The sequence below is a fragment of the Prionailurus bengalensis genome, chromosome A1 (genome assembly GCF_016509475.1).
Source record: "Prionailurus bengalensis isolate Pbe53 chromosome A1, Fcat_Pben_1.1_paternal_pri, whole genome shotgun sequence".
NCBI classification, from domain to species: domain Eukaryota; kingdom Metazoa; phylum Chordata; class Mammalia; order Carnivora; family Felidae; genus Prionailurus; species Prionailurus bengalensis.
In genome coordinates, this window is record NC_057343.1 from 90,261,436 (window position 1) to 90,331,529 (window position 70,094).

The window sequence follows — 70,094 nt, forward strand, 5'->3', positions numbered from 1 at the left end:
TCTTTCTTAAATTCCACATATGAGTGAAATCATACGGTATTTGTCTTTCTCTGCCTGGCATATTTCACTTAGCATTTTGCCCTCTGGCTCTATCCATGTTGTTTCAAAAGGCAAGATTTCATTCTTTTTTTATTCTTTTTTGTGGTTGAATATATTCCATTGTGTATATATGCCACATCTTCTTGTTAATTTTATCTTTTAAAGAAGCTGAGAGGCACCTGGGTGGCTTAGTCAGTTAACCATCCAACTCTTGATTTCTGCTTAGGTTGTGATTTCATAGTTCATGGGATCAAGCCCACATCAGGTTCTTCACTGACAGCATAGAGTCTGCTTGGGATTCTCTCTTCCCCTCTCTCTATGCCCCTTCCCCACCACTGCTTGCTCACATGTGCTCGCTCCCTCTCTCTCTCAAAATAAACTTTAAAAAAAAAAGAAGCTGAGATAAAAAAGGGGGTCAAGTATACAGTTATAGCTTCTGTCACTTTAGCCTTTTTGTTTACCATTTCTGGATTTCTTTATATGTTACTGTGGCTTCTACTTACTACCCAGAGTTATGTCTTCAACTCAGTACAGCTTTGCTCACACTCTCCTCCCTTATGTTATTATTGCAAATATGTTACATTTCTATATTTTAAAGGATCAACAAGTAATTACATACATATTATTTTATATAATTGTTTTTAAATCTGTTAGGAGTAGAAAGGAAAGGAAATATTCATTTGAACTGTCTTTTATAATTACTGTTATTGGTGTTCTTTGTTTTTTCACATGAAATTGAATTATTATCTGTGATCACTTACTTCCAGCCTGGAGAAATTCTGCAGTATTTTTTGTAAGGTGAATTTTCTGGCAGCAAATTCTCTCAGATTTTATTTATCAGGAATGTCTTTATTATGTCTTCATTTTTGAAAGAGAGTTATATTACCTATGGGATTCTTGGTTGACAGGGTTTTTTTCTTTGAACACTTTGAATATGTCATCTGAGTGTCCTCTGGCATCCATTGTTTCTGCTGAGAAGTCAACTGTTAATCTTACAGGGAATTCCTGTAGGTGATGATTCATTTTTCTCTGGCTGCTTTAAAGATTTTTCTCTTTGGGGTGCCTGGGTGGCTCAGTTGGTTGAGTGTCTGACTTTGCCTCAGGTCATGATCTCACGGTTCATGGGTTCAAACCCTGCATCAAGCTCTGTGCTGACAGCTCAGAACCTGAAGCCTGTTTCATATTCTGTGTCTCCCTCTCTCTCTGCCCCTCCCCAACTCACACTCTGTCTCTCTCTGTCTCAAAAAATAAATAAACATTAAAAAAAATTTTTTTCAAGATTGCTTTGGCTATTCAGGAGGCATCACAACCCCAGACTTCAAGCTATACTACAAAGCTGTAATCATCAAGACAGTATGGTACTGGCACAAGAACAGACACTCAGATCAACGGAACAGAATAGAGAACCCAGAAATGGACCCACAAACGTATGGCCAACTAATCTTCGACAAAGCAGGAAAGAATATCCAATGGAATAAAGACAGTCTCTCCAGCAAGTGGTGCTGGGAAAACTGGACAGCAACCTGCAGAAAAATGAACCTGGACCACTTTGTTACACCATACACAAAAATAAACTCAAAATGGATGAAAGACCTCAATGTAAGACAGAAAGCCATCAAATCCTCAAGGAGAAAGCAGGCAAAAGCCTCTTTGACCTTGGCCACAGCAACTTCTTAGTCAACACGTCTCTGGAAGCAAGGGAAACAAAAGCAAAAATGAACTACTGGGACCTCATAAAAATAAAGTTTTCTGCACAGCGAAAGAAACAGTCAGCAAAACTAAAAGGCAACCAACAGAATGGGAGAAGATATTTGCAAACGACATATCAGATAAAGGGTTAGTATCCAAAATCTATAAAGAACTTATCAAACTCAACACCCAAAAAACAAATAATCCAGTGAAGAAATGGGCAAAAGACATGAATAGACACTTCTCCAAGGAAGACATCCAGATGGCCAACCAACACATGAAAAAATGTTCAACATCACTCATCAGGGAAATACATCATCAGGGAAATACAAATCAAAACCACAATGAGATACCACCTTACACCTGTCAGAATGGCTAACATTAACAACTCAGCCAACAACAGATGTTGGTGAGGATGAGGAAAAAGAGGATCTCTTTTACATTTTTGGTGGGAATGCAAGCTGGTGCAGCCACTCTGGAAAACAGTATGGAGGTTCCTCAAAAAACTAAAAATAGAACTACCCTACGACCCAGCAATTGCACTACTAGGCATTTGTCTATGGGATACAGGTGTGCTGTTTCGAAGGGACACATGCATCCCCATGTTTATAGCAACACTATCAACAATAGCCAAAGTATGGAAAGAGCCCAAATGTCCACTGATGGATGAATGGATAAAGAAGGTTGGTATATATATATATATATATATATATATATATATATATATATAATGGAGCATTTCTCAGCAATCAAAAAGAATGAAATCTTGCCATTTGCAACTACGTGGATGGAACTGGAGGGTATTACGCTAAGTGAAATTAGTCAGAGAAAGACAAAATCATATGGCTTCACTCATGAGGACTTTAAGAGACAAAACAGATGAACATAAGGGAAGGGAAGCAAAAATAATATAAAAACAGGGAGGGGGACAAAACAGAAGAGAATCATAAATATGGAGAACAAACTGAGGGTTACTGGGGGGGGGGGTGTTGTGGGAGGGGGGTGGGCTAAATGGGTAAGGGGCAGTAAGGAATCTACTCCTGAAATCATTGTTGCACTATATGCTAACTAATTTGGATGTAAATTTAAAAAAATAAAAAATAAAACAAGTTAATATATATATAAAAAAAAAAAGAAATGAAAATACCTAATAGAAGATTAGCAGAAAAAAGAAACCAGGGAACTTGAAAAATCAGTAAAAACCATCAAACTGAAATACACTAGAAAAATAGGCTAAAAGAAAAAAATTTTTAATGGCAAAGGACTTAAATAGACATTCCTCCAAAAAAGATGTACAAATGGCCAATAAAGACATGAAAAGATGCTCAACACCATTAACTAATAGGAAAATACAAATTAAAATCATAATAAGATACCGCCTCACAACCATTAGATGGCTACTACCGAAGGAAAAACACAGAAAATCACAAGTGTTGGTGAGAATGTGGAGAAATTGGAATCTGTGTGTACTGTTGATAGGAGACTAAAATGATGTAGCTGCTGTAAAACAGTATGGAAGTTCCTTAAAAAATTAAAAATAAAGTTATCATATGAGCCGGTAATTCCCTTAGGTGTATACCCAAAGCAATGTACATAAATCAGGGACTCAAAAAGGTATTTTCACACTCATTCATAACAGCATTATTCACAATAGCCAAAAGGTAGAAGCAACCCATGTGTACATCAACAGATGAATGGATAAGCAAAATGTTGTATACACACAATAGAATGATATTCAGCCTTAGGAAGGAATGAAATTCTGACACATGCTACAAACAACATAGATGAACATTGAGAAAATTATGCTGAGTGAAAAAAGGACAAATAAGTTACAAAAGGACAAATACTGTATGATTCCAATTATAAGAAGTACCTAGAGTCATCAAATTTATACAGATGGAAAATACATCTGTGATGGTTTCCAGAGGTTGAGGGGAAGATGAGAGGGGAGTTATTGTTTATGGACAATGGGGATGATGGCACAACAATGTGAGTGTTAATGCTGCTGGACTTAAAAAGAGTTAAGATAGTAAAGTTTCTGTTATGTGCATTTTACCCCAATTTTTTAAAAATAAAAAGGCTAGGGTCGCCTGGGTGGCTCAGTCGGTTGAGCGTCCGACTTCAGCTCAGGTCATGATCTCGCGGTCCGTGAGTCTGAGCCCCGCGTCGGGCTCCGGGCTGATGGCTCAGAGCCTGGAGGCTGCTTCCGATTCTGTGTCTCCCTCTCTCTCTGCCCCTCCTCCGTTCATGCTCTGTCTCTCTCTGTTTCAAAAATAAATAAACGTTAAAAAAATTTTTTTAAGTAAAAAGGCTAAAAAATAAGTCTTGGAAAACTATGGGACAATATCAAATGATCTGGTATTCTTGTAATTAGAGTCCCAGAAGAAGATAGAAGTAATAAAGACTTTTCAGACCTACAAAACCTGAGAGAATTCATCACTAGCAGACTCACACTGAAAGAAATGTTAAAAAAAAGAGGTCCTATGGGTAGAAATAAAATGATACCTAATGTTGACAGATCAGAAATGATAAATATACAACATTTTTTCTTATTATTTAAATGTCTTTGAAAGATAAGTGACTAGACAAAAGGAATGATCAGGTGTTGTGGGGCTTATGATAGGAGCAAGTAAAATGAATGACAACAATTGCATCAAAGCTGAGAGAGGAGAATGGAGGTAAACTATTGCAAAAAAATAGGTGTTACTGTCCAGCAAAGTTGAAGAATATACTCTCTGACCTAGCAGTTTCACTCCTAGCCACATGTTTAGAGAACAGGCACATGTACACCAAGAAACATATACAAGCATGTTCCTAGCAGCAAAAAATGGAAACCGGTAACAATTCAAATTTCCATCAACAATGTGAAGCAGTATATTATCACTTGAAGGTAGACTAATATGAGTTAAAGATATATACCATAAACCCTAACGCAACCTCTAAAGTCAGAAAACAAAGAGTTATGGCTAATAAGCCAACAAAAGAGATAAAATGAAACCACAGAAGTACTCAGTCCAAAAAAGAGAAAGACAAAACAAGAAACAAAAGACAGATGCGATGAATAGGAAACCAAAGCATGATATCAAGGTGGCAAATTTAAACCTGGCCACATCAACAATCACTTTGAATGTAAGAGGACTAACCACCCTGGGGGCACCTGGGTGGTTCAGTTAGTTGAGTCTCTGACTCTTGATTTCAGCTTAGGTCATGATCTCACGGGTTCGTGAGATCAAGCCTCTCATTGGGCTCTGTACTGACAATGCGGAGACATTATCTGTCTCAGACAATGAGACAATGTCTCAGACAATGTCTCAGCTCAGAGCCTGGAGCCTGCTTCAGATTCTGTGTCTCCCTCTCTCTCTCTCTCTCTGCCCCTCCCCCGCTGGCATTCTGTCTCTCTCTCTCTCTCTCTGCCTCTCTCTCTCTCTCAAAAATAAACATTAAAATTTTTTTTCAGTTTAAAAAAAAATTGTAAATGATAAAAAAAATAGTAAATATCTTCATGCAAGAAAGAGATTTCTTTAAAAGGATACAAATAGCACAACCATAAGGAAAATAAATCATAAGGGTTCTGCATTAAATTTAAGATCCTTTGTCTCACATCCTTCCCACTCTGCCCCCAAAAAAGACACCATTAAGAGGGTCAAAAGATACTGAATGGGAGAGAGGATTCCAGCAGCACATTGTGGCCAAGTGTATTTTCCAAAGATGGCTCAACAGTATCTCCCTTCCCACATGCTCTTCGTCAGTGTGACCTTGCCTCTCCCTATCTAAAAGCTGGATAGTATGTCTCCCCAGGAGGCTGTAACTACCACTTTGAGACCATGTAGCTTCCAGCTGGTTCTCTTGGGGTACTTATCTGGGGAAGCCAGCTCTACTATTCTGAGGTTGCCATGCTGGAATGGCCGTGGATGCTGGTTGACAGCCCCAGGTGAGTTCCCAGGCAACAACCAGCATCACCTGCCAACTGTCCAACCCAATCAAGCCTTTGGATAGCTGATAGCAACTTCATGAGAGACCCCAGGCAAGAATTACCCAGCCAGGGGTGCCTGGGTGGCGCAGTCGGTTAAGCGTCCGACTTCAGCCAGGTCACGATCTCGCGGTCCGTGAGTTCGAGCCCTGCGTCGGGCTCTGGGCTGATGGCTCAGAGCCTGGAGCCTGTTTCTGATTCTGTGTCTCCCTCTCTCTCTGCCCCTCCCCCGTTCATGCTCTGTCTCTCTCTGTCCCAAAAATAAATAAATGTTGAAAAAAAAAAATTTTAATAAAAAAAAAAAAAAAAAAAAAGAATTACCCAGCCAACTCCTTCTCAAATTTCTGCCTTTCAAAAGCCTAAGCAAAATAAAATGGTTGCTGTTTTATATCACTACACTTTGGAGTAATCTGTTGCACAGCAATAATATCCAAAACTGGCAAAGGGCTCATATCCAGAATATATAAAGAACTTCTACAAATCAGTAAGAAAAAGACAACAGACAGTGGTAAAGAGCAAACAACTGAAAATTTAAATGGTCAATTATAAAAATGTGTTCAGCTTCAACAGTAATAAGGGGAAAGCTAATGAAAACCATAATGAGATTGCCCCTATAAGCCAACCAGAATGGCTAAATTTAAGAAATCAAAACTGACAGTACTGTGCCAGTGAAGATACAGAACTAATTACACTGCTGTGGAGTGCAAAATAGTACAAATAACAACAACAACAACAACAAAAAATAGCTGTTACTGTCCAGCAAAGTTGAAGATACACACTCTCTAACCTAGCAGTTTCACTCCTAGTCACATGTTTAGAGAACAGGCACATGTACAACAAGAAACATACACAAGTATGTTCCTAGCAGCAAAAGTTGGGAACTGGTAACAACTCAAACTCAACTCAACAGTAAAGGGACAGATTAATTGTGGTTATCACCACAGCTATGAAAATGAGTGAAGCCGAGGTCATCATCGTGGTACATGTATCACACAAAAGATGGTGAACAAAAGAATATATGGGATGAATCAATTTAAATAAAGTTTTAAAACAGCCAAAACATGTTTTTGGGTAATAACAAGATAAACAGAAGCAGGGAAATGATAAGGCCAGGACTGGTGGGTCACAGAGGATGGATGAGAGGGGTTTGTGATGGGAAAGGGTGGGGACTTCTGGAATGCTCCTGCCATTCTATATGCTCTGATCCGGGTGGTGTAGGCAGATTTTAAATTAACACTTATAATACACTGATATATACTTTTTATGTGTGCTATATCTTACAACAAGTTTTTATTTTCAAACTAAAAATATTGGAATAAAATCAATATATAGTTGAGAAAAAGTCTAACTTCATCTATTTGGTTGCGGGGTTCCTCCAACATAATTTTTTAAATCATCTGAATTATCACAAATTTCTAACATTTAATTCTTACTCTCAGTTGAGGTTGGTTATGGTTGTTATCAACAATCTGGTCTTGGTTTTTGGCCAGGATGAATGGACTTTTGCGTGGGGGCGGGGGGACTGAAGTGTGAATAAAAGCGGGGGAGGGAAGGCTGCGATAGTCATCATCATGGGATTTATTTTTAAATAGGAAAATTCTAGAGACAGAACTGAAAAGAGAAAGGAAGTCTGTGAGAGGGTTGCCAAGTCAGAGAGTAAAGCGTCACCTGATACAAGGACTTATGAATGAGCTCAGAGTAAAACTATTTGGGGAAGATCTAAAGAGGAGGCGGTGCCTGCAGGGCGGAGGTTTGTTAACACTGGATGTCTCGCCCAAGGGTGCAGCCTCCATCCACACAAAGCTTACCGAATGTTCTCGAAGATTTGACATACTGTATTCATTGCTTTGTATTTTTATTACTTTAAACACTGTATTTACTGATTAAAGGAAATTACAGAAAAATTTTACACCCCGTTACATTTTGTCTAACCTTGACCGCTGCGGGGTTCATTCCCTTTGCAGCGCGCAGTGAAGGACCGGTGCATTACTTGCATTCTCTGTCCTCCCACAGGGGTCCCGGGGGCTGTAGGGCGGCCACGGACTCCGAAGGAGGACACTAACCAGCCTCCAAGCCGCTGAGCCACACGGGTACCTCGGATCTAGGGGGCAAGCTCCACCCGGCCAGGGGGCGGGACTGATAGGTGCGAGGGGCGGTCCGACGGGCCTGGCCCCACCCCCTAGGGGGTCCGCCGGGACCCCGCCCCGCCCGCGGCCTGGCCCCAGCCCCGCCCGCGCCCTGGCCGCGCGCTCACACACCGAGCCCGAAGCGGCGGCGGCGCAGGTCTGACCCGCGCCGCAGCGGCCGGAGATGCAGCGGGAAGCCGCGCTGTGCCTGCGCCTGTGGCTCTGCCTCGGACTGCTCGACGGCGAGCGCGGTGAGCCCGCCGCCCGCCCGAGTGCGCGGCTGGCCGCGAGGGGGGGATACTTCCCCGGGGCGACGAGGGATTGGGTGGGGGGGCACTGGACCCCCGGGAGCCTGGGGCAGCAGGGGAGACGGGGCTGGGAGCCCGGGGATACGGACGCCGATGGAGCACGGCAGTTAGGGCCTGGGCCCTCCGGGATCAGGAAAGGGCGGGCGGAGACTGAAGCCGGGTCAGGGACCGGGCACCGTCTGCACCGCAGCGGAGGGACTGTGCTCGGGGTCCTCGACCACCTTCCACTGTCTGTGGCTCAGCTCCCTTGGAGCCCGGCCCCATCGCACGGCATTCGCAGATAGGATCCTTCGCTTGCTTACTAGCTCCCCGGCGGAGTCCCGGCGCTGCACGGCTCTGCCCTCAGACCCTCGCGCAACGGGGACAGTACCCCGGTGACCGAGGCGGCAATCCCCGCGGGGCCGCAAACCTGGGTGCGCACTTCCCGACTCTTCTTAGCTGCGCTCGAGGTCGGTCCCCCAGAGGGCGCTCCGGGCAGGTGTCCACCTTCCCCAGGCCAGAGATTGCCGGGGCAGCGGTTCGGGGACCGCCAGAGACAGAAGCCGTCAGGCGGATTGGGCGCAGGTGCACGTGGGAACTTGAGGGGAGTCTTGAGTTGGCAATTCAGGAGCGATCAGCGTGGCAAGAAGCAGGATTCCAGCGCTCCCTGTATTTAATGGGTCAGGAGCCTTGAAGGCCAAATTCAAGAGCCTGGACTATATATAAGGCAGCAGCAGCCACGGAAGGATCTTAAGCGCAAGACAGACAGGGTCCGGTCTGTGAAAGGAATATAACCAGAAGTTGCCCCTGTGGGGTTGGAGAAAAGGGAGTGTGGAAGATAAGGGAGGGAACAGAGGAGTATGTTTGGATCGAGATGTCAGGGATAACCCCTCAGGGGTTTGGTGATGATGTGCTAGAAGTCCACGCATGATCTAGTGACCCAGGGAATCAGAGGGTGGAAGGAGGGTCATGGGTCCCCAGTGGTTGGGAGCAAAGTGCTGGAACGGCCGGAGAAGGGGATGGGGGGCTTACTATTTTTGAACTCTGCCCATATTGAGTACTGGCTTTACATGTTTTAACTGTTTTAACTCACAAGGAAGTGTTAGACCCATTTTATAGATGGGGGGCACAGAATAAAGACATATGTAACTTCTTCAAGGTTCCCAGAGGTCAGCAGTAAGGGAAATGGTCAACCCAGATCTATAGGATAACAAAGCCCTCTTCTCTATGCCTTGGCAAGGTGAAGGGCAGAGGACAGGGGAGATGAAGTAGGTGTGGATGAATCTAGAGGCAGGTTGGAGGAGGACATCTGAGTTGGGGCAGGTCAGAGAAGAGGGGCTGCCCTTTAGTCCTTCCTTGCTCTCCTGCATCCAGCTGAGGTCAGGCTCCCACAGATATTTGGTGAGCTTGTTGAGTGACTGAATGAACATGGAGAGAAGTGAAGGTGGTCAGGCTGATAATGGGAGACCCCACCTTGAGGAGATACCCAGCAGGCAGCTGCATGTAGTGTCTGAGGCTCAAGAGAGAGGCTGGGCTGGGGAGGTGGAGTGAGAGCAGAGCAAAGGTTCCAGGATGGGATTCCCCCACCCCAGGGAGGAAGCTAGAACAGGAAGAGGCTTCCCGGGAGACAGGGAACATACCACAAGGTGTAAGAACTGGGAGAGCCTGCTGTAGTGTACCCAGGGGGTGGAAGAGTGAAGACAATGAGACCAGTCCTACAGGGAGTGCGGGTGGCTCTTACCAAAGTCAGGCAGTGAAGAGGAGAGAGGATGTTAGCTGAAGGGGCCCGCGGAGCAAGATAGCCCAGGCTGGATCAGGGCATGGCTGGTAGGAAATGAGCCCTGCATTTGCCCTGAGGAGCTCCCAGCCTGGTAGGTGATGCTGGAGCAGACACATAAACACTTAAATGTAACCAAGTGTCAGGGCACCCAGGGTGGGTGGCCAAATACTGGTAGGTGAGAATCTTGGGAACCCTGAAGCTGACCCCTCAAACGTGTGCAGTTAGTCCTAGAACCAGATTGTTGTCCCAGCTCTGCCCCTAACTGGCTTTGTGGCCTGGGGCTCTATCTTCCTCTCCCTGCACCTCAGTTTCCCCATGCATAGCAGTGCAATGGGCAAGCACTTGAGGGCTGTGCCTGGGCCCGACTTTATGGCTTGGGGTCCCAGTCCAGTTCCAAAAAGTTTTGCCTTGGCAGTGTCCCTGTGGAGAGGGCAAGTGGCAGAAGATGGGCCCAAGAGGGAGGAGAGTCCCTCTAGAGAAAGGCTGTTTGTGCCATTGGACAGTAGGAAATCAGCTCAGGGACAGGTAGGGGAAGCAAGTGACTGCTCAGGACTGCCTTGGCCTAAGGACAGTGGCCCCTGCCAGCCAATCAGCTCTCTGCTGTCCCTGTTACTCAGCCCTGAGCCAGACCCAAGTCTGGACAAAGGTGTGGGGGTGGGATGGGGGATGCAAGTCAGCGCAGGCAGGATGTGGGGGCTGGGCCACCTTACTCAGTCCTGTGGACCACTGGCCCCGGCTCAGTCACTGTGGCTGAAGGGCTCTCTTCCTCCACAGAGCACAGTGCCCACACTACCAGGCACCGCACTGAGAATGAGGCATAACAAGAGGATGATCTGGCCAGCTCCCCACCCTGCCCCAGGCAGTGGGACCCTGATCCAGGGAAGGAGACTGCAGTTCTGTGCACATCGCAAGCTAGGGTGCCTGCTCAGGGTAGCTCAGGGAGGATTCGGACCAGCCCCATCCTGCAGGGGTTTCCTGAGTGCCAGACTGGCAGGGACACAGGCGTGGTATCTGTATCATAGGGATGCAGGTGCTCAGTGACCCCCATGAGGTCCAGCTGGGAGCTGTGGGCTGCTCAGGAAGGTGGCATCATTTCCAGCTCAGGGCTTCTTGAAAGGGTCTGCAGACTCCAGGGAAGGGAATTCCAAGTAGGGCAAAGAACCCCTGAAAGGTTCAGAGGCAGGAAAGTGCAGATGCCGTGTGGGGACTCAGGGTTAGTCAGATGACACTAGTCTTGGGTGAGGTGGGGGAGGTGAGGCTGTTGGAGGTGGCAGGAGCCGGCAGCACACCTGGAAAGGGGACGTTCTGGACAGAGAGCCACCTAGTCAGGTTCCCTGAAAGCATTGCCAGAGGAGCAAAACAAGATGGGAGCCCATGGCAAGGACAATACACCAGAGGAGGAGACAGCAGGAGATGGTGGGGTGAGAGGGATGTATGCTAGTCTTTGGCTTAAGCCACAGAGTGGGTCGTGAAGACTGTTGACCAGATGGGAGGAGGGGCGCATGTAGGGAAAGAGGAAGTGCTGCCCTGGGAGGCAGGTCCTCCAGGTGGAGGTGCCCAGCGGGACTTCCTGGGAGATCCCAGTTGATGCAACCGGGCCAGATAAGAAAGGAGGAAATTTGGGAGCGCTTGAGTGTAAAAGGGCAGAGAGGAGTCAGGGAACCCAGGGAAATTAAGTGGAAAGTTCTTCTCTGCATCTAGCTTATACTCCTACTGCTGTCATTTGGGTGTTTTCCTCCATATGGCAGATTTCAACCCCCCTAGGTCCTGGCCTGGCCCCCATGGCTCTCTGAGATGCCTCTCAGAGAGGGAGGTGGGCAGAGGGAGGGGTCCGGAGAGTCCCTCACACTCCCTGCACTGACTTCAGAGCCAGAGGCAGCCGACGTGTCCAGCTGGAGCCAGGGATTCCTGAGTTTCGATCCTTTTCAGACACTGGCTTCCTCTGGGATCTCAGTTTTCCGGTCACGCCAAAGGGAGAAGTCTGGGAGCAGGAAGGTGCGGGCATTCAGTGCTGGCAGGGGCTGGGCCTGGGTGGGGCAGCAGCAGGCACGCCCCGGCCGGGACCCCGAGCCTCAGGCCACCTCCACCCTCCCACCAGGCCAGGCCAGGGTGGGGGTGGCCCCACGAGCAGGCGCAGGTCTGGGTGGTGAGTGGGGGAGCCCCGCCACGTGTCCAGCGAGGTCAGCAGGGGTTCATGGGAAAGGACTTGTCGGCCACAGGAGAGGACATCCTGCCTGCGTTTCCCTCTTCCTGTGGCAGGAGCCCACGGCCCCGATTTAGAAGTGCTGGGGGGCCACCTCTGAGCCAGCTGGGCTGTCCGATAACACCGCCCGTCCTGCCGCCAGGGAGCAGAGCCCTGACTCCAGGCAGGCCAGGCAACTGCCTGGCACAGCTGCCCTGCACCAGGAGCCCAGCATCTGCCAGCATGCCCCTCCCCCCATATCACCCTCAGCGGGACTCAGGCAGCCCGCCCTCCCTGAAATCACCTCCATGCTGCCCCATGGGACCTCTAGAAAACAGATCTGATCTGACCTTTCAGTGGCACTGCGGATGATAAGCACCAACTTCTTGACCCTTCCCACTGGGGTCCCAAGGGCATCCCTAACCCTATGTCTGCCTAGCCCACACCCACAACACACCCCAGCTCTCAGCGCATGACCTTTCTCCTACTCTAGATACACCTTGTCTTTCACCCAGCCTTTGGGAGGTGGCCAGGAGCTCTAGGCTGGTGGAGGGAGGATGGTGTTGTTCCAAGTGGGTGGGTGGGAGGGGGCTTCATTCCCACTCGCTGTGTGCCTCAGAGGCACGAATGCAGGCTTTCAGGCAGTTCCAGGGGGAGCTCTTATCGTCACCCGACCTAAAGCCCCATTCTCAAAGCCACCCTAAATTCTACCAAATGGAGATTCCTCTGTATTAAGCAGCACACAGGCACGCACACACACACATGCACATTTGGAGTGTCCAGCAGCGGGGCCTCACCTCAGTATAAAATGGTAAATCAAATTGCTTTACCCTAGGGTGTGTGAAAGTTTTAGCTTTGTGTCATAGGCTTATTGTGCCCATTTTGGAGATGAGGAAATTAAGGCCAGAGGGGTGAAATGGCTCACAAGGTGCTAGAGTGTCAAGTGCTAGAGTATCTGGTCTCAGATGGCATAGGGCCAAGGGGTTAGAAGGGGCAGGTGGTTGTCCACGTTCCCCAAGGAAGGATCTAGAGGGGAGACCATGGGGGAAACTAAATTTCTGACCGCCTCTGGACATTTTTACCTTGATTGTCCCAGAGACCTTTCAAAAGCCACATGCCCCACAGACACGTTGCCCTTCCCCCAAGTCTGCCCCTGGCCAACATGCCTACCTCAAGACAGGACATCTCCATGTCCATCCCTCACCTCCACAGCTGCCCACACACTGTGTGCTGCCCCATTGTCCCCTAGATCCTCGGGGGAGTGGGCAGCAATCCCAGGCCAAGTCTCATACTGGGGATGCCACCATTAAAGGCGAGCATTAGCTCCCTCATCCTTGCACAAAGCAACTGTCAAATGTAATGAGCTGACCACTGCATGGAGCCGCAGAAACATGCAATGGGGTCCCCGGTCAGGGGGGGAGGGGCCTCAACATGTACCTCTAGGGAGTGGGCACTAGATAAGGCCATGCAAAGAGCTCAGCTTCTGCCGCCAAGCAGCGGAATGGTTTTAGGCAGGAAAGCAACTTGTGTTCTAGAAAAATAATCTAACCACTGGGTAAGATCTGGACCAGTGGGAAGACACTGGTGTGGTGGGCCACACCAGACAGTAGAGGACTGGAGGGCTAGACAGCAGGGGACTGGAGGAGGGCAGTCCCAAGGTGTGGCTATCCGGGCAGAAGGCAACCTCTGCTAGATGTCTGCGTGCTGGAAGTGCAAAGCCCTCTGCCAGGGGGGCAGGGAGAGAAGAGGGACAGGCCCAGAGCTCCCAGCCACCCTGCCTTTGGTGCTGCCTCTGAGAATGGACTAATGGGCTGTGGGGGGTGGGCAGAGTCAGGAATGCCTGACAGGTGACCGTCCCTAGGATGGCAAACCTAGTGGAAGGGAGAGCAATGCTTCCAGGGCTGAAGGAAGGAAGATGGTCAGATCAGCTGAAGGCCTTTACATTTCATAAACTGCAGAAATGCAAATAATGCGATCCTGTATAGAGTAAGTGGTAACTTCCCATAATCCTGTCCCCCAGAGATCATCTCTGAGCAACAAGTTAACTTCTGTGCTTTAGTTTTCTCACCCGCAAAATGCCAAGAATAGTACCCACCTTAGTGGGGCGTTAGAGGGGTGTGATGTGCACAGGCCTGGGCAGGCACACAGAAAAGTGTTAAATCCATGTTGGCTACTATTATCCTAAATAGTATGTATGGGGTAAGCAGAATTTGGGGGTCAAAGCACATGAATATTCTTTTATTACGATGAGTGCTTGTGTGCCCACATCCTTGCCAACACTGGGAATTCTCTTTTAGACACTTGCTCGTCCACAGCTGTGTGCCCTGTGGCTCCAGCTATCCTGCCCAGTGGTGAGTGTGGTTTGGTAGGAGGGCTGGGGGGTGCCCTGCCAGAGACATCTTGGAAGCAAGCCCCACCCCCAACCAGGGCTGGAGCTCAAGAGAGCTGCCAGGGAGAGTGGGGGAGCTCAAAGGTGGGCTCAGAGCCCTGCCATCACCAGAAGGCAGCACCCCAGGGAGCAAGGCCAAAAGTCTGAGGCTGACCTGGGACCTGGGACCCTTTTCTGTGGCCTCATTGACCCACATCAGTTCTGTCTATGTGACAATCCAAGGTCAGCCATACTCAGGCCTTGCACATTCCCTCTGCCATGTGTGTTCTCCTGGAACAAACTCCTACTCAGTCTACAAAGCCCATTTCAGCTCACCCCCTCCTGCCAGCATGGCTTTCTCTGACACCCCCCACCACCACCACAACTGTGACATACAAAGCACTCAGCAGACAGTGACAGCCAAGGGCTCAGTGTGCATGAGCCAGCAACAGTTTGTTCTTGCTATGGTTCTTATGTGGTATTGTTATTTGTGGTTCCCTGTAATCCTGGGAACAATTCTCATTTCTCAAGTAGGAAAACTGGGGCTTGGAAAGAGCAAGGGACTTACCCAAGGCCATACAGCCAGAGAGTGGCATTGTGGAGCACACAGCCAGGCTCAAGGGGCTCCAAGCACGTTCTGGGAACAGCCCCTCTCATCCCAGCCATCTCAGCCCTGTATGGTCAGGGAACTGTGGCCTCTTGACCCTACCCTTGACCTCTGGAGGCACAGAGGTTACCGGCCAGGTGTGGGGGGACTCTAGGACTGAACACCCCTGTGCCTTCTGGCCAAGAGTGAAAGAGAGAGACCTGGAGCAGGTCTCCCCAGATCTACTCAGCTCTAGGACAGATGCATAGAGACCCCAAACCCAGCCTCAACTGGCCGGCTGTCTCCCATGTTTCTCCCTCAGCTTGCCTCCAGTTTGCAGCCATAGCTGCCTCTGTCCGTCTGGACATAGCTGCTAAGGAGTGTGTGGATCAGACTGGCATTACTGCCATATAGTCTCCATCACCCACAGGGTGACCATGACAGTGTCTGCAGGAAGAAATTATCAAATGCAATAACCACTACCACTATATTCTGGCAGTGTGTGGGGGCACCCCTGAGCTCACAGACAATCCTGACGTCATCCCCAGGTTGGCCATACTGGACTTGAGGACAGAGCCATGACCCCCAGGAGCTGCCTGATGATACAAATCCTCCCCATGTAGAGGATCAGGGCCAGGGTAAGGACAATGTGCTCAGCCTAGTGTCTTGGAGCAGGAGCAGTGATTCTCCAGCCACAGAGAGCAGGGAAGGAGAAAGTGTACAACCTGAGGCAAGCAGGGAGGTGGGCAAGGACCTAGTAGATGCTGGCTGTGGCAGGAGCATTGGGAGGTGAAGCCAGAAAGGAGGGCAGGGCCTGTTAGGATGGGCATCACCCTGGAGGCCAGGCCAAGGGCATGCACAGCTCCAGAGGGCCTTGAGGGTCCAGTGCAGGTTTCCTCAGGTCACGACACCCCTCTGGGCTTAGGGACAGATTGGAGGCCAAAAAGGAGGCTGCTGGGGAGCAGGGAGGAGGAGAGGCCAGCACTCAGGTTAGTGGTGGGAGAGAAGGGGACCGAGAGATGTGAGGGCTAGGACTGGGCAGGGATGGGCCTGGGCTTTTCCAGACCTGGGCTCCTGCACAGCTGTTAGCCTGCTGCTGCTATGGGGCTGGGAGACTCAGTTTCCTCATTGCCAACTAGATTCATGATTCTTCCCTTCCTCCCAGCCTGTGTGAGGATCAAATGAGGCAGTGACTACAAGGTCATGGCCAGTGCCTAATGCACAGGATTTCCCACACCCCCGCCCCCTGTGACTCGTCCCTCACCCAGGATCCCAGTGTGCTGCTCCCACAGCCGGCTGCCTGTGGCTGACTCCAGGATCCCCACTGCCCAAGGCTGCTGACAGCACACAGAAGAGGAGGTGTGCACTCTGGCCTCCCTGACCTCGGCCCAGCGCCTGCCCTGACTGCTCTGTTGCAAGCTGGGGGGCCAGGGACGCCAGCCAGGGGAAGGAAGAAGCCAGTTCCTGGGCCAGGAACAGGAAGGCAGGGGGAGTGCAGCAGAGGCCAGGATGACAGCGCTTCCTGCTGCGGGAAGGGAAGGACAGTGGGGACAGACAACAACCAGGCAGGAAGGATGCATCTTCTTTGGGGTTGCAGGTGGGGGTTGGGCAGCATGGAGCCTCTGGGCAAGGCAGTCATTGGACCAAATCTGCCTTAGCTACTGAGCATTCTGGGGTACACATGGTCACCAGGGAGCTTGGTCTTTAAAATTGGAAACATTTTCCAGAGGAATGACAGGGTCTGACATAGTTTCAACCTAAAGGAAAACCTGAGGTTTGTTTAGCCAGCCAGTAAGCCATCCACCTATCCTTCTATCCACCCATCCATCCATGCAACCACCCATCCTTGCTTCCTTCCGTCCATCCACCCATTCTTTCATCTATCCATCCTTCTATCCATCTGTCCATCTATCCTTCTATTTAGCCATCCCTCCTTCCACCCTTTCATCCATCACCCATCACCCATCCATCCATCCATCCATCCACCCACCCTTCCATCTATCCATCCTTCTATCCACTGTCTGTCCATTTATCTTCCTAACTAGCCATCCTCCCTTCCATCCTTTCATCCATCTTTCCATCCACCCATCCTTCCATTCATCCATCCATCCATCCATCCATCCGTCCGTCCTTCTATCCATTTGTCTGTACATCTGTCCTTCCACATAGCCATACTTCCTTTAATCCATCCATTTACCCATCCTTCTTTCCATCTATTTGTACTTCTATTTATCCATCCATCCTTCTATTCATCTGTCTGTCCATCTGACAGTCCAGCTAGCCATCTTTTCTTTCATTCATCCATCCACCCATATTTCCATCCATTCACTCATTCATCCGTCTATCCGGTCATCCATTTATTCATTCAACAAGTATTTATGGAGTCTTGATTCTGTGCCAAATGCTGTGCTAGACATGGGGTGGGGTAGAAAAGGAAACTGTACTGGTTCTTACCCCACTGAAATTTACTGTCTAGTAGAGGAAATGGAAAAACGTAACTTAAACAAATAAGTAAATAAGATAATTACAAATTGTGACAAGAAGGATTAAGGAAGCAACCAGAAAGTTAAGATGAATATTAAAGGAGGATTTAGGTTTTAGAAGGGGTTAGAAGGTCATGGCTAAGCTAAGGCTTTAAGGTGAGAAGAAGCCAGCCTGTGCAGGGCATGTGAGAGGATGCAAATCAGGAGGAGTGTGTTCAAAGCCCCGGGACAGGAAGGAGCATGCACATTATGGAAGAGCCTGAAGGGCATGATGGCTGGAGAACATGAACACAAGGTGAGGGTGGCCCAAGAGGGAATGGAAAGGGATCAGGGGTCTAGCCATGGAGTTTGGATTTTCCTGAAAATGCAGGGGAAATCACTGAAGGGATTTAACCATGAGCATGATATGGCCCCTTTCTGTTCCCTATGTATCACTTACAACTATGTGGGGGACTGAAGGAGGGCAAGAATAGGCCCAGAAGCCCACTTTGGGGAAAAGTGCAGTTGGGCAGGCCCCAATGAGACAGCAGGGGCTGGCTCTGAGATGCTTTGGTGGTCGGTGATTGGCCAGGGTGAGGAGAAGCGTGTCCACAGCTGCTCCCATATGGAGAGGTGGGAACTATCAAGGAGAAACCTTGGGCAGAGGTGAAGAGGGTGTGAGTCTGGAGTTCAGTATCAGAAATGTCAGACTTGGGTTGTCTGTAAGGTGGCTAAGTGCAGCAGCAGCTGGATACTTCAGGCTGGAGTTGAGAGAAGGACAGGAGGTAGAGACTCTGGAAGTACCCAGACACTTAGGGAAGAGACCTACAGAGAAGAGAGTGAGAGGGAGTACATGTGGTGCTGGGCAGAGGGGAAGGAGGAAGATAAGAGTACAGTGAGCTCACAGCAGGTGGCAGAAGAGGAAGCAGCCCTGCTCTCTGCCTGGAGCACCCACTGGTCCTATAACATGGAGGTCATGGGATGCCTTGACCAATGGCTCCATGAAGCAGGGGGTTGGAGGAGAAGGAGATCTGCACCCCAGAGAAAGGATGGATGAACTTGAGAGGAGAAGGCAGCAAGCAGAGCTTTTGTGGTGAAGGGGAATAGGAAAGGGGAAAGGGGACAGGCACAGGAAGCGAATAGAGGATCAAGGAATGGGTGGTGGCGGGTGGGGCAAGACTTGTTTATAGGATGGCAGATGGAGGTCTTGGCCTTGGGAGTGCAAGTGTCAGGGGGGTTCCAGGGCCCAGGTAGGGGGTGTAGAGTTCGGATGGGGAAAGATGATCTCCATATGATGGTTTTACTTCATTAATGCTGAGAGTGAGGGAGGAAAGAACGCCTTGAACTTCAGTCTGAGGGCTCATTTAGGATCCATCTACAGGAAAAGAAGGGGGTGGGGCAATAGCACAGGGCTCTGGCTTTGCACTGCGTGCTGAGCCACTGAGGGCCATGGTGGTGCTGCAAGGATGGGGTGGAAGGTGAGAGGCAAGGAAAGGATCAGGATGATGGGCTGAAGGCCGCACTATGCCAGTAGACAAGGGCAAGGCCAGGGAGGGGCCTTGGGGGGGCGCCTTGGGGGGCCTTGCCTATGGGAAGAGGTCCCTGGACTGGGAGTTTTCATGAGGCTGAAGGACTTAGCAGAGGTGGCATAAGGGCACCTAGCAAGAGGAGATGGGGAGAGCAGGGCAAGGCAGGCACTTGGTAATGGTGTAGTTCTCATGAGGACCAGATCCAGGGTGTGCCCAGGAAGTGAGTGGCTGAGAGGAGGTGGAAGGACAGTAGGGATGAAGACCACAAAGGCCAGGATGCTGGTGAGTCATCCACGTGGATTCTGAAGTCATGGGGGATGGTGTGAGTTGTGGTTGCAGGAGCTGGAAAGCTAGGAGCAGAGAATGAAGGGAAGTCACCACGACAGCAGCTGATGACAGCTTTAGTGGGGAGTAGGTGGTACCATAAGAGAACAGAGGTGACCACAAGGAGCCCTTCATTGCCAGGTATGTGCAGTGGAGAGCAGTACTGCCCCAATGAGAGGGGTGGCTTCAGAAAGTCAGATTTCAGTTGAGGCTGAGGATGGTGAGGTCTACAGCAAAGTCTGCTGAGCATGCAGAGCCTGGTGGAAGTGAGTGAAGACAGGGGCACTGGAGACAAAGGAGAGGCTTGCACAGATGATAAAAGGGTTGGCAAGGAAAATGGATGGTCTGTCTGTTCAGTACAGTGATATGGATGCTTCCTTTGGTGGTACGGTGCCCTCTATGGAGGAAGATCCTACAGGCCTCATTCCCCATCCATCCATCCACTCCAAAATCCACCTTTCCACCCACAATCTACCCACCCATCGACTCATCTACCCCCCAATCTACTCCCATCTACCTATCCACCCATATCCACCCATCCACCCTCCATTCACCAACCCTCTCATCCATTCATCCTCCCACAGTCCACCCATCCATTCCACATCCACCCATCAACCCCCACCCATTCATCCACCCATCCACTCCTATCCACCCATCCACCCATCCACCCACAATCCACCCACCCATCTACCCATCTACCCCTCAACCATGCCCCATTCACCAATCCACCCTCCATCCATCAATCCACCCACCACTCATTCATCATTCCATCCATCCACTATCCATCTACCCACCATCAATCCATCCAACTATTCAGCCACCCATCCACCCTCCCATCTATCCACCCACACCCATCCATTTATTCACCTGATCGTTCATCATCCATCTTACCATTCTTGAATCAATCCCCTCAATCTTCGGTGTACATCTCCTCTGAACTGAGCTTAGGAAGATCAATAAAATACAGCTTCTCTTCACATGTGACCAGAAAACCACAAATCAGTCTGATAAACGTTCTAACAGCAGGAGCCCAGGAGGCAGAAGCTGCCTGAGTAATGATGATTGCCCCACCATAGGGAAGGGACATGTGAACTAGGCCCTGTAGAGGGGGCTCTGCAGAAGGGAAGGAAGTACAAATGTCCAGGGTGAAAAGACAGGTGAAAGCAAAGACTTCAGGATATGAAAAGCCCGGCCCTTTGCGACAATGGTGAGCACTCTGTGCCTCTCAGAGATGTGTCAGGAGATGAAGCTGGAGAGAAGGGCACTGGGCAGAAAGTTCTGGCATGCCCCTACTTTATCTTAGAGGCAAAAGCTTGCTTCCAAAGAAGCTGGGCTGACATCTGCCACAGCTCCTAGCCAGGGGTGCCAGGGGTGTGCCCTGGATGTGTACCCCAGAAAATGGGACCCTGGGGGTCCCAAGGCAATGCTACAGGCCTCACCACAGGGCATGCGCAAGCCTGGGGCAGGTGAGTGCTGGCTGCCATACTTCTCCTCTGGTGCCCACACACCAGCCTCAGGCCTCACCCCTAACTGATCCACTGGGAAGGCCCATCCTTTCTTCCCTCACAGGTCCAAACCCAAGCCCACTGACCTCCCTCTACTGTAGCTCAGAGGCCAGCCATCTGCTTGGTGTGGCTTTATTCACTTTCCACTACCTGGAAAATCCCATTTCTCCTTCAACACCCACCTCTCCTGGGATTTCTTCCTAGCCCCTAACCACCTGAGGGGAGGCTCCCTTCTGCAGGACACCCTCTTCACACACCAGCCCTGGAGGTGTGCAATGGGGGCTGGTGTGAAGGGAGTGCTAACACTTGCCCTGGGGAGGGTGGAACTGGTGGCAGAGCCCACTGGTCTGAGTGTCAGGAGGGGGTACACCTTCAGGCTAAGGAGGGACTTTGCAGTGGTCACAGTGGCCAGACGGGGAGTTGCTTTCTGAGAGCAATGGTGCAGTCCAACTGGAGGTCCTCAGTTTCCCTGTCAGTACAATGAGACTAGATGCTCAGTAAGGGCCTTCTGCCTCTGCCCCACTGTGGTGTGGTGCCTAGAAGGTTTTGACCAACAGGAGGCACGGAAGGGAAGGGGAGAGCCAGGCTCTGGCTAGTGGCCTTCTTGTCCACATGAGGCTTAAATGAGATCTGAGTGTACAGAGTGTGTTGTCCTACACCCTAGGGTGGGTCAGGGGTCAAGGGTTCAGGGTGGTGTAGAGCCAACTATAGTGGGGGTCCTCTAGGATCCGCATCCCACAATAAGCTGCCAGGGCAGGACACCTGGTATCAGGGAGGTGGGCAGGGAAGGACAGAGGAGCTGGACCTGTGGGTCAGTAGTGAGCTGTGCCCCTCAGAAGGACAGGGACATGGGACACGGTGGGTTGGGGGGGGGGGACAGGACACAGCCCTGGGCCTCCAGCCACGCAGTCCTCTCTTCCTGTTGTCTCACGATGGTCCTGGCAGGATGCATCTGCCAGAGTTCCAGGTCCAGACCTCCCCCAAGGCCTGTTCCCACCCCTACCGGGATCTCACACACACACTCACACACGCCCATGGGCATGCACACATGGACATGTCAGACACACACATACACATCCACACACAAAGCCACACATACCACTTACACACCAGCCTCACAAACACGCAGATCCACGCCCCAGATACACACACACACACACACACACACAGACCCACACCTATGGGCATGTGCACACATAGGCACATGCTGTCCTGCTGAAAGGAGAATGGGGGCAAGAAGCTGCATGAGCAGCAGGGCAGCAGGAGGCTTTTCAAAGCAGAGTTATTTGTGTGTTTGGGGTCAAGCCCTGTGGGAAGGATGGAGGAACGAGGCAAGGGGTGTCGGGAGATACTGGGGCAGCCAGAGGGGGCTGCGAGGGTGGACAGAAGCAGATAGAGCCAAGGACATAGGAGGTGAACTCCATGGGACCTGGGAGAGGGTGAGGTCATGGGCAGAGTTTGCAGCACGGGCAGTGGAGGCCCTTGGTTCTGGGCATTTGGGAAGGGTCTACACTGTGCATGTAAGGACCCCCTTACAAGCAGTGGCTGTGTGTCTGGGGTTTAGGAGGGAAAGCCCTTCATATAGTCATGTGGGGGTCACCATGCCAAGGTGACACACTCCAGGCCTCCCCCAATTTAGAGTAAGGCCTGTGGTCTCTCCCATCAACTTCATGTCGCCAGCCCAGCTTATGTGAGCTTATGGGGCCAGAGACTGGGATTCAGTCAGGTCACAGCTCACTGGGGGCTGGGCCCAGTCTGTTGCCAGGGACAAGGGCAAGGGGCAGCCTGAGGTAGAGATCCCTGGTTGTCTTGGGGCCTGGAAGGTGCTGCCCGGGGCCAAGAGCTGAGGCAGCCCTGCCGTAGAGAGGGGTATGCTCTTGTGGGCAGGGAAGGCCCATCAGTCCCAGACTGACATCACCATGTGAACTCATGATCCAGCGCCATACTAACCCTGTCTCCCACCCCAGGTCTGGCAAGTGGCTACTCCATGACCCCCCCAACCCTAAACATCACGGAGGAGACATACATCATTGACTCCAGTGACAGCCTATCCATCTCCTGCAGGTACTCATACCTCAGCCAAGGGATCAGGGGCCCGGTCCCTCCTACAGAAGGCCAAGGCAGGAGATGGTAGAGGAGAACCTGGAAGGCAGTCCCTCCCAAGGGCAAAGGGACCTCAAGGCTTCGTGGGGCTCCCTGGTTGTCTGGGTGTGGGTTCCTGGAGGCATAGACCATCCCCTGCCCTGCAGACATGCTACACCTGCTCCCACCACAGATCGATTACCCTGCACCCACCCTTGGGTCACTCCTCACTGACCCCAGGCCACTCCATGCCCCAAGTTACCCTGCATGGACCCCAGGTTCCCTACACCCACCCCCAGCCACCCTCCATTGGCTCCAGGCCCACCCACACAGACCTCAGACCTCCTATCCTCCCTGCAGCCCTAGGAATGACTTGCAGGCTTCTTTGCAAGCCAGCCTGCAATATGTAGGCCCAGGAGCCATGCAAAGGCCCCCAAGGGCCTTGAGGAGCACCCTGCCCCGGGCTGGGTCCATGGGCTGTTCCAACATCAGGGTGAGACAAGCTATAGGCAAGGCTTGACTTCTGGGAAGGCTCCGCAGGGATTGTGCCCTAGAGTTGCAGCAGGAACCCCCTTGTCCTTTCGTGTCCTCTGTCAGGGGGCAGCACCCCCTCGAGTGGGCCTGGCCAGGGGCTCACGAGACACCAGCCACGGGGGAGAAGGACGGTGAGGACACAGGGGTTGTTCGAGACTGCGAGGGCACAGACACCAGGCCCTACTGCAAGGTGCTGCTGCTGCCCGAGGCCCACGCCAACAACACGGGCAGCTACCGTTGCTACTACAAGTACATCAAAGCCCGCATAGAGGGTACCACCGCGGCCAGCACCTACGTGTTCGTGAGAGGTGAGGGCACCCAGAGCAGCTGGCCCCGCGGCTGCCCAGGAGGCACGGGCAGGGTGCTGGATCCTGGAGAGGCATCCAGCAGCTGCACCCCAGCCCCAACCTGCGCACCCCTTGGGCGCCACCCAGGGCCTCTTGCCTGGGTAGAAAACCCCTAAGCCCTGCCTCCCCGCCCACAACCTGCCCCCTCTCCTCAGACTTGGAGCAGCCGTTCATCAACAAGCCAGACACGCTTCTAGTCAACAGGAAGGATTCCATGTGGGTGCCCTGCCTGGTGTCCATCCCTGGCCTCAACGTCACGCTGCGATCGGTACAGCCCCCATCCCCAACCCCACCCCAGGATCTGGCCCTCCTGTCTCTGTCACTGGAAAAAGAGTTCCCCGGTCTGGCCAGGAGGAAGTGAGCTGACAGCCACCATGTCTCTGCAGCAAAACTCAGCACTGCGGCCTGATGGGCAGGAGGTGGTGTGGGACGACCGCCGGGGTATGCGGGTGCCCACACCACTGCTGCGCGACGCCCTGTACCTGCAGTGTGAGACCACCTGGGGTGGCCAGGCCTTCCTGTCCAACCCGTTCCTCGTGCACATCACAGGTAGGGGCTGCCCTGCGCTGCAGGCCCTCCTCCTGCCCCACCTGGGAACCCCTGCCCATGTCCTGGGGGGACCGCAGGAAGAGGATGGGGGATCCCCCAATTCCTGCTAATGGGGCTATAGGTGCCACAGCTGGTCTCATCGGGCACCCTGTGCCCCACACCCTGTATGTGCCATCCTGTGAAGGGTGTGGGGGTCACTGTGCATGTCTCCACCAGGCAACGAGCTCTATGACATCCAGCTGTTCCCCAAGAAGTCGCTGGAGCTGCTGGTTGGGGAGAAGCTGGTCCTGAACTGCACTGTGTGGGCCGAGTTCAACTCGGGTGTCACCTTTGACTGGGACTATCCAGGGAAGCAGGTGAAGCCAGCAGCCCGGCCAGGGCCATACTGGAACCATCCCCCGGAGTCCCCATTCACTGCCCACACTGTCCCCAGGAGTGTCCATCACTGCCCACCCCCACCCTGGCCTGGTGCACACTGGCCTCTGAATAGAGGGTCCTGCCCCAAGAGCCCCTGTCTGATAGCAAAGTTTTCCTACCCTGTCTGATAGCAAAGTTTTAAGGAAAACTCTGGGTCTGGGTCCAAGGCTTCCAGAGTCCCTGCTAGGCTGGGGTATGTGCCTTTGGTGCTCAGTTCTGCCAGAACCCACCTGCTCTGACCCTGGGCTTCCCTGGGCGTGGGCAGGCAGAGCGGGGTAAGTGGGTGCCAGAGCGGCGCTCCCAGCAGACTCACACAGAGCTCTCCAGCATCCTGACCATCCACAACGTCAGCCAGCATGACCTGGGCCCGTATGTGTGTGAGGCCAACAACGGCATCCAGCGATTCCGAGAGAGCACTGAGGTCATTGTGCATGGTATGGCGTGGGGCTGAGTTGGGTGTCAGTCATCAAGCCTGAGGAACAAGGGTCCATGTGCAGTGTGGGCGGAGGTCAGAGGTCAGGGTGCACCTGAGCAGTGTAGAGTCCAGCCAGAGGGAAGGGAGGATAATGAGTGGACCCCAGAGGGCCGGGCGAGCCCCAGTCTGCAGGCATCTGTCCTCTGGGGGGTGCCAGACCACGGCTGGGAGTCCCTGGGCAGGGCTGGGTCAGTGACTCCAGGCCCCAGCTTTACACTGATGCCTCCCATCTGGCAGAAAAGCCCTTCATCAGCGTCGAGTGGCTCAAGGGTCCTGTCCTGGAGGCCACCGCAGGAGATGAGTTGGTGAAGCTGCCTGTGAAGCTAGCAGCGTATCCCCCGCCGGAGTTCCAATGGTACCAGCCCTGGCCCCTGCCTCTTGCTACCCACCAGGTCCAACAAGGCGGGAAGGGCAGCATCCTCCCCATCAAGGGTCTGTGCCCTGAGACCCCTATGGGGATTCTCCTCTGAAGACACTCTAAGGAACATGCACCTAAGACAATATTTAAGCCAGAGGGAAAGTTATCTCTGGTTGCTTCTAAGCTACGAAAGCTTGCAAACACCAGCCTCCTGTTATCAGTGGGTGTGGTGGGCACAATGTAGGGCTTTATCCAACTGATTCCTGCAACTGTTCAGTGTCCCTGAGGGCCCTGCCAGCTGAAGGATGTCACAGAGCTTGGGCCTGCCCTACAGCAGTGGCTTTGGGTTTCTTAGGCCTCCCTCTGAACAGGTTACCACCACCAGGACCCTCCTATCCATGAGTTCAGAGATGCCACACAGTTTCCACAGACTGTTGTAGGGCCAGGCTCTGGGCTGGGCCTGAGCTGTGTGGCAGAAAGCAAGAGTTTCCAGGAGGCCCACAGACTCCAGAGCCCCAGCTCTGGTCTGTGACCCGAGAAGGCCTCCCCTTCAGGATGTATTAAGGGTCAGTGAGGGGGAGGGTCCCTCAGTGGTGGCTCCGCCCTTGCTATGTGCTCCCAGAGAGCTCCCTAGGAGCTCAGGTTGTCACAGCTTCCCCCCCACACACACACCCTTGGGTCATCTGAGCAATCAGTGCAGTCCAACCCTGGGATGTCACACTCTAGCCTGACCCCCATTGTACACATGGAAACAGAGGTGGGGGAAGGGGAAGGGCATTCCTACCTGAGCACTAAGCCTCCTGGGAGAACTCTGCTTCATCCTTTCCCAGCTGGCCAGAGAAACCCTGCCCTTCCCAGACCAGGGCACCTCCCTCCAGGCAGGATCACCTTTTCTGAAAGCCTGGAGCTGGGCAAGCAGGGGCCCCAGACATTCTCAGCTGGGATGTCACTGTGCTGGCTGTCCCAGGCTGGAAGCAGGCTTCTCCTGGGAGGGCCTCAGGATGCTGTGGGCCTGGGCCTTATATAACCCTACCTCTAAGGCCATAGGCTTTGTGGTCCATTAGCAGTACCTGGTAGAGGACCAGCATTTTGGGGACAGGGTCTTAAAAGGCACTGATGCAGCCTGGAGCCTCCCTTACATATCAGCCTCCTGGAGATACCTGGGGCTCTGTCCCCTGCTCTCCAAGGCCAGCAAGACTGACCCATCCAGGGTCTGGCCCAGACCTGGGGCTCAGGCAGCTGGCTGCCTCTCATCATTCCCACTACATCTAGTTTTTCTCCTCTCACCTGGCCAACACCTGCCTCTAAGAAGTGCTCAGCTGGGCCCATTGTCCATTGAGGCACCTGCCCCCAGGCACAGTAGCCACCACAGCCCCACAAGGGTCTACTCTTCTAGGCTGTCATGTGATGGCTATGAGTAAGTGAATGGATAGAGATCTAGTGGACAGACAGGCTGGCCCTCAGCTCCTGAAGCACCCTTTGTGTCCAGCACAGTGCTGACAACCACAGGCTGTAACTCAGTTCAACCTCATGACCCCTGCAAAAAAGTGCATTTTGTTTCCCCGGTTTTCAGATGATGACATTGGGGGCTTGGGGCCATGAAGGGGGTTGCTGAAGATCACAGACGCAGCAGGAGGCAGACTCAGAATTTTGCACCAGAGCCTGGCAGGCCACATGGCCTCAGGTCTGCCCTGCCCTGTCCTGCTGTGTGACCCTGGATGACTCATGCTCCTCCCCTACGTCCCCCCTCACTGTTGGTCTCTGACCAAGGGTGTGCCTCTCCCGCACCACTCTGGCTGAATACCAGGGGAAGGCACCTGCGTGAGGGAGGACCATTTCCAGGTAGAGTCTGGGTTGCAGAGGCAGCTGCCAGCAGCACTCCCAGGTCAGGCCTGGGGAGGAACCACATCTATTTGCATATACACTGAACACCGATGTGTATTTCTCTAAGTGTAGGGACATAGCAGTAAAGGGGACAGTGTGAGGAGAAGCAGGCAGGGAGAAGCAGGGCAGAGGGCAGGAGCTGGTTCATAGGACAGTAGGCAAAGTTTTGTCTAATGAGTAAGTATTTGAATGTAGGAGAGAGGGAGCCATACAGGTGTCTAGGGGACCGAGCATCCAAGCAAGGAGAAGGACAGCAAATACAAAGGCCCCAGGTGGGAGTGTGGGGGCAGCAAGAAGACCCAGCATCTGAAAAGCTCCAGGGAGGGCAGAGCTGGGGTCAGAGAGTGAGGTAGAGCCCCCATGCGGTAAGGGTCTGGTCTGTGCTACTGGAGGACTGCACTTCCGGTCCTTCCCAGTACATACCATTGAAGTCTGTGAGAGACAGTGCGGCCTGGAGACCATCCCCATAGCCTCCAGGTCACCTGCTCTCCATGCAGAGTCAGCAGCTGCCCCAGCCTGAAGCCCTGCCGCCCTTCCCAGCAGCCTCCTGGTCTGGTCCAGGAGGGGTCTCTCACTCCAGCCTGGCCCGTCAGGACTCTGGCACCAGCCTCTTCCTGCCTCCCCTGACAGTCTACTGCAGTTATCCTGTAGGGGCCTGGCTGTGGCAGGGAAGGGATGCTAGGACAGGGCAGGCGTTGGTCCACGTGAGCCCCTGAACTCCCTTCTCGGGCCAGGTACAAGGACAGAAAGTCAGTGTCCGGGCGCCATAGTCCGCATGCCCTGGTGCTCAAGGAGGTGACGGAGGCCAGTGCCGGCATCTACACCCTCGCCCTGTGGAACTCTGCGGCCGGCCTGCGGCGCAACATCAGCCTGGAGCTGGTGGTGAACGGTACAGGGGTGGGACGGGAGAAGGGACAGTGCAGGGTGGGCTTCCTAGAACAAGACAGGGGACTCTGCTGTCCCTGGGTGGACTCTACAGGAAGGGGCACATCTTGAGTAGAGAATGGTGGGCACGGCAGGGGCCTGCTGACCAGCTGTCTGCTTGTGTCCCCAGTGCCCCCCCACATCCACGAGAAGGAGGCCTCCTCCCCCAGCACCTACTCCCGCCACAGCCGCCAGGCCCTCACCTGCACTGCCTATGGGGTGCCCCCTCCTCTCAGCGTCCAGTGGCACTGGAGGCCATGGACCCCCTGCAAGACCTTCACCCAGCGCAGCCTGTGAGTGTGGCTCCAGCCTGTCCTTCCCTGCTTCCCAGCCCCATCCTCAACCTGGGCTGGGCCCCCCACTCACGGCCCGCACTCCTCCCCAGAGTCCTGCTCTAAACTCGAACCCTACCGCCATTCCCTGACCTTACCTCACCTGAGCAAGGCTCAGAGCCTCCCTAGTATCCATCAGTCTGGGCTGCACATGGGATGGTGCAGCTGTCACCCACCGCCTTGAAATGAAAGCCCCCAAGACACATAACGGCATCATCCAGGAGGACAAAGGGAACTGGGCACCAAGTGGGCAGACGTGAGCTAGTTTTATGAGACTTGTATTGAGCACTGGGGCACACCAATCATGCCCAGTTAACTTTTTCTGAGCAGTGTTCACGATGACCCCTTATAGAGGAAGAAACTGAGGATCAGAGAAGGGCCCTGACTTTCCCAAGGTCACGGCTGTAAGCAGCAGAGCCTGCCCGCCCGACTGAGGAGCCATGCGCCCCTACACGGGAGCTGGGTACCAGGAGGACAGACAGACCAAGGAGTTTGCTGAGAGCAGGGACAAATTGGACAAGCAGGGGATGGGAGAAGAGGGTGCCAAGGTAGCCAGCGGTCTGGAAGGCACTAGGGAGCAGTGAAGGGCACGGAGTGGGGGGGCTCACAGGTCACATTTGCCATTGAGCAAGAGATCCTTGTGGGCAGGGTGGAAGGGCACAGGCTGGGGAAGGATGGAGGCTGGGAACCCAAGGAAGTGACAGAGAAGCTGCACCAGGAAAGGGGCTATAGCAACAGGACCATCAATGGTGGAGGCTCGGTAGGGGTGGCCTGCTTTATCCAAGGCTCATAAGAGATTCTTCTAGACCACGAGGCCCTTCCAAATTTGCTTCCCTCTGATGCTTCTACCTTTTTGCTCTAGGCCAACTGACAGAACCCTAGGGTCCCACTCTGCTCTGCTGGGGGTAGACAAGAGCCTCCCTTGGGACCCCAGACCCATATCCCAACAAGGGACTAAAGGTGCTGGGGTCACACCCAGCCCAGGAAGGGGCCACAGCTCTGGAAGGAGGAGGGGGCTTCTTAGAACAAAAGTGTTGACTCTGCTGCCCCTGGGAGATGTAGGAATGGGATGCAGGAAGGGACACATCTTGAGTAGGGGGTGGTGGGCACAGCAGGATAGAGGGGGCCATGAGGCCACAGGTATGTGCTGCTCCGCAGGCAGCAGGCCTCGGCCTTTGGGGAAGGCTGTGTCTGGCAGCCTTCACAGGATAGGTTGTTACGGGACCATAAGCATAAAGAGTAGAAGATAGTGTTCCAGAAACAAAGCCCCAATCCCCACACGTGTGAGCAGATGACCCTGAGTATGACAAAGTCTCGACCCCCACCCTCTGTGGGGCCTTCCCTGCCCATATCCTGACCTGACCTGGCCCCCTCTTGCTCCCAGCAGCCGGCGGCAGCAGAGAGACCACATGCCACAGTGCCGTGACTGGAGAGAGGTGACCACACAGGATGCGGTGAACCCCATTGAAAGTCTGGACACCTGGACCGAATTTGTAGAGGGGAAGAATAAGGTATGCGTCAGCCATGCCACTGATAGGGGAGGAGAAGGCAGGCAGAGAGGAGCCCTCTCCTGGCCTCCTCCATTTCCCCTAAGCCTGCCGAGCTCTGACAGTTGGTGGTCTTTCTGCAGTGTCTCTGGGCTTCAGCTCCCCTTCCTGCACGTGGATGGGGAGGGGGGGGGACCTCCAGCTGCTTCCTAGACAGAGAAGCTTAGATTCAAGGCAGCCCTTCCAGGCCCTGGGCCCCAGCCACCCACAGGCTCCAGGGCTAGGAGGGTTAGGCCTGGAGTCAGCTAGGTCTCCACCGAAGGCAACTGAGCCTCTGGCCCAGCCTGGGGGCAATGCCTAGAAGAGGCCAGGCAGGGGAAGGGACTGAACAAAGGCACCCACTTCCTACGGTCACTTCCTGTTTTCCTACACACCTCCAGAGCCTCTTCCTGTTCCAGGCCTGGCCAGGAAGTGCCCAGCTTGGAATGGGGGGTGGTGGTGTTTGGATGGTAGGCAGGGCCTATGGCCCTCTCCTCCCCCAGCCTCCAAGCTTCCTATTCCCCAGGCCAGAGTCCTTCAGGCCAGTCCTATTCCAGACCTGGGACCCATTCCCTCCCCTTGCCACCATCCAGGGCCCAGAGAGAGGTGCTGTGAGCAGCCCTGGGGTGAATGTGACACATCGCAAGGGTCCCACACAGTGACCAGCTGCTGGCCTTGCTCCACACCATGAATCCTAGCCCTGGCTTGGACCGCCCCAGTGCTAGACTGGGTCTGTCCCCTCCTCCTCAACATGGCCACAGCCTCAGCCTATCTACACCCAGAGGTCTCTGTACCCCTGCCTAATGCTGCCCTCTGACCTCGGCCACAGCTGATGCTGTTCATAGCTTCGTCCTTGACTTTTCCAGAGAGCCGCTTCTGCTGTGCAAAGGCTTCACCTTCTGCTCCCCACCTGGTCCTGTCTCTGAGCTTGGTCCCCTCCAGCTCCAGGCCTCAGTGATCCCCACTACTCTGCTGGGCACAGCTGCCTCCTTGCAGAAAGGGAGGAAGGTCAGGGTGGGATGAACTTGGGCAGGAAATGCTTGTGTTCTGCTTAGACGGTGAGCAAGCTGGTGATCCAGGATGCCAACGTGTCTGCCATGTACAAGTGCATGGTCTTCAACAAAGTGGGCCAGGACGAGCGGCTCATCTACTTCTACGTGACCAGTGAGTGACTTGCACAGGCCTGGGTGGAGTCAGGAACCAGCGGGCACAGGAGGAAGGAGAGAAGGCCTGGAAGAGGATAAGGAGCCCAAGTTGGGCCCATTGAGTTTCTGATGATGTCAGGCACCCGGGAGAGACATCAGGGGCCCAGTGGGCCCCTGGGTCTGGGTGGGAGGGATAGATTTGGAGGTCATCAGCATATGAACTGGGGTGCCGGTCCACTGGGATGGAGTGGCACCCTTTGCCCCCAACCCTGGAGGCACCTCCCCACTGGTGCTCCTCCCACCCCCTTCCCACACCGCAGCTGGCTCACATGTACATGTTTCCTGGGGGGAAAAGGTCTGTAGTTTCCTCAGATTTTCAGATGTTTTAGTGCCCCAGTTATGCTCAGAAGCCTATTAAAGGACAGTCACTGTGCCCAGGCATGTAGATAAGGGCACCTCGAAGAGAGATGGGGCCAGAGAGGACACCCTGTGGGAGGGAGGGGGGAGAGGAGCCCACAGGAGCCTGACAAGGAGTGTGACCAAGGGACAAAAGGAAATCAGGAGCGAGGCATCGCCACAAGCTAATGAAACAATGAGATTGTTTCAAGGAGGGGATAGTGGTGGAGTGTGATCAGCAGCGAGGGAGGATGGGACAGGACGGCACCAAGTGTGCAGACAAGGACCCCACTGATGGTCCGGGCTCCCAGGAGCAGTAGGGACAGCAGTGGGGCTGGGGTTTATGCAATAGAGAGCTAGAAGGATGACAGGCAGGAAATGGTGGGGCTGACTTCAGGGAGCCAGTCCCACTGGTCAGTGTTGGGGAGAAGGGGCATGAAGGGGGCTCTCCCTGGTGGTGCACCCGGCCCAAATACACGTGATGCACCATCTTGGTCGAGAGCTGAGTCCAAAGAGAGCTGGGAAAGGGAGAGCGAGCACCGGGACAGGCAGGTAGGTATGCCAACTCTGGGTGCAGTGTCACAGAGGTTCCTCCTCCCTCCCCAGACATCCCTGACGGCTTCAGCATAGTATCCGAGCCATCGGAAGAACCCCTAGAGGGCCAAGACGTGCGCCTGAGCTGCCGGGCGGACAACTACACCTACGAGCATCTGCGTTGGTACCGCCTCAACCTGTCCACGCTGCACGATGCGCACGGGAACCCACTGCTGCTCGACTGCAAGAACGTGCACCTCTTCGCTACGCCGCTGGCAGCCAGCCTGGAGGAGGCGGAGCCAGGGGCGCGCCATGCCACACTCAGCCTGACCATCCCCCGCGTGGCTCCAGAGCACGAAGGCGACTACGTATGCGAGGTGCAGGACCGTCGCAGCCACGACAAGCACTGCCACAAGAAGTACCTGTCAGTGCAGGGTGAGGCGGGCAGGGCTGCAGGAGGGGGCTGGCGGTGTTTCCCCAAGAGCCTTTCTCCCCTCCCAGAACGCGCCTGAGCCGCCACTGAGGTTCCTCCTCCCCACCCCACCCCCCTGCTGTGGAGGTCCACAGCCCTCCCACTCTGCGCTCAAACCCGATCCTTCCTTGAGCTTCGCACAATCCGTCCCCACTCTCTGCTCCCAGCCCTGCGAGACCCTTTCCCGGAATGCCCTGAGGCTTTCTGCAGCGCCACTTAGCTCGCTCTCGACCCCCACCCTCAGCCCTGGAAGCCCCGCGGCTCACACAGAACTTGACCGATCTCCTGGTGAATGTGAGCGACTCTCTGGAGATGCGGTGCCCCGTGGCAGGGGCGCACGTGCCCAGCATCTTGTGGTACAAAGACGAGAGGCTACTGGAGGAAGAGTCCGGTAAGCGGTGGATCCAGGCGAAGGGCGGGGTGCAGAGAGAGGCTATCCAGGTCAAGGGCCCAGACCCAAAATGAACTCGAACCTCCACCCCACCCCATACAGGAATCTACCTGGCAGACTCCAACCAGAAACTGAGCATACAGCGCGTGCGTGAGGAAGACGCGGGACGCTATCTGTGCAGCGTGTGCAACGCCAAGGGCTGCGTCAATTCCTCCGCCAGCGTGGCCGTGGAAGGTCCAACCTCCCCATTGCACCCTCCCGCCCACCTGCCACCCGCACTTGACGCCTTCTCATAGTCACCTCCCTCAAGTTGTGCCCACCAGTCAGGGCGCTTCTCGCAGGGTGCATCCCCCTCCCAAAACACACACACAGAGTAGCCCCTTTCTGCCCACTCAGGCTCCGAAGATAAAGGCAGCATGGAGATCGTGATCCTTGTCGGCACCGGGGTCATCGCTGTCTTCTTCTGGGTCCTCCTCCTCCTCATCTTCTGTAACATGAGGAGGGTGAGCGTTTCTCCCCCAACTGAGCCTCTCCACCGCTCCTTGTGGGGTCTCTCTACACCATGCACCGCGTGTAAGATAAGAAATAAAATCCTCATCCGTCCTGGCTCACCCGGAAGCCTCACCTCCTAGGAAGCCTCTCAGACCCCTCCATGCTGGGCTCTTACACCACCAGAGGTTGTCAGTCTGTCCCCTCCTTGCCTGAGAGTCCCAAAGGAGATCCCATCTGTCCTGGGGAAAGTTTTACCCAAGACCGTGGTGTGGCCAAATCAGTGAGTCGTCCCCACCCCCACCCCAGCCAGCCCATGCAGACATCAAGACAGGCTACCTGTCCATCATCATGGACCCTGGGGAGGTGCCTCTGGAGGAGCAGTGTGAATACCTGTCCTATGATGCCAGCCAATGGGAGTTCCCCCGGGAGCGGCTGCACCTCGGTGAGGCGATCGCCCAGCCTGCCCCACCCACGCTATCCTGCCTGCACAGATGGGCTTCAGCCTCTGAAGTGCTGAAATCCCTCCATTCTCAGGCCAGAAAGTCATGCCTGGCCCCCACCTGGCCCAACCTGCCCATCTGGGCGTGCATCCCAAGAACTTTGGCCAGGGCTCTCAGTTCTCAGGCCCCCCGGGGTCACTTCCTGCAGCTCTGAGCTGGGTGGGCCCATCGCACCTGCTGGGAGAGGATGCAGGGCCTTCCTGTCAGCTTCTCCTCTCCCTCTCTTCCCGCTCCTGGTCTCAGTGCTCTTCCTGTTTGGCAGAGAGGCGCCCTCTCCTCCCCCTCCTGGGCCTTCCTTCCTTCCTGGCCCCTCACAAGGGTTGCCCCTGCTGCCCATCCCTCTTCACCCTCGCCCTCATACAGCTCACCTGGAGCCGGCTCCCTGCCCCCACAGGGAGAGTTCTCGGCCATGGGGCCTTCGGGAAGGTGGTGGAAGCCTCAGCTTTTGGAATCAACAAGGGCAGCAGCTGTGACACTGTGGCAGTGAAAATGCTGAAAGGTGTGGAGTCTGCGGGTCAGGAGGTGGTGGGAACGGTGAGGGGCAGCAGCTCTGGGTGGGCTGGCAGAGCTGTGGTGCAGAAGGGGAAACTGAGGTTCAGAGCCAGAGCCTGACCCAGGGTTCTTCATGGAGGCCTGAGGCTTGGATCCGAGTCATGCTTCCCAATCCCACCCGAAACTCCAGCCTCAAAGAGGCGAGCAGGACGAGCTGGGGACTCTACGCCCTCACGCGCGAGAGCTCTAGCTGCACTTTAGCTAAGCCGGTGGTGGGGAAGAGGGACGCGCACGGACTAGGGGCCGGGGCCGGGGAGGGAGGCGGCAGGCCGGACACCCCACGAAGCCCCCATATCCCCTCCAGAGGGCGCCACAGCTAGCGAGCACCGAGCCTTGATGTCGGAGCTCAAGATCCTAATCCACATTGGCAACCACCTCAACGTGGTCAACCTCCTGGGGGCGTGCACCAAGCCCAATGGTGAGGAGCTCGTGCCCCACCCCTCCCCTTCCCCTGAGAGGAGGGGCCTGCTGGTCTTGGTATGGGCGGGGCCGGTCCGGGGCGGGGCAGGAGGACTGAGGAGTGAGGCATTGCTGTGGTGCCCGCCCTCCACCTTGCCGTTGGTCTCCGAGCGCCGCGCTCTCGTCCTGCTCTAGGCCCCCTCATGGTTATCGTGGAGTTCTGCAAGTACGGCAATCTCTCCAACTTCTTGCGTGCCAAGCGGGAGGCCTTCAATCCCTATGCTGTAAGTGGGCGCCCTACCAGTGGCCCGAGCTCTGCCGGGGACCCGAAGGATGCCAAGGTGGGCTAGAGGGTGGGGGAGCGCCACTGCCGCGGGTGGCGGAGCCCCCCCGAGACCCACTTTGTTCATACCTAGGAGAAGTCCCCTGAGCAGCGAAGGCGCTTCCGCGCCATGGTGGAAGGCGCCAAGGCTGACCAGAGGCCAGGAAGCAGCGACAGGGCCCTCCTCTCCAGGCTCCTGATGGGCAAGGGCGGGGCAGGACGGGCCCCTCCGGTCCAAGAACGTAAGAGCCTGGCTTCCCCTTGCCCAGAGAAGTCTGACTGGCATGATGATACCCATGATCAGGGGACTGTGAGATAAGCTGGCCTCACTTGGGCCCTCCTGAAGGGGCTTACATGGGAGAGTGTGTAATGGGCTTTTCCTTTGGAAGGGAAGACACCACAGGGGCAGTTTCCAGAGACTTGACATTTGATTCGTTCATCATTGGGTGTACAGACATTTGCCTTCCAGACAAGGGTGGGAACAAACAGGAAGAAGTAGCAGGTGCAAAGGCCTGTGATGCAACAACATTCACCGCTCTGGGAGTAGATAGTGGGTGTCACAGAGAGAGTGGATGCTGAGGGGCAGGAGAAGGGGCCCACACGCCAGTGAGCTAGTGCCAGGGGCTTCAGGGGCCCAACCAGGAGGGATACAGCCAGGGTTGGTGAACAAATGCTCCCTTTGGGGAGGGGTGGAAGATAGGAGTTGTGGAAGGGGCCCCTCATGAGCCCACCTCACTCCATTGTGCAGCCCGGGACCTGTGGCTGAGCCCGCTGACCATGGAAGACCTTGTCTGCTACAGCTTCCAGGTGGCCCGAGGGATGGAGTTCCTCGCTTCACGCAAGGTGACTGTCCCAGCAGGCCCCTCAGAAGGGAGAAAGGTGCAGACCTACCAGCACACCAAGACACACACTTGTCAGGGGATGTTTCTCCCACTTTGCAGTGGAGGAAACTGACACCAGAGTGTGAGAGTGATTTCCCAAGATCTCTAGCTATCAGCAGCGGAACTGGATGTGAATCTGTCCCACTCCACAGCCTCTTCTGCTGCCCCCAAAGTTCCATGAGCCCCTGGAGAGTCTCAGGGGAGCAAGAAATATATCCCCAAGGGGTACCTGAATGGTTCAGCTGGTTAAGCATCTGACTTCAGCTCAGGTCATGATCTCATGGTTTGTGGGTTCGAGCCCCACATCAGGCTCTGCACTGGCAAGGAGGCTGCTTGGGATTCTTGCTCTCTCCTCTCTCTCTGCCCCGTCCCTGTCTCTCTCTCCCTTCTCTCTCTCTCAAGATAAATAAATAAAATTTGAAAGATTAAAAAAAAAGAAAGAGCAGGACTCGGGCATGGGTGGGCCCCAGGGACCTGTGCTGACCACCCCCCTCACACCTCCTCGTGCCCCTAGTGTATTCACAGAGACCTGGCTGCTCGGAACATCTTGCTGTCAGAAAGTGATGTGGTGAAGATCTGTGACTTCGGCCTGGCCCGCGACATCTACAAAGACCCTGACTACGTGCGCAAGGGCAGCGTGAGTGCAGGCCACAGAGGGAGGGCAGGCAATGGGGGCATGGAGCTCCTATCCAGGAGCCAGGTGGGGGACTCACAGCCATCTACATGGCAGGCCTGAGAGCCTATAGGGACCTTAGAGGCCCCACCAGGGCACATGGGGCAGGGGAATAGAAACAGGAGCTGAAGAGCAGGGACCGTGGTGTTCCAACTAGAGCTTGTGTTTGGCCCCATGTCCTTGTCCAGTAGGTGGACACTGACTGACTCCACATGCTTGCCCTGCAGAGGTGGACCCTGAATGGTGCAGGGTGGTCACAGAAAAGTTTGTGTGTGCTGGGTGCAGTGTGTGTCTCATTGGTGGCACTCAGAGGCAGCCAGGCAGGCACTAATTTAGGGGTTTGTCCCCCGGAGGAGAAAGGAAGATGCTTGGAGAGGGAGCAGTGAGCGAGATGGGTCTAGGCTGTGATGGGCCACCCTGATAGCATAGCCACCATGCAGAAAGCTTTTGCCCTTCATTCTCACTCACGGGTGAGTAGAGGGGGCTGGAGGGGAGAGTCCAGTGTGCCTTCCAGAAGCCCCCTCTGCAGGCCGTGAGGAAAGGGGAGCAGAGGTGCTGAGGTGAAGGCAGAGGTCAGTCAGAAGGAGCTGTGGCCCTCAGGGCTCCCAGGTAGAGGCCACAAGAGGTTAGAGAGACAGATGATGGGGAAGGCACATCAGGAGCTACAAGAGGAGTGGTCAGGGGTGATGCCAGGCATCCAGTGGCTACCCAGTGAGCAGATGAGGAGATGAGGTGGGGATGGTGAGGGGGTGCAGGGTCCCGGTTCCGCTAGAGGCTGCGTCTGGGGTCCAGAGGAGGAGGGGTTCCAAGTGCCCCCCTAAGAGTGCTCAGGGGCAGGAAGGGGCCCAGACAGACCTGGGAGAACAGCAGCAGGGCAGAAGACTTCAAGGAAGACACTAGGCACCTATAGGGTGTGAGAGTCTTCTGAACACAGAAGGGGTGGGAAGGGCCAAAGGCCTTCCTTGGGGTGTGGCTCCAGAGTTCTGGGGAGACTGGGGGTGAGAGAGGGGCTGCCCAAGTGTTTGGCTTTCTCCCTCTCTTCCCTCCCTCCATGGGGACAAGCTTCCTCCTGCCTCCCCCAGGCCCGGCTGCCTCTGAAGTGGATGGCCCCTGAGAGCATCTTTGACAAAGTGTACACCACGCAGAGTGACGTGTGGTCCTTTGGGGTGCTGCTCTGGGAGATCTTCTCCCTGGGTAAGTGCACGGCAGGGTGTGGGGGAGGGGAGAGGCAGGATGGTAGGCTCCAGGTCACACCACCCTAGCCCTGTGAAGCAGGGGGCTGGGCGGCTCAGACGTGTGCACCTGGAGCAAGCAGTCACTCTATGGCGAGTGGCTTAAGAGCCCTCCACCTCTCCCCTCTGCCTCCAGCGTGGGCCACCCTGGCACCAGCTCTCGCGGGTGGAGGGTGGTGTGCTCTGGTCTGTGCGAGCACAGAGCCTGTGTTTACTAGGCAGTCCCTGGGGTTACCGCAGGTCCCAGAGGAGAGGCCTCACAGGTCCCCCCAGATCGTCCCCTCCCTGGATGAGTCCCTTCCTCACCTGTCACTGGGGATGCCACTCCTGCCTTCAAGGGCTGGGGTGTGTCCTGGAGGAGACTGGGTGCTGACTCAAGGATTGTACCTACTTAGGAGAGTTCCACGTGGGTCCCTGGGTGGGCCCCCTGGGACCAAGATGAACCCCCCCACACACACACACTAGGGTGGAGCTGGGCAGTAAACAAATGGAGAAGTAAAAGAACTAAAGAGCAACTACCATGAATACTATTACTAAAAATCCAAGGCCCTGGAGAGCACAGGAGGACAGACAGGGGCTGTGTGTGAGCTGGAGAGGAGGGCCTGGCTGATGAAGGGGCTGGAGGAGGGCAGGCAGGCCTGGGAAGACAGCAGTCCAGGACTAGGGGACAACCAGGCCCATCATCCCAGAGTGTCGGAGGTGGGCAGGGGATGAGGAAGGGGCGTCAGGAAATGCAGCAAGAGGTAGGAGAGGTGGTCCATGCCCTGCACGAGCTGACCAGGGTGAGGACCTGGAATTTAAGTCTCATGGAAGCTTTGAGCTCATCAAAGCTCATCAAAGCTCATCAAAGCTCATCAGAGCTTTGAGCGAGGGAAAGAGCAGTCTGGGTTTTGTCTTAAAAGAATCACTCCTGGGGTGCCTGCATGTCTCAGTCAGTAAAGCATCTGACTTTGGCTCAGATCATGATCTCACGATCCTTGAGTTCAAGCCTCTGCTACCAGCTCAGAGCCTGCTTCAGATCTTCTGTTGTCCTCTCTCTGCCCCTCCCCCGCTCACATGCAGGCACACATGTGCGTGCATGCTCTCTCTCTCCCTCTCTCTCTCAAATATAAATGAAAAAAAAAGTTTAAAGGATTGCCCTACTGGGGCTCCTGGGTGGCTCAGTGGGTTGAGCGTCCAACTTCAGCTAAGGTCATGATCTCACAGTTCATGAGTTCAAGCCCCATGTAGGGCTCTGTGTTGACAACTTGGAGCCTGGAGCCTGCTTTGGATTCTGTGTCTCCCTCTCCTTTGCCCCTCCCCCACTTGCACTCGGTCTCTCGCGCTCTCTCTCTCTCTCTCAAAAATAAATAAACATTAAAAAAATAAAAAAATAAAAAGGATCGCCCTGCTGTTGTGTGGCTTGCCCTCAGGGGCAGAGGGAGACCAAGAGGCTCTTTAGGGCCATCTTTTCTGTGGTCAGGAGAGGCGAGGTACTGCAGGCAAAGCCACAGGATTTAGGAAGGGATTGCATTGGATGCCTGGGGAGGGTGTCTCTGAAGAGGGGTCACTGTGCCAAACCTGGCTTAATTGGCTCAGTGTGGCTTCCTGACCCTGGGGATCCCCGCAACCGTGTTTTCATCCATCATTCTTTTTTAACCTAATGAAGAACTATAATAGGAGGACAGGAGTGCTGGCCAGCCCCCACCCCCACCCCAGGCCTGGAAGCAGCAGGATGAGCCCTCTGCCATAAAGGGCCAGGACAAAGCCAATCTGAGGGGGCTGGACTGAGCACCGGCTGCCTGCTCCCCACCCACCCCCTGCCTCACCCTGTTCCTGCCATCAGGGGCCTCCCCCTACCCTGGGGTGCAGATCAATGAGGAGTTCTGTCAGCGGCTAAAAGAGGGCACGCGGATGAGAGCCCCAGAGCTGGCCACTCCTGCCATGTGAGTTTCCCCACTGACTCTGCAGGTGTTGGGGGGTTGGTGGGGTTGGGGGTGTTGCATGCAAAAGGAGCAGAACTGGGGAGGTGGCGCAGGCCTGAGGCTGGGGTAGAGGCCTGCAGATGGAGTTCATTGCTCTACCCCTGATCCACCCACTGGCCCCTGGGCAGCTCTCCCCCACCCGCCCCAGGCAGAAAAGACAGGGTAGGCAGTGAGGGTGTGAGGGGCCAAGGTTAGGGGAGCTGGGAAGTCTGCTGGTGGATGGTGCGGGTGCACTCAGACCACAGGCCAGCAGCCAGCTTTACCCACAGACGCGGCATCATGCTGAGCTGCTGGTCAGGAGACCCCAAAGAGAGGCCTGCGTTCTCAGAGCTGGTGGAGATCCTGGGGGACCTGCTCCAGGGCAGGGGCCAACAGGTAAGTCTTCTCTGTCCACCCTGTCCTGCTGTAGCAACCTCTGACCCCCAACCCCAGGACCATCAGGCAGATGGTCAGAGCCCATCTTTGGCCATGCGGAGCCCTCGACTGGCCTTCAGGGGGTATGCAAGCCCTGCCCCCTGCACCCACATTTCATTTCTGTCTCCCTCCCACAATGTGCCTGGGGGTGCAGAAAGCAAAGCCAGCTCAAGCCCACCCTAGTGCTCTGGGGTCCAGAGGCGTGAGCAAGGGCTGTGCCCACAGTACCAACTGTGCCCCAAAGGAGGGGACCCTGGGTTGAGATTGCCCGTGCTGTGTCTTCCTCCTTATAAGTGGGGCACCTGGGAAGACTGTTGGAAGAATTCGCTAGGCAGGCTCACTTAAACCTCAGAGCACCTTGCTGCACAGAACTTCACCGGTCAGGAGCCCCAGCAGTCCTGAGCGCGAGGGTGGGGGCTGAGGAGACACAGTGATGTCTGACCCTGGTGGGCTCTGCCATTCCCACCAGGAGGAGGAGGACTGCACGGCTCCCTACAGCTCTCAGAGCTTGGAGGAAGGCAGTTTCTTGCAGGCGTCCACCACGGCCCTGCACATCGCCGAGGCCGACACCGAGGACAGCCCGCCAAGCCTGCACCGGCACAGCCTGGCAGCCAGGTCAGCCACACTGCCTCAGGTCCAGGGATCCCCTGGTCAGGGAGAAAGCAGTTCCGACATGGTATATTTTATTCTCGTTAGTCATCAAGAAAAAGCAAACTACAAGGACTTGAGAGACCAACTCAGAGAGCACAGTGATTTTATTTTTATAATTTTTTTTAATGTTTGCTTGTTTATTTTGAGAGAGAAAGAGCGAAAAGAGGAGGGGCAGAGGAGAGAGGGAGACAGAATCCCAAGCAGGCTCTGCACCGTCAGCCTGGAACCCAATGCAGGGCTTGATCCCACGACCTGTGAGATCATGACCTGAGCCAAAATCAAGAGTTGGATGCTTAACCAACTGAGCCACCCAGGCGCCCCAAGAGCACAGTGATTTTAAAAGACAGTACTGGGGTCTGTGGCTCCCTGGAGGGCCTGGTTAGCTTTGGGGCCCCTCCAAGGCCATATAGACCGCCACTTTGCTTTTCTCTGCACCCCTTCAGTCCTTCTCTCTACCCTCCAGCCTCCTCTGCTTCTGGCACTCATAGCCCCTAAAGGCACTTCCCCTTAGTCTGAAATTTGGGGTCCTGGGAGCAGAGTAGGCCTATCACTAATCTGTATCCAGGATTCAGATGGTAAGTTCCCAGAGTTCTGGATCAGATGTCTCTTGCCAATGGCTGTTTATACTCCAGGAAGGCTTTTTATGTTTCTCTGAAACCCACCACCCCCTGTGCCCCAGCATAGAGCAGGGTCAGGCCTGGGAGACAGGAACAGCCAGCTGGTGCCCACGAGGCTCCTTCCACCAGTCATCCTCACGCACACACGGACATGCACATGGGCACACATGTGTACACACACCCACACACACAGGCCAGGTGGCAGCTTGCTGCACCAGACTGCTTGCCTTGCACAGAGAGGCCCGTTCTGGGGTGAAGGCCTCTCTACATCTCTCGCCAGCTCCATGCCAACCACCCGCCTCTGCCCCCCGGGGCTGGGTGCTCTGCACTCACATCCTATGCCCTTCCCAGCAGTGGCCTCAGGAGGTTTTCTCCTCCTGCACACACAGGAGAGGAGACACCGCTCAGCATGTGGAGGGGGGCCGCGTGGTAGATGGCTGCAGGGGGCACCCGAGGGAGATCCAGCCCAGCACCGCACCCAGGGCCCATACTCTCATCCCAGGACTGGGTCCTCCTGGGGAGACATGGGGCAGATGGAGAGGTGGAGAGAGCTTTCTGGGGCACATTTCTTCAGCACTCCCTGCTTTCTCCCCACAGATACTACAACTGTGTGTCCTTTCCTGGGTGCCTGGCCAGAGGGACTCAGACCCAGGGCTCCTCCAGGATGAAAACATTCGAAGAATTTCCCATGACCCCAACAACCTACAAGGCCTCTGTGGTAAGTGGGGCCAGTGGGCCCGGGCACCCCAGATCAGGGTGGCTGGTCTCTGTCTGCTGGGAGAAGGTTCTGGGAACTCCTGAGGCTGGCAGGGAAAGTCGCTGAGGAAAGGGTGCCTACTGTCCCTTGAAATGTCAAGTCCTCTATTGCACCTTAGGCATGTTGGGGTCTGTGTGCCTCTGCGATGCCACCATCCCTCAGCCGCTCCCCACTGTGCCCTCATCACTCACACAGGGTCTCCTTCCGCACAGCATAGAAACCCAGTGGAAAGACAGCTTCTCCTCTCAGATGGTTATTATTGGATTAGCCTGAGTCAGGGCTTCCCTTTGGTGGCCCGCCAGCCATGTGGCCAGAGAGAAGGGGATGGTGTCCCCAGAGAAGGAGGCCTGGGAACAGGGCACAGGACATAGCTGTGTCCTTGGATTCAGTCAAGCAGAGTGGACCCACCATGCCACTAAGCCGGAGCCCACGTGTCCACTTTGTAAAAGCACAAACTCACCCTCTTAGCCTATTTCCAAGACACATAGCCAGGAACCTTCCCATTCCAGCCTCGCTCCGGATGGGCCTGGTCAGTGAGTGCTCATGTCGCCTGGGGCCAGGTGAAGATGTTGGAGGGGCCCCAGCTCTGACTAGAGTGCTATTCCCCTCCATGCAATTCAAAACGAAAGTCACGCCCCATCTAAGAGTGACAGAACCCCGCCAAATCTGGGATGTGTCTCCGTGAAGACCATTTTTATCCACTACGAGCTGCCAGATTCTTTCAATGTTCTCCCGGTTTCTCCTTGTGTTCCTGCTCTCCCTACACCCTGAGCGCTTGCATGGCCACTCTGTAGGACCCCCCAGCATGCAGTATCCCAGCTTTGCCAACTCCTGAGTGCCGGCCAAGCACAGCCCCTCTGGGCCTCAGTTTCTCCCTCCATGGCAGGGACATGTGACCCTCCCCCGCATGCTCCAGTGAGGGGCGGACACCTGTTTTCTGCTCACTTTTCACAGGACAGGTGTTAGGTCTGCAGCAGTGCAGGTCTGTGCCATGCTGTTCTGGCCAGGGGGCAGCTGCCTGCAGATGGGCTTCAGGGGGGCCTACAGCCTCGGCTTGTTCTCTGCACACAGGATAACCAAACGGACAGTGGGATGGTGCTAGCCTCCGAGGAGTTTGAGCAGCTGGAGAGCAGGTACAGACAAGAAAGCGGGCTCAGGTAGGGCTTCTGGAACCTCTTCCCCTGCAAAGGGCCAGGAAGGGAAGCTGGGCCTGGGTATGCCCATCACTGTCTTACCTGAAACCTTTCATGGTTGCCTATTGCCTTTTTGTGTGTTCAAAGCAAACTACTCTGGAACTCAAGGCCTTTGGCCACCAGTCCTCCCAAAATAGCCCCCACCCCCATCACCATCCTGGCTCAACCAACTATTAGATATTTTCCCAGCAGCCTGCAAAGGGTGTGTTTGCAGCACTGTGAATGCTAGTGGTTGTGGGATCACACACCCAGCCATGACTACTTGCATCTATACCATGCATCTTGGCCTCTTTTTTTGTTTTTCTTGATTCCATCAGGTGATCTCTATTGGTAACCTAGTTTCGGAAAATTAATGCTAATTGCATTGTTGTAAATAGTTTTTGGCTAATGTCCCTTTACCAAACAGTATTTTCTATCTCAAAAAGTCAGCATACCTGGTGCTGGTCCCCTACACCTTCCTTCCATATGACGAATGCTCTTGCTGAATCGAGTATGAGCCACCATGCCCACTGTACATACGCACCCGTAGCCAGGGGACTCCACCACCATCCCAGGACCCCAGTATTTAACCTCAGTGGCAGCAGGAGACAGACAGATCATGTGACTTGGAGCTGGCTGCTGTCCTATTTTGATAAGAATACCGTTACAGAGAAATCCTTGTGTGCCTGCACAGAAAGTGACCCAGATAGATGACCTCCCTTTGTCCAAGGTGATAGCACCCTACCCACCCCCCAAAAAAAACCTTGAATGTTTAATCTTTTAAGAGTATAGATGAAATAGTTACATGTCTACCTATTCGTTCTCCTAGTTGACTTGTGCATTACTGGGTTTATTTAAGTTCATTTATTTATTTTGAGAGAGACAGAGGCAGCGCAACTAGGGGAGGGACAGAGAGAGAGGGGGAGAGAGAGAGAATCCCAAGCAGGCTCCACGATGCCAGCCCAGAGCCTGACTCAGGGATCCAATTCATGAAATCGAGAGATTATGACCTGAACTGAAACCAAGAGTCAGATGCTTAACCAACTGAGCCACCCAGGTGCCCTGTACATAGCTGTTTAAATGACAGGACTTGGGGGTGCCTACCTGGCTCAGTTGGTGGAGCATGCAACTCTTTTTTTTTTTAATTTGCATCCAAGTTAGTGAGCATACAGTGCAACAGTGATTTCAGGAGTAGATTCCTTAATGCCCCTTACTCATTCAGCCCATCCCCCCTCCCACAACCCCTCCAGTAACCCTCTGGTTGTTCTCCATATTTAAAAGTCTCTTATGTTTTGTCCCCTCCTTGTTTTTATATTATTTTTGCTTCCCTTCCCCTGTGTTCATCAGTTTCGTATCTTAAAGTCCTCATATGAGTGAGGTCATATGATATTTGTCTTTCTCTGACTAATTTCACTTAGCATAATACCCTCCAGTTCCATCCATGTAGTTGCAAATGGCAAGATTTCATTCTTTTTGCTTGCCAACTAATATTCCATTGTATATGTATACCACATCTTCTTTATCCATTCATCCATCGATGAACATTTGGGCTCTTTCCATACTTCGGCTATTGTTGATAGTGCTGCTAGAAACGTTGGGGTGCATGTGCCCCTTCGAAACAGCATACCCTTTGGATAAATACCTAGTAGTGCTATGGCTGGGTCATAGGGTAGTTCTATTTTTAGTTTTTTGAGGAACCTCCATACTGTTTTCCACAGTGGCTGCACCAGTTTGCATTCTCACCAGCAGTGCAAAAGAGATCCTATCTCTCCACATCCTCGTCAACATCTGTTGTTGCCTAAGTTGTTAATGTTAGCCATTCTGACAAGTGTAAGGTGGTATCTCATTGTGGTTTTGATTTGTATTTCCCTGATGATGAGTGATGTGGAGCCTTTTTTCATGTGTCTTCTTTGGAGAAGTGTCTGTTAATGTCTTTTGCCCATCTCTTCACTGGATTATTTGTTTTTTGGGTGTTGAGTTTGATAAGTTCTTTATAGATTTTGGATACTAACCCTTTACCTGATATGTCGTTGCAAATATCTTCTCCCATTCTGTTGGTTGCTTTTTCATTTTGCTGATTGTTTCCTTCGCTGTGCAGAAGCTTTTTATTTTAATGAGGTCCCAATAGTTCATTTTTTGGAGCGTGCAACTCTTGATCTTGGGGTCGCAAGTTCAAACCCCACATTGAAATGAACGAATGAACAAATGAATGAATGGATGAATAGATGACAGGAACTACAATACTGTAAGACATTGCCCTTTTCCACTTTCTTCAGACCACTCACTAATACCTTTGATGTCTGTGTCTGTCTCAGGAGTCCCTTTTTAGGTCATCTGACACAATTTTCCAGAACAAACCATGGATTCTGTCTCTGCTGTTTTTTAATCACTAAATGAGGTTGTCACTGAATATTTTACACTAAACCACAAGTACTTATTTGTGTCACGTTAGGGTAGTTGATGCTATTGTTCACCTTTCTGGTAGGTGTATTTATGACATCTACAACTCAACCAACTATTAGATATTTTCCCAGCAGCCTGCAAAGGGTGTGTTTGCAGCACTGTGAATGCTAGTGGTTGTGGGATCACACACCCAGCCATGACTACTTGCATCTATACCATGCATCTTGGCCTCTTTTTTTGTTTTTCTTGATTCCATCAGGTGATCTCTATTGGTAACCTAGTTTCGGAAAATTAATGCTAATTGCATTGTTGTAAATAGTTTTTGGCTAATGTCCCTTTACCAAACAGTATTTTCTATCTCAAAAAAAGATAATTCAGTAAGAGGGTGAGTCATAGGGTGATTGTTAAATTCTAATCTCCACATATCTTCGTAAAAACAACACCCAAAATAAGGCCACTCAGAGCCCATACCTGTGATGTAACCAAGAGAAACAGACTCAAGTTTACCTGTGAGTAGGGAACTCAGCACTAAGGCCAGCAGAGCCAAACCTGAGTCTTGGTGGAGGGAGAGTAAATAGGGACTGTCCCGTGAGAGAGGAGTGTGATAAGGTCCTCCAGACAAACAAACTGGGGAGATAATGGAGGAGCCAGAGGTCTGGTGGAGGAGAGCAGGGCTCCAGGGCAAGTCTGAAGCACCAGGAGCAGCCGTCTTGGGAAGGAGCTGCTTGTGAAAGGGAGTGTTTCGTAGTGAAGGAGGAAGAAAGTTGCAGAAGATAAGAGTCCTCCAGAAGCAAGAATCCAGAAGACAGATACACACCCAAGGAAACCATTTATTACAGAACTGCACCTCACAATAGAAGTGACAGCACTATTCTTCTCACAGGGTTCTCTGGGAAGCACAGCATGACCAGCCACTGAGAGGTACAGCAGGTCACCTGGTGGGTGCATTCACTTGGTACATGGAACATTCTCCAAACAGGTGCAAAGATAGAATGCACCTTGAAGGGCTCTGTGCAGGGAGAAGGAGGGAGCTTATCTGTCTGGTCCTTTCCTGTCTCCTGTGAACCACCAATCACACTTACCACATAGGGTCCTCACTTCCAGGTCACTCACCTGGCCCTTAGAGGGCCCACTTAGGATGACAGATCCACCCCCTGAAGTGTGGCATTTCATCCAAGTGTGTAGGCAAGAGGAAGATATGGAAGCCCTGGGCTTGTGGTAGGTCAGCATGGCTGTGTGGCAGCAACCACAAGGGGGCCCAGGACTCCCAGCAAAGTGACTGGTTGGTTCCGGGTGACAATACAATGCAGGACAAGAATGGAGCCTTTGCAGAGGATGCAGTTGAAGGAATTCAATGTGACACCACAGACACAGGTCTAGTGCAGCACTCCTAAATTAAGCAACATCAGAAGCCACCCATATCCCAAGCCCCTTCCATAGGATAACCAGATACTTCTAGCTGAGGAAATCCCAGCATGAATAATCATGAACAGAAAAAAATAATCACTATCCGTACAGAATTATTACAAGAATAAAACAATTAGAATGTAGATGTAAATACTCAAAACAAAACAAAAAAAAAAAGAAGCAAGGAAAAGCTGATACATACTCCAGTGTATTCAATACATAATTAAACAAAGGAGCCACACCAGGAAGCAGAAACTCACTCAGATGGAAATGGGTAGTGTGACAGTATTAAATGGTGGTTGACTACATTTCAGGAAAGAAATTGAAATAAAAGAGAAATCCCCTCAAAAATGAAGACTGGAGAGGGGGTGCCCAAGGATCAGTAGATATGATCAATTCTTCCTTGCAGAGAAAGACACCGAAGATGGACATGAAAAGACAAAAGAAAATAAAACCAAAACAAAGAGGTAAAAAAGATGAGAAAGAAAGTTGGTGGTGTAGTAGTTGAGTAGAAAAGATCCAATCTATGTAAAATTGGAGTCTCCGAGGAAGCCTATGCTGACAGTAAAACAGACCTAGTATTTTAAACTTGGAATTCAAAGGGCGTCTGCGTGGCTCAGTCGGTTAAGCGTCCAACTTCGGCTCAGGTCATGATCTCGCGGTCCGTGAGTTCGAGCCCCGCGTCGGGCTTTGTGCTGACAGCTCAGAGCCTGGAACCTGTTTCAGATTCTGTGTCTCCCTCTCTCTCTGACCCTCCCCCGTTCATGCTCTGTGTCTCTCTGTCTCAAAAATAAATAAACATTAAAAAAAATTTAACAAAATAAACTTGGAATTCAAGATAACCCTCTTAGAAAAGAATAACTAAATCTACATCTCCAAAGATGGACTAGGAAAACTGACCCAGAACAGTAGGCTTGGACGCAAAGCTTAGTTGAACTGTTAGACTTTCAAGGTAAACATTCTGGAAATTCAGGCAAAAAGGCTGAGTAATTTATTTATTTATTTTTAATATTTATTTATTTTTCGGAGAATGCAAGCTGGGAGGGGCAGAGAGAGGAGGACAGAGGATCTGTGCTGACAGCAGCGAGCCCGATGTGGGGCTCAAACTCATGAACCTTGAGATCATGAAGTCAGCCACTCAACTGACTGAGCCACCCAGGTGCCCCAGGCAGAATCATTTATGAAGGAAAAAAAAGTCAGGCTGGCATCAGGCTTAGCACCATGCAAAGCAAAATTAAAATCAGAACCAATGAAGCAACATTTGCAAACTCTCAAAGAAAGTGAGAGCTTAGTGGGGAGTGTCATCTGACCATCAGTGAGGACGCAGGGGTTGGGGCTGGCACCTTGAAGGCCTCCCAGGCCAGGGAGAGAGGAGCTTGGCGTTCATCCTGAGAGTGACAAAACGCCATTGGAGGGTCTGTCAGGAGAAGGACATTCTCCAGCTGGAAGGATCCCTGAAGACAAGGCCCTAGGGAGGCAGGGTTGGGAGAGGAGAGGTGTGCCAGGTTAGTGCAGAGCATCTGAGGTGGCCACTGACTCTGGAGCAGGACAGGGCATGCAGAGAGGGGCATGGATGCATTCTGCAGTTAAAACGTACAGGCGTCTGGGTGGATTGGATGTGAGGGGCTCAGGAAAGGATGTCACCCAGGGGCTTGAGCCACTGAGTCAGCATTGGTGCGTTCACAGAGATGGGCAGGTCTGGGAGAGAAATAGGTCTGGAGGCATGAAGCAGGCATTCTCCATCATCCCACACCCAGGCTTGGGACAGAGAAAGCTCCAGTGTTTGCCAACACTCACATCAGCCTGCTTTGTTGTGTGCAAGCCTGTGTTCCTGATGGCTCTGGACTTGCTTGATGCTCTGGTCATGTCTCTGGTGATTCCAACCAGACCCCCTACTAGGGTCCTGTCCCTCTTGTCTTCTTGTCTTACTGACCATCACCTTCCCTGTCTCAGCAGCTGTAAAGGACCTGGCCGGAATGTGGACGCGACCAGGGCGCACCCTGACACCCAAGGGCGGCGGCGGAGGCCGGACCGCGGGGCGCGGGGAGGCCAGGTGTTCTACAACAGCGAGTATGGGGAGCTGGTGGGTCCACACGATGTGGGGGACTGCCCACCGTCTGCCCATGCACCCTTCTTTGCAGACGACTGTTACTGAGGGCGGCCCCCAGGCAAGGCCCCAAGACCCTGGGCTCTGACCCTTGGCACGGGTGGAGGGACATGTCTGGATGGCGAGCAGAGGGTAGGGGGCCCAGGCTGGGAACTCCTCTCCTTCAGCTTGGGGCAGGAGGCATTTCCTCCTCCCTGGTTAGGAAGAATAAAACCCAGGCTCCAAGGCTCCCCAAACTCCATCACCACGCCTGCCCTAGGCCACCCTTTGGATCTCCCGGGGCCTTCTTCCCTTCAGACTCAGATTCCATGTAGCCCAACACCCATGGGGCCAGCCCTGATTGCCCTGCCCACCATGCTGGGTGGTGGCATGCTCCCCAATTTCTGACAAGGACTCCGTAGGTCTGAGAGTCACAGGGACAGAGGTGGAGCCAGACTTGTACTGTGGTCTCCCAGGTCCCGCCCCACTGTCCCCTGCACCTAGTCCCATGAGAATGGCTTTCTTGCCTCTCCAAGGCTGAAGACAGAGCTTTGTACTTCCATCTCAAACAACAAATGAGGAATTGGGGGGTGGGGTGTCCTCTCCTGAGCTGGCTGAACAGCTCGCCCTTCCAGGGACAGGGGTCTCTGCAGCACCAAGTGTCAGGGTCACAGGGTACCTTCCCCTGGGTGTTGAGAACTACCCAACAGAACTTTTTTGTTAGAACTTCAGACTGCGCTGCTGTGAAGAATTTACTTTTCAAATCTTTAGTCCCAGGGGAGCCCAAGGAAGGTCTTTCTGAATCTAGACGACTCTTGTCTCTGACCCCTAGTCAGGTGCCACACCAACATAGCACAGGCCACCATGGCCACCTTTTGCTGGAGGAGGGCTCCAGCCCCACCTGCCTGGCCCAAAAGTGGAAGAACCAGGTGATATTCCAGAGCTGTCCAGCTTGAGAAATGCCTGGTTCTTCCCTCTGGGTCCTCCATCTGCCACCCAAGGCACCTTCCAAGCTGTGAACGGCCTTATGAGAAGCCAACACCGTGGGACCCACTGAGGAAGGTCTTTGGTGCTGGCCCAGAGGACCCAGCAGCATTGTGCTATGCCGGGAGGCTATCAACAGACTTTCTTGTGGCCCCGGGGACAATCCTGTGTTCTTCCCCTGGTGTGTGCCCAATGTCGGTGCTCAGGCAGGTCAAGCCTTCACAGGGAAGTGACCAGGACCCTCTGGAGGCTGGAGCTGCTCTGCCCGGGCCCCCGCTCCCCATTCCAGCACCCACTGCCCAGTCACCCCTACCTCCGGCAGGAGAGAGACCCTTCTCCAATTAGCACCATGGAGATTGACATCCCACCCCCACCCCATGAGACGCTTGCAGGACAGGCGGCCGTGCAGCGAGCAGGGGCTTGCCCGGCAGAACACCTCCCCCACTGCCCATTGTGTATTGTTCTTTTAAAATATATCGAATGCGCGTATGACTGTAATCCTCACTGTCCCCAACGGCCCTCCTCCTAAGCTGTCACCTGACTGGGAGATGTAAGTCCCAGGTTTACCTGGTGGAAGTCCAGAGGCCATTCTCAGAGGGGCAAGGCTCATGATGCAGGTGCAGGGGCAGCCCCCCAGTACCCTCCCTACGTGCATATCACCTGATTATGTCACCTCTCCTCCTGTCACATAACTGTACACGCAAAACTGGGAAGACAACCTACCATGCCCTTATAGACCATGTGTCCTGAAAAGATCTAAAGTATTTAACAAAAGATAATAATAAATTTGATGCCAGTCTTTGAGTTACAATGAATTGGTTCTCAGCTAAGTCCCAGCTGTCTATGAAGATGTGACTCCAGCCTTCTTCTCATGGAGTCATTAGCCCCATGAGACCACAGGACAGGCTACCCAGAGGAACAGGCACCAGAGGCAGCTGTGCCCCGTCCCCTCCCCAGCTGTGCAGTTCCCCAAAGCCACCAGCAGAGGGCGCTTGGGAACCACCAGGAAGCCTGGCTGCTCTCTCCAATCCAGGAAGCACCCAGCCTGGCGTCCTATAAACACGTGGTAATATCTGCTTTATGGGTAAAGTGACACAACTCTCTGTCCCCGACTAATACGGCCAAACGCTGCTTCAGGCCGACCCAGGCTGCCACAAGTCCCCTAGTTTCACTGGGCCTAGCAAGTGCCTTTGACCACCCTCATCACACACAGTGGGGCAGGCCCAGAGGGGTGCAGTGCACACTTAGGTCACCTCCCTGGTGTAAGTGTGTATCTGGACTCCGAGATCAGGAAGGTCTGAGCTGAGACTCCAGCTTCAATCACCCCCAGATAGATGTGCTCCAGCCAGGGATGTGTGGCAGGGCCCTCCACAGACCTCCCCTGCCATGTTTGTGTGATTTCCCTTCCCAGGTGAGCAGCTGGCATAGAGGTATCTGTGGATTGAGGTGTAACCCTGGCCATATGAATGTGGCCCAGCAGTAGCCTCAGGGATTCGGGAGGGAGAGCAAGCGATGACCCCTAAACCTGGTTTTGGGCTAGGGCCAGGTATGTGGGGGACAGGCAGGGGACACCTCACCCAGGGGAGCAGATAGGAAGGAGGCCAGCAAAGGTGAGGAGGCTATCCTGTGGCCAGGTCCTATGCCTGCTTGTCCAGGCCTCTCCCATGCTGGGGAGACTTCTGGTTCCCTAATCCCCTCCTCGGGCTGTGATGCCCACTGTCCTGGCCTCATTTTCAACTCTGGTGGGAAGATCCCCTCCCCACAAAGGCAGTTGGTAATGATGGGCTTGTTGTGGTTTTTGCTTCTATAATAAATCTAATCTGAATGTGACTACAGAAGAGACCCACACTGTCCCCTTCCCCTTTGGGTTTGGACATTTTAACTTTATGATGTCATTGGTTGTGTTATGGAACCAGACTGGAACGCTGGCAGAAAAACCAAGCAATACTCGGAGATCTTGGATCGGAGATTTATTTAACACCAGCCGGCTCAGAGGAGACCGTTTCTCCAAAGATCTGAGCTCCGAATGAAGGGGGGAAGGGTAATTTATATTTGTCAACTTCCATATCTGTGTCAGGTTTTCACCCGCGTGGCAAACAGGGCAAGAAGAACCCGGAAGAGGGGTCTCTAAGCTAGAGACCAGAGCTTGTTTTAGTCCCATTGGCCATCTTATGGTGTAAAACTTTATTCATTTTCCCCAACATTCCCCCCTTTGATGCCTTTTTTAAAATCTTTATTAGACATCACTTTTTAGCTCTAGGAGTTGGTACCCTCAGAGGGCTAAGATACATGCTGCAGTTGACAAGCAACAGTGTTTTCAATAAAATGTACCAGGGTAGTTAGTATAGAGGGACCGATGGTCACAAGTAAAATTATGGAAAGCAGGGGCCCTGCCAGGGCAGGGAGCCAGGATGCCCAGTGTGTGAGATCCCATACTCTCCATTGACCGATACTTTCCCATTGTCTACGTTGAATTCTTTCCTTGAGGTCCTTAACCTTAGTCCTGACTATTCCTGATTGTTTTACAAAATAGCAACATTCCTCCCCCAGAAAGATACAAGTCCCTCCTTTTTCTGAAGTGAGGAGGTAGAGAGCTGGCCTATTTTGGAGGGACACTGCTGCCAGGGAGTTTATTTGGCTTTGTCAGGTTCCCAGGGAGTCTGCCATCCAGTCCATGTCCAGTTTGTTGATGGCAGTCAACATGATGGCATGTCAGTCTCTATTAGCCTGACAGCAATAAGCAAGATCAGGGCGATGACACCAGTAAGGGGCAAGGGCTGGCAGAGTTGCATCTGAACCCCTGGCCTTGGTCCACACGTTGATTCCTCAAGTTTCTGCCATGAGCAGGCCAGCCAGCTTCCAGGGTGTGGCTGGAGCAGGGCTGGAGATCTCAGGGGCAGTGTCTTTTTGAGGGTCAGTTTAAGCGGGTTGACTGGATCTGGATCACTTCACCAGGTTGAGGGTTCATCTGAGTTGGCCTTCTCAGCTCTGGAGTGATGGACCCATGGGGTGATACCTGAAACTAAATCCTCTATTTGGTTGTATATCTGTAAAGTCTACCTGCAAGTCTTCAAAAGGGGCGGGTTTCTGGTAACTATCAGATCAGATTTAGGGAAGATATGGTTTGCATATTTAGAGATCCATCCTGTTTTCCAGTTGTTTAAATAATCTTATGCCCATGGAGTCTTATTATTATCCCCATAGAATAACAAGCACAAAGATTGTCTATACATGAAATACTGTGACAATTTTTCTGGAGTTTACCTCAAGTTATCTAGTTTAGGCAAACAACAAACATTTAAAGACAATCAGAATAGAATTTAACATCCATAACGGTGCACTGTTGAAATATAGTTTTTCTCTCTAAAACCCCCCTTTCCAGAGATAGCCACATTGAGACCAATGCATTTGTAGAACAAATCCAGTCTTAACAAATCTGGCCTAATTATTTACATAAGCTCAGCAAGAATAGCGATTAATCATGAGGATCTTTTAAAGTTTGCTTTGCTGGAACCTTTTATAAGGAATCTCTGGGTTGAACTTTTAGTAGCCTCTCCAGGCCAGAAGCCAAGCTAAATACTTGCCATCAGACAGGCCTGCAATACCTGCAGAATTGGGCGAATTCCTCTTCATGAGGTCCCCAAGATATCCTGAGGTTCCTGCACCTGCCAGGAAGTGACCTTCTTTACTCACCTGGTAAGGCTGCTGGGAACTCTGTAAGCAAGGTATCAGGCCAACATTTCCAAGGGGCTTTATGGCTCCATGTTTTACAAAGCCCACCTTAGTTCCTTAAAGCTGTCTGGTCATATCTGAGTCTATGAATGTCACTCTCAAATATGACATTCCACTCAAAGCCTTGGTAAAATAACCAGTATTTCCAATGGTGACCTGTTACAAGATGAACAGATTCTTATTGAACTTATACAAACAATTGTAATTGCCATGAAAGAAAGAATACTCACTGAGGGTTTTTGAATTTCAGGGAAGTTACGTAGAGAGAAAAGGTAAATGCTTCAGTTTACACATGAATACTTCATGACATTTCTGTATATCATAGATATCTTAAGAGAAAGTTTCCTTAATCTGGAAGAGCAAACATTAGAGAACCAGCAATATTTTCAACCAGAATCACAAACTATAATCTTCCTCAGTTCATTTAATCCCATGTTCCTAATTCTTGTTCAATTTGAATGCAACTTTTTAGTTCTGGAAATTCTTACCCATTTTAGTATTAATCTTAAAGATGTCAAATACCTGTATTTGTCCCCAAAGTCCTTTTTATAAATCTCCTTGAAGAAGAAACATGTTTTGTGAGAGAATAAAAACAATTATAAATGACAAAAATCTCAGAAATAGACATTGTTAAAGATCTGATGAGAGTTCATTATGATGAAATTGACAACGAAAATCGGTTATTTCTGTGACACATAACACTTCAAGTAATCAGAATATTAAGTGATGACCTTATATCAAAACATTACAACTTTAGGAATTGCATATATATTTAGGCAGTTACGGAATGTACCTGTGCAATACAACCTAAGGTTTACCATTGTACGACAGTGCTTTTCCAAGTAACTTAGCATCCCAAATAAAAGGGCCTAATTGGTCAAAAAGACTTCATTTACCATTTAAATCCTGGGAAGTTTGTTAAAACCTTAGGAAGTTGTAAGTACATCCTAAATAGGATTACAGATCATTACAAATCTTAAAACTTTATTTATTCAACCAAGGTGGCAATAAAAGATCCTAAAGGTGAATATATAGCATTATATAGTTGTTACCAAAACCCAGCTCCTTTAACATTGAGAAGTTTTAACCAAGTAATCAAAGAGCTGATAGATGAAACCTAAAACTTTGATTTTCCCAGAAGACAAACCTTGTTTAAATGGTTTTATCAAGAGCAGATCAACAGTCCAAGAAAACTTTGTCTTTGAGCAGAGAGAAAAGCAGAATTCAACCTTATACCAGTGTACTTTTAAAATTCCATTCATCTCAACCTTAGTCCCTCTGAGCACACATAAAATTCTTTTCCAAAGATTTCCCTTCATGAATCTTATACAACTTTCCTTTGCCTCCAAACTTTGTCCCAAAGCCATTTCTCTCCAAATAACCAGTCTCATTTAGGACAAAATTACTTTCTTCTACCCTCAACAGAAATGTTATTTCCATACCTTATATCTTTCTTACACACCTCTTACTTTCCTACATACAGGGTTGCTTTCCTTATTTCCATCAGTCTTAAATACACTTAGCAGAATTTTAACTCTAAAGCTTAACTTTAACTCTTAGGAAACCCTAGTCTTCAGTTGAGGACTTAGTAACCAACTGAGAGGTGTTTACACCAGAATTTTTTTTAGATGTTAAATTCACAAACCAATTAAGTACAAAGGATGTTTTCCAATAGGTCCAAATAGCCTTAATTTTTCTGCAATAAGAAGTTAAAAACACAAAGCTATGTTCAGTAATCAAAGCTTTAGCAATTCATTCTATTTGAAAAAGACCTAGATGTCCAAGGGAGTGCAATTTACTCCTTGACCTTGAGGATGGGAGGAAGAGCCAATGGTGGTGAGGCACTGAGGAGGGTATAGGAATCAGTTATGGACACCACAACCAAGTTGGTGCAGAAACAGCAGGGGGAGGGGAAGGCAGAAGAGGCAAGGTGCCAGTAGAAGGCAGAGAAGGAAAACCTAATTCAAAACCTTATCTCAGAGGAGCAGACGCCATGTTTTTTCCACCAAAGTGGAAATATGGAGTCCATATCAGGCCAGAGGAGACCGGAAATTTCCCCAAAACAAATGGAGTTTAAGCAACTGCTTGGGAACATTCCTTAAAGTCCCCATCCCGAGGTAGACTAACCACAGTTGGCTCCAATTATAGCTGTTAACCTGGGAAATGAGGGAGAATCCCTCACATCTATTAGGCAGAGGAAGAGTGTCCCCTTCAGTCTGATTCTATTTCAGCCAGACCAGTAAGGTCCCCTTCTTGAGGTTCCTCCTGATATTAGTTAAGTTTCTGGGACTTTCCCTGGTTGTGACATTTATTCTTTTAATGTCCTTTCTCCTTGCAGTAGGCTCACTGACCCACTGCTAAGGAGGTTCTGGGCCTCCCCACTTTTGGCAGCTAGACCTTCCCCGTCCTTTTGCCGTGGCTCTCTTGTGCCTCTGGAGCAAATGGTATAAGCTTCACATAGCATTTCATAATAATCCCTGGGGGAATCCCCTTGCTGCTGGGCATATTCATGGGCTTCTCAGCCCCTGCTCTGATCCCCGCGGAGGAGGGCCTCTTGGTACCGGTGGATGTGGACCAGCATCTGGAGAGTGTCTGAACCTGGCCAAGGGCACAATCTGGCCACTGGTCCTTGTGGGAGACGGTTTTCTGGGTAAGGAGGGGAGGAGAGATGGGCCACGGTGGTGGTGGCAGCGGTGGAGGAGGAGGAGAGACAGGGGAGGAGTTTCAAGCGTAGGGGCAGGGGGTAGGGAGCCCGGTGAGTCATAAGGTGGCAGAAAGACAGGATCTTCCCCCTGGGTCTCCTGCAAACACTAGGGGAGCGGTGGGTTGCTTCTTTGAGTTTCCAGATAAGGCCACTAAAACCTTTGTCTGACTCTGCTTGTTATGGATGAATCACACCCAAGGCAGAGGATTTCAGGCAATTTCAAGCCAGGAGGATGTATGGAAATTGATCAGGGTGACCTGGGTCTCCGGAGACAACAGGCCAGATGCAGCGGACCATTGAGATATCCAAGGTTCCCTCAGAGGGCCCTCCTACACCAAAAGTGGGCCATTCTAACTCACATAGGGTCCTTAACGTGCTGGGGGTTATCTTAATTCCATAGTCTCCAAGCAACCCCTTTTTTGCTCTGTCCCAACCCCATAATGTTCCCATGAGGTGGAGTCGCAAAGACAGACAGAGGGATAGGGGGTGCCCCCTCTAATGAGGAGACCAGTCAGATGCCCATCTGGCCATGTCCCAAAGGAACTTAGGTGACAGCCATAGCAGTCTCAGCTTTGGGACTTACGATCGGAAACTGTTCTGATGCCGCCATAGACTGTGTGCCATTCACCATGGAATCTCAGATGGGCCCACTCAGACTCCATGGGCTTTTGGGGACCTTAAGGGTGCCTGCCCATGGAGCCACAGAATCGAACTCGATAGGCAAGCTAGACCAAGTCGCACATCCACATTCACATACACACCAGAGGTTATTACATTCCCTCCCATAGAATTCCCACCTGTGAGACCTCTGAGGTCTCCAGGGAGTGATCAGGTCCCTCTTCCACTCTTGCGAGTGGGCCTGACTAGATTGGGCCCCAGCCTTACGGGTTCTGATGTCGGGTCCAGGTCCTCACCTGCCAATTCTCCTCCAGTCCGGCAGGAACAGCAGAGCGGGGCCGGCCTAAGGCGACTGAGCGGGAGACTGCCAAAATTCAGGCAGGGCACACCTTCTCCCTTGCGATCCCCTGTTCCATCACCACCTAGCCATTCTCCCAAACTGGTGGCAACAGGCCAGCGCAGTTGGGTTTCCCGATCAGGGAACCAAATATGTTATGGAACCAAGCTGGAATGCTGGAGGAAAAACCAAGCGACACTTAGAGATCTTGGTGGATCAGAGATTTATTTAACACCAGCGGGCTCAGAGGAGACGTTTCTCCAAAGATCTGAGCCCCAAATGTGAGCGGGAAGGTAATTTATAGTTTTCAGCTTCCATATCTGTGGGGATTTTCACACGCACAGCAAACAAAGGAAGAAGAACCAGAGGAGGGGTCTCTAAGCTAGAGACCAAAGCTTGTTTTAGTCCCATTGGCCATCTTATGGTATAAAACTTTATTCATTTTCCCAACAGGTGGATTTAGCCACTGTTCCCTGGAGAGATGCCTCAACCCAGCTGTCAGCCATCAGGACGCCTACCTGGTTGCCCAGCCCCAAGCACACCTATATGTGCTAAAAACCACCACACTCCCAGTTCCCCACAGGATTGTGCTCATTCTCCTGGGATCCTCTGCTCCTACCTGGGTTGGATGCTCAGGCTGCACTCAGTGTCCCAAAGTCCCAGCCCATCCCCACTCCCCACAACAGGTCTCCAGGTGTGAATGAGAACTCAGCCACAAGGGAACTGTTGGGGGTGTCCCATCAGTGTGTTCCACCTTTGGGTCCCTCACCCCACCTCCCCCTCCGTCCCTGCCTCACACTGCTATCAGCCTCGACTCCTCTTCTTTAGGGGGCATCAGGCCAAGGGCACACTGGAGTGTCCCTTGATGCTAATGATTCCATTCTGACATGGCCACTGCAGGCCAAGGGACCCACACCCAGGGTGCCACACATCATCATGGGCAACAGGACATAGCAGAGTCCCATTCCCCACAGAATTCACAGGCCATACTCCCTGCTGTAAGGAGTGACATGTGGGCAGAGCTCTTCACGGGAGGAAGATTGGCAGTGAAGGCTTAGGTCAGAAGAAAGAAGGGTCGAGGGGATGGGAGGAGGAGAGGCCAGCAGGGCCCATCCCAGTGGGCCTGGGAGCCCAAAATTAGGATGTGGTTTCTTATTTTAAGGCCAGAGGAAAGTTTTGATAAAGGGGTGATGTGCTCTGACTTACCCTTAGTCTCTTTTTTTTTAAGTGTATTTATTTATTTTGAGGGGGACAGAGTGTGAGCAGAGGCGGGGCAGAGGGAGAGGAAGAGAGAGAGAATCCCAAGCAGGCTCCATGCTGGACACAGGACTCAAACACACGAACCATGAGATCATGACCTGAGCCGAAATCAAGAGTCACATGTTTAACTGGCTGAGCCACCCAGGTGCCCCTATTCTCCTAAAGGAGCAGAGAGGTGCCTTCTGGGAGCAGGGCAAGGGCTTGGTGGGGGAGGCTGGCACCAGGCTTCACCAGAGGCTAGGCTCTGAGAAGGAAGAGAGAATAGCTCTGAGAGACACAGGAGCAGAAGAGGAGCTCAGCTGTGAGCTGGGTCTTTATCCACATTGGATATGCAGGGGGAAAAAAAACCCTTTTCCTACATGATCTTCTACAAAAGTGGGTTCCCAGATCTGCTGTACCCCCATCACCTGAGACCCAAGGCATTCTCAGTCCTGGAGCCAAAGGGCCAGGGCAGGCCTGGAGGACAAGGGCAGGATGGGACACAGACCCTGACCCACACCCCGGGGGTCTTCCTGGCTTCCTCAGGCCTCGAAAGTGCCAAGGCCCAGAGGGAGAAGGAAAAGTTCAACAGGGCGAGGAGAGCCGGCACTAGAAGCAAGCAGACTTGCAGGTGGGGTGGGCCTTCGGTGAAAAGAACAGGCAGGGGAGGTGGGAAGTCTGTTCTGAGAAGAATTGGGGTCAAAGTGATGGTAATAGGGGAAGATGCGTCTCTTGCACGAAACGGAATTGGGGAGATCTGGAAGTCAGCAGACACCCCCTGTGTATCTGCTTTTCCCAAGCTCAGGAGAAACTGACCCAGCAATCAAGTCTGTCCTGTGCTGGGCTAGGCCACAGGGGAGTGCACAGTGGCCCTTATGGAGCCAACATTTGCAGGGAGAGATGGAAACCCCACGATTAGACCCTGGACTGGAGGTAGCAAAGTTTGCCATAAACCAGATGTTGGGGTGGGGGTAATCCTGAAGACGGATGGCTGCAGAGAGAGAATGGAGGGATTTGGAAAGTGAGGCAGGATCTCTGAAGGCCTCAACTGCCCTCTGTGGGACACGGGCTCCAGTTAGCCAAGTGGCTATGGCTCCAGGGGTGACATCTCTGCACTGCTCTGGACCCTGCCACAAGTCCATCAGAGCTAGTGCAGTGGGGCAGCTGGGCATGCCCCCCTGGAAGGAGGCAGCTCCTTTTCCCAGCTGCCCTTCCCATGGGCACAGCCAGGTATCCTGGTCCCTCCACGGCCTCTGAGGAGTGGGAGTAGCAGAGGGGATTGCTATTAAACCCTTGGGTCTCAAGCTTGTTGAATCAGCTTCGAGCCAGCCTTACTTTGGGATGGCAGTGAGTACCTCTCCATGTTGGTGGGGTCCTGGTCCAGAGTTTGGGCTGGGACACCCCTTGGTGTCTGATCCAACTCTCACCCCTCACCTGGTGGGTGGCTGCTCCGAGGGGCACCTGCTGTGGGAAGGGGTCCAGGAGACCGTGCAGACCCACCAACTGGCCCAGGACCTCAGACAGATGGCTGATGTTCTCAGGGCTACATTTCTTCTGACTCATGAGTGTGGTACTATCTGCGCCCTCACCCCATACCGTTCCATTTAGGGAGCCACCACCAGCAGCCCCTCCGGTGGATGCTTCCCTGATTGCTGAGGCTCACTCTGGCCCGGGCTGAAACAGGAAAATGGGGCCTAGGTATCCAGGGCATGGCTCAGCCACAGCTGCTGTGGTCAGCATAGCCGCTCAGAGCAGCAGATCCCAGGGAACCTCACGGGGCTGGTGGCTGCAGGCCTGGGGAAGACAGCTACTTAGAAACTGGAATTTCAGTCTTTGCTTAAGCCATGCAGGCCAGCTTCTCTGTCACTTTTGCTCATGCCTCAAGCCCACACAGCAAAAACCCTGTGGCCGGCTGCCGAACCTGCCCACCCTCCCTGCAGCAGGGCTCTGGGAAGAGGCAGAAGGAAGTACTTGAAGAAGCCAGATCAATATTGACCCAAGCAAAGGCCCCATGGAAGCAGGAACACTGCCCAGAGCCTCAGGGCCCCAGGGCCCCAGATGAGCAAGCTGTGAAGAAGAGGAAGGAGCCCGAAGTGGGGTAATGGCATAGATTTGTGGTGTGATTCCTGGGTGGGACACTGCAGCCCTTCTCCCCTGCAGGTGAGGCCAGCAGCCCTCCTGTTCTGCCCCTGCCCCCAGCCTGCTTCTGGTAAAGCCACTCTGAGGCCCCACTGGGTTGGCTGCCTCTCGGTCCCCCGAAAAGCCCTGGCCGTCCCTGCCTGTCCCCTCATGGTGATGACTCAGGACAGGAGAGTGGGGGATCATCTGTTGTCTGGTGTGGTGGCCCAGGCCCAGGAGGACTCCCTGCAAGGAAACAGGGAGGCCATGCCCTCTGGGGGGTCTCTGAGAGCAGGCTACAGCTGGGACGGGGGGCGGTCCCAGGATCCAGGAACCTCTCAGGAACTTGCCCATTCTTTCGTGGGAAAGGAGCTCATGAGGATTGAGGAAGGACACCAAGGGCACTGCTTCCAGGCAGTGTGTGCACAGGTCACAGAGATGGAAACAGAGGCAGTTCAGGCTTGAGCAGCCTCACAGTCACACCCCGAAGCCCAAACTGTCACACTGCACAGTGCTGGCCTCAGCAGCCCCCAAATGTGAGTGGCCGACAAGGGGACCACGTCACAGTGAGTTGTCATAGAGAAAGCAAAAGGTGGGCTTGGAAACCTGGTGAGCTCTGGTGATGCATGGTAATCAAGACACCAGCCAGAACGGGGGGCTCCAGCCACCCACAAGTGTGGGGGGGCAGGGCTGGGCCCCCTGCTCAGAGTGGCCAACCTCCCAACAGGTGGAATTGGTATCATGATCCACTCCAAGTTGCTTAATTTACTTAGCCAAGCTATCAGGCAGGACTCGGAAACCTGTTTCTGGACTTGGAGGCAGACAAGGCCAGCAAAGCAAACATGACCAGATGCTGATCTGGCAAAAAGGGGATGGAAAGAGAATATGGGGACGCTCAGAGATGGAGGGCACAGCACTCAGTGGCCCCAGCCTGTTGTTTGCTGAAGTTAGAGCCATGGCCCAGGCAGAAGCAGCCAGCTCACTGCCCAATCCCTGGCTCTGAGGTCTGGTGGATTTCTTGGTCCTTCTGTAGCCCTGAACTCAGTAACTGACCCACACCCCCGGGGCTGCTCAAGCTCTTGTCTACCTTCAGCACTTCATTCCAGGAGGAGCAAACCAGCTGATGTTTGTTTTGGCTCAAAGGATGTCCTGCAAACATTGCCCAGGACAGCCTGACCATGTCATCCCCAGGAGGCACACCTCAGTGTCTACTCAGCCTTCTGCCAGCAGGAGGCAGGTGTGTGTGCCAGAGCGGGCTCAGGGAGGCCCAGGTGGATGCTGATGGCCGCCGCCCACCCTGCACACTCTCCTCATGCCAGCTAGGCTGTGACACCCTCTGGACTCCCTCCACTGGCCTGGCAGGGGCAGAAGGCTCCTGGCAGGGGCAGGAGGTGGACATGCACCCCAGCACTATCCAGGTCCTATCTCCTGAGCCTTTGAATGTTATGGGGAAAAAGAGTATTTGGCAGATGTTACAAAGTTAGCTTGAAATGAAGATGAGGAGACTGGATTATCTGGTGAGCCCTGAATGCAAGCAATGGTATGTAATCTTAAAGAGGGAGGCAGAGAGGGGCACCTGGGTGGCTCAGGCGGTTAAGTGTCGGATTCTTGGTTTCAGCTTAGGTCATGATCTCGCAGTTTCGTGAGTTCGAGCCCCACATCGGACTCTGCGCTGACAGTGCTGAGCCTGTTTGGGATTCTCTCTCTTCCTCTGTCTCTACCCCTCCCCTGCTCACACTGTCTCTGTCTCTCTCAAAATAAATAAATAAACTTAAGAAAGAAAGAAAGAAAGAAAGAGGGAGGGAGGCAGAGAAGTTTCACACACACACACACACACACACACACACAAACACACACACACACACACACACACGAGGAAGAGGTTCCATGACCACAGAGACAGAGACTGGAGTGGTGCGACTATAAACCAAGGAATCTGGGCAGCCACCAGAAGCTGGAAGAGGCCCACAGAGCCTCTGGAGGGAGCCTGGCCCTGACAGCGCCCACACTTTGGCTCAGTCCAGCCTCCAGACTGGGAGCAAATAAATGTGTGTTGTTTCAGCCACTAAGTATGTGGTGAATTGTTGCAGCAGGATCAGGAGCCAAATGCAAAGGCACCCCCCCACGATGCAGGCCACCTAGGCTCTGGACACACCCTCAGCTGCCCCCACCACTGCCTTCTGCCAAAGGTTCCCTAGGGATTGGGGGTAGTCAGGGGGCTCTGAAAGCCTATGTGAGGTGAAGGGTCAGTCTGGCTTCAATAAAGTCCTGGCCTTGACCACTATGATTTAGGGGCCTGAGACCAGTCTCTTGGCCTCAGTGGTGAAATGGGGACACAATGACACACACATTGCTGGGTAGCTATGGGGATGTATTTTTGGAGTTGGAAATCTTTGGAGTTGGAAATCTCCTTGGAAGGAGACCTACCATCACTGTTCAGGCTCATGGGAAACCAGGAACAGGTGTACTCTGACCACTATGCAGGAAGGAGGGGTGGGTACTTTAAAGATAAAGAACTCCAGGAAGGGGATGTAGGGAGACCACTGGAATGCCGCCGAAAAGCCAGGCTGCTGGAAGCCCACAGATTGCATGCCCCCACCTCCTCCAGCCTCTGGTTTTTCTCTGTTCTTTCCCTGTAGTCAACTTTTTCTAGTCCTGTTAGCACAGGGGAAGGTGTCCACAGGTCAAGTCCCAAGGTCCCACACTGATCACCCCCAGCACTTCTGGGGTCTCCAGTGCAGAATTCTGGATGGGGTCCTGGCTTGCGGGGGGTCTCAGCCCTGGGCCAGTGCCAATTCCCTCCAGTCACATGGGGCTGTGCTTGGTCAGCCACTTCGGAGAAACAGGTAGCTGCCTCTGTAATGAGGTGTACTTGGAGGCAGATGAGGCCAACAAAGCAAACACAACTAGGTGTCCATTCTAAGCTCTCCTAGCATAAAGAATAGGACCAGGGTGGCCCTCTCCATAATGCCACAAAAAGTGCTCCTCTCAAAAATGACTCAGGAGGGGTGTCCAGGTGGCTCAGTTGGTTAAGCGTCAGACTCTTGCTTTCCACTCAGGTCAGGATCTCATGGTTTGTGGGATCTTGCCCTGTGTCGGGCTCCCTGCTGACAGCATAGAGCCTGTTTGGGATTCTGTCTCTCCCTGTCTCTTTGCCCCTCCCCTGCTCACACTGTCTCTGTCTCTCTCAAAATAAATAAATAAACTTTAAACAAAATGACACAGGAGGGGCGCTTGCGTGGTTCAGTTGGTTAAGTGTCTGGCTTTGGCTCAGGTCATGATCTCGTGGTTCATGAGTTTGAGCCCCACATTGGGCTCTGTGCTGACAGCTCAGAGCCTAGAACCTGCTTCAGATTCTGTGTCTCCCTCTCTGTCTGCCCCTCCTCCACTCATTCTCTGTCTCTCTCCCTCAAAAATAAATAAACATTTTTAAAAATCTTTTTAAAAAATGACACAGGAAAATGTCCCTCATCTGGACTGGGCCTGGTGTGTGGAGAATCATCTACCCCTCTGCACCCCAACCTGGCAGTAACCGTGAATTGGACTTGATAAGAACCCTGAAACCTTGATTGTCAGGAGCAGAGCTGGACCCTGAGCTGGGCCCTGGTGCCTGCCTTTACAGCGCAATGACCATGGACCAGGCCACATGTGCTCAATCAACACCAGGGCACACGAGCAGCATCACTGCTGGGGGTGGTGCAGAGGGGCAGGTGACCCCCTCCCCCCAAGCACTCCACCTCAGTCCAGATAAGAATATTTTCCTTCATTATTTTTGGCAGTGACATTATGAAGACAGCCCACAGTTTCTGTGACAATGCGTTGTCTCCAGTTACTTCCACTAATGGCAGATGGTTTCTCCACCATGTACGTACAGGAGGCCCAAAGCCAAGTGCCAGTGATGTACTTAAGACCACAAGAAGGTTTTCATTTTAGTTTCTCTTTGAATAAAAAAATAATATAATAATAATTATATGTATAATGGATCCAGCCTGGATTCATCAATGTAGTCATGAAATATATACATGTTTTTTTTTAATTTATGGAAGAAGACACCCACACACCAAGGCAAAAGTCCTGGGGAAAACACAAAAGGCACACTGCAGGCCTGCTTCCTTTTACAAGTAATTGTCACGGATGTTGTCACAAGGCATTTTTGTTGGCATATCTGTTTATGTCTGTAGGATTAATTTCTAGAATTAGACTTGCACAGAGGGAGATTAACAAGAAAGGGGCTTGACCCCTGAGGCCTCTCAAACCCCACAAGGGATTTCTGTCATCTATAGAACTTTGTAAACACTGGTAATTTTTCCCCCAAAGGGTGAATTGTCTTTTATCAATAAATCGTTGAAAATTTCAAAACAATTTTAGTCATTATTTGTTTGAGAAAACTTGGGGCTTGCTTTCTCTGTGCTTGACTTGACAGTGGTCAGAAAAAATGAGGTTTTGCTCCCATTAGTGAGACACCAGGAGAATGAAGCAGGTAGGAAGACATCAGAGACATTTGCAAATTTAAATCTTATGATTTCCATTAAGCACACGCATTTACTTTACTCTCTTTCAAATTTCTACTAAAAATAGACTAATAATAATTGTTTCAAGTTGTAAACCCACAAAGACAAAAAAAATGGTCATAAAATGACAAACAAGCCAAGAAATTTCTGAATGATAAAAAATGGATGAACGGGATACCCACATGCAAAAGAATGCAGATGAATCCCTACCTCACACCATATACAAAATGTAACTCAGGGGCACCTGGGTGGCTCAGTCAATTAAGCGTCTGACTTCAACTCAAGTCATGATCTCACAGTTCATGGGTTCAAGCCCCACATCGGGCTCTGTGCTGACAGCTCAGAGCCTGGAGCCTGCTTCAGATTCTGTGTCTCTCTTTCTGCCCCTCCCCTGCTCACATTCTGTTTCTCTCACTCTCAAAAATAAATAAACATTAAAAATTTTTTAATGTAACTCAAAATTGAATTGACCAATAACCTAAATGTAATAGCAAAAAACACAAAACTCTTAGAAGAAAATATAAGGATAAATCTTCATGACCAAATCTTGGCTTTGGCAATGAATTTTTAGATATGACAACAAAAGCACAAGCAAGAAAAGAAAAAAAATAGGTAAATTTGATATCAAATTGAAAACTTCTGTGCACCAAAGAACACTATCAAGAAAGTAAGAAAAAGCACCCACAAACAAAAAAAGAAAGTGAAAAAACAACTTACAGAATTAGAGAAAATGTTTGCAAATTGTTTATCTGATAAGGGTCCAGTATGCAGAATATATAAAGAACTCTTACAGCTCACAACAAAAAGACAAAGAGCCCAGTTTAAAAACGGGCAAAGGACTTGAGTAGAAACTTCTCCAAGGAAGATATGCAAATGTCCATCAGTCATTAGGGAAATGCAAATAAAAACATAATTAAGGTATAATTTCACACACACTAGGATGTGAAACAAAGACCAGAAAACAAAGACCAGAAACAAAGACCAAGACCAGAAAACAAGCGTTGGTGAGAATGGAAACATTGGAAACCTCACATAAAACAGTACAGCTCCTATAGAAAACAGTTTTGGAGGTTTCTCAATAGGTTAAACATAGAATAACCATAGGAATCAGGTTTCCATTCCTGGGTATCTACCAGAAGAAGTGAAAACAGGTACTGAAATAAATACTTGCATACACATGCTCACAGCAGCACTATTCACAATAACCAAAAAGTGGAAACAGCTCTCATCAGTGGATAAGTGGGCAAGCAAATTGTGGTATGTCCATACAATAGAATAACTGGCCATAAAAAGGAACGAAGCACCACACAGGCTACAACATGGATGAACCTAAAAATATTATGCTATGTCATACGTTGTATGATTACATAGATATGAGATACCCAGAATAAGCAAATTCATAGAGACAGGCCATGGACTGAGGGTTTGGCCAGAGCCAGAGAGGGAGCAGGAATGGGAAAGGGCTACTTAGTGGGTATGGGGTTTCCTTTCAAGGGGATAAAAATGTCTTGGAACTAGATAGAGGTTACGGTAGCACAACATTGTTCACTTTGAAATGGTTAATTTTATGTTATATGAGTCTCATCTCAATAATAATTTTTTTTAAATTTTTAAATATATTTATTCATTTTTGAGAGAGAGAGCGTGAGCAGGGGAGGGGCAGAGAGAGAGAGGGAGACACAGAATCCAAAGCAGGCTCTAGGCCCTGAGCCGTCAGCATAAAGCCCAACATGGGCTCGAACCCACAGACCATAAGGTCATAACCTGAGCCAAAGTGTACGCTTAACCGACTAAGCCACCCAGGTGCCCCTCAATAATAATTATTTAAACCTTATTAGACAATAGAACAATCATTTCCAGGGTGAGGGGGTGGTAGGTAGAGGGATTGGCAGTGCCAAGGAAGGGAAACCCCACCGTCTGTGCAGACACCACCCCACAAAGGGCTCAGAATAGGGAGTCTGGGCAATGGATGGAAACAGGGATAATCCTATGAGCAGAGCAGCTGAAGCCCCAAGTCCCCTACCCCCGCACACACCCCTCCACACACACACACAGCTGATAACTACCCAAGCCCCATCCTGGCTGGAGCCTGAAGTTGACCTTGATCCTCTGGGGAAATTGAAGGAAACAAAGGGACACACACAACCCAGGAGGAGGTGATTCCCTGGATGGAATTCCCAGCATGGGGCAGCCACTGGGACCCCCTCACCCGAATGGAGCAGGAAGACACAGTTCTTGACATGGGTGTGTCTCTATAAATGTCCCCATCCTATAGATGACCCCAGTGAAGACATCCATGGGAAGAATCAGCAAGACTAGTAGACAAAACTTAGCAAGTAAAAATACAAGGCACTCAGGGCTCCTGGGTGGCACAGTTAAGCATCTGACTTTGGTTCAGGTCATGATCTCACAGTTCATGAGTTTGAATGCTGTCAGCATAGAGACTACGTTAGATGCTCTGTCCCCATCTCTCTCTGCCCCTCCCCCACTAGTGTGCGTGCTCTCTCTCTCAAAAAAAAATAAACATTACACAAAAATAAAAGGCACTTGTGTTTGATATCAGAAAAAATATATACAAAAATGTTAAATGTGACTTCATGCAATACTTTCATTGCTACGTCTTATCTCAGATGCAATGAATATTTGTGGGGGCACTTGCCCTGGGCACCAGATGCAAAGATGGAAGCCCAGCTGGGAACAGAGTGACTGTGGCTTGGCTCTGGGGATTAAGGTCACAAAAGTTCAGATCCCTGGTTCCGTAATTCTGGGTCAACTCTTACAGTCGGTTTTCTCTTGTTGGGCCCTGGTCATTTAGTGCATTTAAAAAAGTCAGATAAAGCTCAATGAAGAGCCATCTGTCCCTGGTGAGGCCAATGTTGGGATTGCAGTTCCATTAGATGGGTTTTGGCCAAGAACTCAGGGAATTTTGCCTTGCTCTGGCCATCCCTTTGGAACCCCCAAGGGAGCAATGGTGGAGAAGAATAAAACCCCGGAGTCCTTTTGGCCCCAAACCACAGAGGCCTGAAGCTGGGTCAGAGCCCAGAGCCTAGACTGCAGGGCTGAGGGGCTGCTTCCATGGCCCATACCTGAGAGAGAAGAGCCACGGGGCAGAGAGGACCAGCACTGGCTGAAGCACAGCCACCTGGACAAAAGAGGAAGAACAGTGGACCCACCAAATGAGCAGGACCATCAGCTGTGAGGGGCCATGGACCAGCTGGCAGGAGCTGTGGTCACTGGGGCTGTGGTGCTTGGCTCGGGATCTCACCCCTGCAGGAAACCTGGTCCATCCTTTTCTTTCTTCTGTAAACCCACCCTGACAGCTAAAGGTGTAGGTGACCAGGAGTGGAGACCATCGCCACCTCCCGACCCCTGCCATCAATGACAGGGTCACTTTGCATCCTTTGCTTCATGAGGTCAGGACTGCTGTCGGGGTGCGGTCCCAGAACTGTGAATTAAGTCAGCCCTGAGGACCCACTAACTCAGAATCCTGCCCTGTTCTGTTTCTTATTTGGAATTGTGTTTGGTTGTGCTGTCCAAACTCTGTGGACAAGGGGTGCACTGTGACCACAAGCCATGGAGTCTGGGTGAAGCCAGCCATGCACCACATGCAGGGCTTGACCAACAAGAGGGCAGCCCCATCTGCATTCCCCACAACCAGATGCCACTTGGAAGTCATGGCTCAAGTTCACAAGGAACAGAGCCTGACCTTGCCCTTCTCCCTCTCTCCACATTGCCCCCACCCACCCCCAAGACCCCAGTGGGTCTGGGGTCCTTTCGCTGCCTGAATCTGACAAGTTAGGTGGCCCTGTGACTGCTAAGGCTTCCTTCCAGTCCCAAGCAGGGATGAACCACATCTCCTGTTTATTTCTTTCTTCGATTTTTTTAATGTTTATTTATTTTTGAGAGAGAGACAGAGTGTGAGTCGGGGAGGGGCACAGAGAGAGGAAGACACAGAATCCGAAGCAGGCTCCAGGCTCTGAGCTGTCAGCCCAGAACCCAACATGGGGCTTGAACCACAACCTGTGAGATCATGACCTGAGCCGAAGTTGGACGCTTAACCAACTGAGCCACCCAGGAGCCCCTACCCTGCTGGATCCTACCCCTACCCCTACCCTG

General features: G+C 52.2%; 1 protein-coding gene across 5 annotated transcripts; it reads left to right on the plus strand.

The window, feature by feature from the left end:
• The first annotated feature begins 7,933 nt into the window (after positions 1-7,933).
• FLT4 (fms related receptor tyrosine kinase 4) lies at positions 7,934-52,549 on the plus strand. Of its 5 annotated transcripts, none has more exons than XM_043585154.1 (30): positions 7,934-8,075; positions 22,815-22,911; positions 23,527-23,771; positions 23,966-24,078; positions 24,197-24,359; positions 24,576-24,715; positions 25,042-25,210; positions 25,489-25,606; positions 28,228-28,382; positions 28,548-28,710; positions 30,134-30,260; positions 31,331-31,439; positions 32,423-32,785; positions 33,067-33,213; positions 33,316-33,447; positions 33,610-33,716; positions 34,012-34,147; positions 34,600-34,704; positions 35,062-35,175; positions 35,352-35,440; positions 35,573-35,720; positions 36,227-36,321; positions 36,874-36,996; positions 38,115-38,226; positions 40,090-40,189; positions 40,498-40,603; positions 41,112-41,257; positions 42,508-42,628; positions 43,739-43,824; positions 49,603-52,549. In XM_043585154.1, the coding sequence occupies exons 1-30, from the start codon at positions 8,009-8,011 to the stop codon at positions 49,802-49,804; spliced, it is 4,098 nt and encodes a 1,365-aa protein (XP_043441089.1). In that variant the 5' UTR covers positions 7,934-8,008; the 3' UTR covers positions 49,805-52,549. The 5 variants fall into 5 exon arrangements, with proteins under 5 accessions (XP_043441089.1, XP_043441097.1, XP_043441115.1 ...); XM_043585162.1 differs by having other exon boundaries at positions 49,606-52,549; XM_043585180.1 differs by having other exon boundaries at positions 43,739-43,800.
• The last annotated feature ends 17,545 nt before the right edge of the window (positions 52,550-70,094 follow it).

What these genes read in the sequence shown, in the direction of transcription:
- FLT4 (XM_043585154.1), top strand. Translation starts at nt 8,009, where the DNA reads ATGCAGCGGGAAGCCGCGCTGTGCCTGCGCCTGTGGCTCTGCCTCGGA. An exon ending in TTGTAGAGGGGAAGAATAAG is followed by an intron (nt 30,261 to 31,330) that starts GTATGCGTCAGC and finishes TGTTCTGCTTAG; the next exon opens with ACGGTGAGCAAGCTGGTGAT. An exon ending in AGACAAGAAAGCGGGCTCAG is followed by an intron (nt 43,825 to 49,602) that starts GTAGGGCTTCTG and finishes TCCCTGTCTCAG; the next exon opens with CAGCTGTAAAGGACCTGGCC.